General features: G+C 42.5%; 1 protein-coding gene across 1 annotated transcript; it reads left to right on the top strand.

The window, feature by feature from the left end:
* Positions 1 to 16,740: 16,740 nt before the first annotated feature.
* LOC147892433 (26S proteasome non-ATPase regulatory subunit 7 homolog A-like) lies at positions 16,741 to 53,188 on the top strand. Its single transcript, XM_087387594.1, has 10 exons — positions 16,741 to 17,313; positions 26,483 to 26,575; positions 26,671 to 26,752; positions 41,320 to 41,416; positions 51,640 to 51,715; positions 51,880 to 51,938; positions 52,171 to 52,293; positions 52,385 to 52,442; positions 52,557 to 52,642; positions 52,807 to 53,188. The coding sequence occupies exons 1-10, from the start codon at positions 17,127 to 17,129 to the stop codon at positions 52,873 to 52,875; spliced, it is 930 nt and encodes a 309-aa protein (XP_087243720.1). The 5' UTR covers positions 16,741 to 17,126; the 3' UTR covers positions 52,876 to 53,188.
* Positions 53,189 to 72,089: the final 18,901 nt, after the last annotated feature.

The following is a 72,089-nucleotide window of genomic DNA, read 5'->3' as shown; positions in this document are numbered from 1 at the left end:
TCTCTATGTATGAGATGCAACTTTATGGAAGCACCAACAGCCCCATCCTTTGGAAATGACAACCTGTGCATTTTTTCCAACAAGCAGCTCTCACAAACATGTTTAGCAAGTGCATGCAGGGGTGGGAGTGCTACCACGATATCCTATGAATGCATTTTCACTAGACTTTTGTAATTCAGATGCCCCATTCTCTCATGCCACAAGTGAGAATCTAAAATTTCGGATTCTTACACCAAGTTAGCCTCAATAGCCAACAGTTTTTCATAAACATTAAGGTGGTACATCCCACTGGAAAGCAACCCAATAAGTACAATACATTCATCATATTGGTTGTCATAAAGGGTACAACAATAACTCTTAAAAAGAACATAAAAGCCATCCAAGGAGATGGCTGAGATAGAAATGAGATTCTTCTTGATATCTGGCACATATAACACTTCCAGAAGAGTAATTGTATCACTTGATACTAAAATGACCTCAACTTGGCCAATCCCCATCACAGGATAAGATGCATTGTTGGCACGTCACTATGCGACAGTCCACCATGTGGAGCAGCCCCCAAAGACTAAAAGAGAAATCTGCAAGAAGTAATGTGCTTAGAAGCATCACTGTCAAACTACAAATTTGACTCAAAAATTTGAGATAGATAATGTTGTAGCATGCTTCTCTGGATGTTGTAGGATGCTTCTCTGGCTGGTACTGGCACTCATCATGAGCAATGTTCACTGCCTCATGAACATGTTCAGGGGCATGCAATTTCTTGCCGATGTCAATGCTCTTGGATGCAATGTCTACAATAAAGTGTATCTTGCCTCCAAAATCCCCAAATCTACCAATTCAGAGACTACTAAAAAAAGTAAATGTCTATAATTCTCACTCACACTGAGTGAAAAAATACCTGCAAGTTCGCCAAAAACCTTTCCCTTTGCAAAATTGAAGCCCAATGTGAAAAGGCCCTATTGTTAAAGGGCAAATTGCAAGCAAAAGAGGGCAAATTGAGGAAAAGCCCCCAAAATTGTCTCTCCCAAATTTTGGCAAGTTTGGCATGACATACAAAGTCAAGAATATTGATAAAATTTTGAGCAAGGTAGCTCCAAAATAAGCTTTATTTTATTATAATTAGTAGACATCCTATTCTTGGACACAACATGTCCTAGAATTACTAAATGCTTCACCCAATTGGCATTTGAGGGGGTTGAGAGATATCCTATATAGATGACTTCTAGCAAAAACCAATCTGAGGTATCAAAGTTGCTCATCCCACTTTGAATGAGCACATAGATAATTAAGGAATACTTCTAAGAGATCCCTGAGTAGATAGTCTTTAAATTCCATGCTCATCATATGTGGCTGGAGCATTGGTGAGAAAATATTCCCCCCCTGTTCAATTGCAAACGCTATTTTACGTTGATCTTTGATAGCAATAAACACTCTTAAGGATTTGCCTTATAGGAGATGGCCATGGTAGATTCCATAGAGAAGGCCATGGTAAACCATCAAGGAAGTTATATGCCTCCTTCCTAGCCATCAAAAAATCCATCAAGGAAGTTATATGCCTCCTTCCTAGCTACTCTTTCCAATGTTTGGTAAATGGGAGTAGGTAGTAATTGTGATGAGTGGCATCATTTACATTTTTAAAATCCATGCATACTCAAATCTTATCATCTATCTTTATTATTATCCCTATGGGAGATACCCAATCTGTATACTTGATCTCATAGATGAATCCTATCAGTTTTTGGATCTCTTCCTTCATAAACATGGCATATTTATAATTCATTGGAAAAGGGATTTGATGGATGGGTTTTGCATCTTCTGCCATAGGAATGGTGTATTGCATGACTTTTAGTTGTACACCCTTCATGTCAGTGTATTTCCATGTAAAACAATCTGTATACTCCATAAGAGGTGAGATCAATGATTCTTCTTATTCTGGTGTGAGGTCATCAATGATGTAGACCAGTTTAGGGTCTTTTAGTATTTGTTGCTAGATTCACTTCCTTAACCTTAATGGGACCCTTAGAATTTGGGATGTCCCTTGGCAGTTGTTCCTTTTCTGCATTGATGGATCCTACTGGGGCTATGACTCATCTTAGTCATGAACCCCAATTCGATGAAAATTTGTGATGAGATGTGGTGGCTCAAACGTACTTAAGACAATTCCGGTCATATCTCATCTTGAATTCACCTTTCTTTACCTTAAAAACACTAAGCATGTTGATCATATTGAGTGGTACAATTACATGTTGCACCTTTTGATCGGGGTAACAATTTGTCTCCCCCTCTTCTCTGGAATGACTATGGTTGCAGGTATATGCATCCAAAAATGAGAGAATTTGGGTTCTAGAAGTAGAGCATACCAATGATCATACTAATACTCACCCTCACTCTTCTCATTACATGCTTGGTATACATTACTGATGTCAATTGTTGAGTAGTATCAAGGTCAATTTGCAAATAGATTCTTAGACATAGGGTGAGCCTTTCATGTTGGAGATCCACCCTGATGACTTGCTCATCATTCCATAAATAAATTTTGTTGGAGCTCCGAGACATGGACCATTCCTATAGTACACATGAAAGGTATATCCAATATGATTTCATAGGAATCAAGTTGATTGTAGAAATCCATCACAACAAACCATACCTAATACATAAAACCAATGGTTTTAATTTTAATGTCTTTGAGAACTCTGATGGGTTGAGTTGTTGCTCCATCGGCTAATTTGACTACCAAGGAAGCACTATCAAGTTTGGGTTTTCCCCACTTCTCCCAACATTGTTTGGTGATAATGCTAACACCTACTCCTCCATCTAAGATTGCCATAACATTTTGATCATGGTAGGAGATGGGTAATGATGCATTCATGTCTTCGTTTTCAAAATATTGGCCCGATTTAATAATTGGCACCTTTGGAAAATCTTGAGAGCCCTTTTGGGGATTTGATCACCTTGTGGTCTAAGGGTCTATGTGTCACTATTTGCCCATTCATCCGATCAAAGAGGTCCCTCCAAAGGCTAGGATTACCTCATAGTAGTGTTGCAATGGGTGGTTCACTTTTGTGGATAGAACTGTAGTCAATCTAGCAATATCTCGAGGGCCTATGGCAGTGAACTCCAATTTAACTAAATTTGACTCTTCAAAGCCATAAAAGGATATGTTGTCATCCTCTTTCAATTACCATAATGTAGGGGCTTCTTCAAACATTCTCTACATTAGTGTGACCCCTTTTATTGAAGAGCTTGAGGCACCTTCCTCTTCCACTTTCTCAAGTACATGCAAGGGATTACAGCCTGAGGTGGCTATCTGGTGCCTTGGATGAACTATATCAGTTCCCTTACTTGACTTGAGCTATTTCTTGAGCTTTTTTTATCATTCATGCACCAAATTCTATGCTTTAATGAGGTGTTGTTTTTCTACTAGGGGTTTGGGGTACTCACCATGTCCCTTGGGTGTTGTAGTCTGAGCATGGATTATGGTTCCCATTATAGTGTGAGTAGGATGACTAGTCATTCCCAGTAAGATCATGCGTAGGGCCTTCCCAATTGCTAGGTAACTCTTCCACTGATACCTGATTCATGGGATTGATTCACGGTGGTAGTGTTTAAGGTCCCAATAATAGTGGGGGTAACAGGATATTTTAAGTTCTATTCTAGCCTTGATTGGTAGGCATGGTCCCTTGTATTGCCAATTGCACCTGATTGGATGAATTGCAAGGTTGGGCAAAGTTAATTGTGGCCTTGGTTGATACATTGATTTGGGACTCACCTTGGGAAAATGGCATTATGATGTATCATAATTTCCCCAACATGCACCGACTCCATAACAAGAGAAAGTCCTGGCCTCTGTTGATTGCCCCAAATCACGGGAATCGAAACAAGCACTTATCAAACACAATGAGCACAATATAGTGTAGGTCTAGCCCTTAAATTAAGACACTCATTGGTCCACCACTAATTCCCAATCCAAACTCCACACCATGCGTCATCATGCCATGGGTACAACTGAAGGTTTCTAGGAACTTCCTTCAACCCCTTTTCCACTATTGGCTTAGCTGATTTTGTAGATTTGTTTCCAATCCTTTCACATTCATTCCCTTAGTGCTCATGTTTTCCTCTTTAGTTTCACCTGAAGTAGTGGCCTTCAAGGTTTGTGACACTTCAGACGGGGTTGAGAAAGATTTTTTCCTTTAGGATTTCTCCATCATGTTGTCACTTAAACAAATCATAGTTTTACTGCACAACTCAAATGATGTGGGATCCATTACAAACAAATAATCATGAAGCTTAGTCCCATAGTCCTATGAGGAAGCATGGTAGCAATTGTGCATCACTCATTCTCTCATGAGGTTCACATCAAGTGTTCAATTTATTTATCTTGGTGATATAATCATGAAGGGATACAATCTCCCTTTGCTTGACTTTATACAACTGATTGATGGGGATCCATATTGATCCACTTGGGACAAACCCCACTATAATTGACATATGCAAGGTAGTCCATTTGATCTTTTCCTGTGGGTTCAAGGCCCTAAACCATTGTCCAGCCTTACTGTCAAGGCTCAAGGCAAGGGCATCAATCATGTCTAGGTCTCTGATATCACCAAATGTCTCAAAATTTATTTGAATCATTCCATTTGAGATACTAGGTTTAGTGGTCAGTTTGGAGATTGTAACTGGTTTGCTTCTTGACATATTTGGTTCCCTTCCCGTGAATACTCAAGGTGTGTCCCCCCCTTCCTAGTGCTTGCACCAGGATTCTCATAGTCTCATCTATGATTACTATTTGTAAAATGGGAGGAGTTGAGGGTACATCGATCTTGCCCTGTACAGGGGACGAGCATTTTCTGAGCGAAATCTTCCGAGCGTCCGAGCGAAGGAAAAAAAAAGCTTCCAACTATGCATAAATATGGCAAAAATCGATCAGAAGAAAACATAGTTTCACTTAGAAATATGCAAAGTATTATAGCAATGCCTATTTTATACAAAAATATTTAGGTGAATCTGTAGGAATGGTGAGAGCATAATGGGATGGCTTTTGAAGAAACCCACATGTCGAGTAGACTTCTCTATGAAAATTCCCTTATGATCCTTCTTACAACTTTTACTTAATAGGGGGTGACACTGAAAACCCTCTCTCAACCTATCTTCATGAAAGAGTTTCTTCAAAGAAAACTCATTGAAGCAAGCCATCCAGGTAGTTTCGCCAGCGAAACCTCTTTGAAGCAAGTCTCCCAAGGTAGTTTCGCTGGCGAAACTACCTTGGACAGCACTTTTAAAAGTGACATAACTTTCATATCCAATGTCCAAATATAGTCATTCAACCACTCAAATTGATCGGAACACCCCATTTGAGCACATCTATGAAGTTATATTTTGGAAAATCTTTCATATATAGTATTAAATATTACATGTATTTTATGAGAGTGATATATAAGCCCAAGTTAATACTTATTTATCGTAATTTAAACTTCTTTAGAAACATGTCCATAAATATGCTATAAAAACACTAAAAAGATATTGCCATATGATATAAATGTGTTAATAAGTAATTATATATGCATAGTATTATTACATTGAGAGTGATTATGAGGAATGTTTCTTAAAGGAATCAACACTTTTTTAAGGTAATAACAGGGGTACAAAGGGATGTCTCTAAATAAGAAAATTATGTTGTGTAAAAATGAATGAGTGACTAGTCTGTATATTTTTATGATAAAGGGATCTAGTTCTAGTGAAAATAAAAGTGTAAAAACCATGTTTCCTAAAGAAAAACATTTTTAAAAATCTCTTGAAAAACACGCTCGGATAAACCTGCTCATAGGTTTTTGCTCGTAAAATTGACGCATCCCCCTGTACATAGGTGGTATAGGTGGAGGGTTCCAAGAATCAGGTGGATGAACAAATGTGGGGTTCGAAGGACCTCATCCATTTGGCATTTGCATTATGGCCTAAGGCTGATTGGGTATCATGGGTTGAACCAGAGGTCCATCCTTTATTTCTAATGTCAAGCTCCTTCTCACAAATGCTTCAACTAAAGTGAATGTCAATGGGAAGATGAGTGATCCTTTCTTTTTTAAAAGATTAATCAAACAAGGATGCCCTTTGGCTCCTCTACGTTTTACTATAGCACTAGATGCTCTTGGTTGGCTCCTCAGAAGTCAAATTTAAGAGGGAAGTCTCTAGAGGATTGAGCTTATGAATGGTAAATAGCTTGTCTATCAACAATTTGTAGATGACACTTAACCCTAGAAATAATGAGCAGGATGTCAGTTGTGTGATGGATTGTCTTGATGTTTTTTGTAAAGCCTCAAGATCTTTGATTAATCATTCCAAAATAGGGTATGATACTCTAAGTGGCAAAGAATAAGAGGTTTTATAGCAGAGCTAGGGTGTCCCAAAATCCAAAAGGGCACGATGTTTAGACTTTTGGGCATCCCAATGGGCTTTGAGATAGCAATGAAGCAAATGTGGGAGTGGTTCTTAGATAGAAAAGCTGGATAAGTGGAGAAGCTTCTAGGAAAACTTGGCAGGGAGGAGATTGGTACTCAACCACTGTCTCTACCCTATATCTATTGTTTATCTTTCTTGCTGGTCTCCCTCTAAAGCTGGGCTAGATAGATTCATCAGAATGTGTAGATCCTTTTTGTGGGGAGGAAATAACAAAATTTCCAAGGTAAGATGGAGTTACTGCATTAAGCCCAGGGAAGAAAGGGGTCTAGGTGTTATAGATATTTCAGTTGGTGCCAAAAAACTTTCTGCCACTTGGATAATTAATGCTCTACTAAATCCAGAAGATGACTAGGTTCAACTTTTATTGAGAAACATGAGACACATCTGACCCTACAGGGCTCCTAATTGGAAAAATTATTCTCATACTTCAGCTATATTCAACCCTGAACCCTGCAAGACCAAAGGAAGCTCACTATGGAAATCTATTTGGGGTGCATTTGAAGAGATAAAAGCCTTTCTTCAATTCTCTGGTAAAGGGGCTTTCATGGCCATTGACTCAGTCTGGGTTTCAACAATATTCAGAAGTTGTATACTAACAGAGGAGCAATTTATTTTGGCATTTGGTCTTTTTAAGAAGGGGCTACAATCTTGGGGCCAGTTATGGAACAGAGAACTTTTCAGATGGAAGGCATGGCAAGAAATTAGAAGGGAATTTTCTCTCACCAACCAAGTCAAGGACTTGTCATGGGGAGGCTGGAATTATGGAAGGGAGAAATTAATTGGAAAGGAAGCTCTGTCCTGTGTATACATAAAGAATTCAGTTGGGAAGGATATTCTTCCATACTTTCAATACCAACTCCAACTATTGACATGGATGACCTTTTTAGAACACTTAATGTCAAATGGAAATTAAAGGATAGTAGAGTTGTTTGGTATGCCAAGTTTGATAGAATTTGGGCTAAAAATTTTCTAGAGAAGACATCTTATCTTGCTTGGCTTATCCTCCATAAAGCAGATACTATTCATCCAACCCATTTGATGGGCCATCGAGGGGCAAAATCGCTCAAGGTGCTGGAAAGAGTGGAGGAAGAGGAACACCTCCGCTTTGAACAGTCAGAGGCTTCCAATCTGATGCAGAAAATGTTCCAGGAAGACCCAGTGCTACAAAACCTCCAGGAGAAAGGAGACCTATACAGCTTTGAGGACCTATTGTCCATGGAAGAAGAGGCTTCACAAGAACTCTGTGATAGTGCTAGGTTGGCTGTCGATAGAGGTAAAAATTTTGATCGCTTCCCTGCTAAGAGGAAATCCCATCCTATGGCATAATCTATCCAATTGGATGAATAGATCACTCTTGCCCCCAGTCCCTTCCAGCCATAAGCCCAACCAATCGTCGCCAGAAAAGGGGCAGAACCTACCCAAGGTTCCCATTAACAAGCTAGGCTAATACTTTGAGGATAATGAAATGAACACCGCTATCCCCATAATCTATCAAAACCAAAAGGTTGAGGCCATCCTAGATGGGGGAGTGGGCATGAGTGTCTGTACCAAGGAATGTTGGGTGAAATGGGAAAAACCCGCACTCAAGCAAACCCATCTGGTAGTAAAGTTAGCCGATGGGGGAACTGCCAAGCCTTTGGGAGTACTTACTGGCATAAACATTAAGGTATTTGGATTCATGTACCTCATCAAGTACGTAGTCACGGACTTCACTCGATAGCCGAGATATGAAGCTATCCTAGGTAGGCCCTTCTTATGAATGTCCAGGCTCATGCACTACTGGCGTACTGATAACATCTACTTGCGGCACGAGGAGCAAATCATGAGAGTGGACTTGCACACCTACAAGGCCCACCCCTTGTCAGGACACCTCTTTGCCGCAGAGGCCGACACCATTGCTTGAACCACCTCCGTGAAACTATTCCAACCCTGTGACAAGGAAGAGGATGAGAAGGAGTCTGACTTCTTGTATGCACCTCTTCCTAAGCTAGAATTCTCACAGAACTAGATGCACATCTTAGCCAATATAGATGTCCCAAAGAGGGTAGGGTTTCAGATCACCACCCCAAAGCTCAAGGGTCTTTGACCCCGATGGTTCCCCTAAGAATGTTTAACATGCTCAAACCCCGAGAGGTACACAAGGGAACCGTGAGGGTAAAATTAGATCTCCACTAGCTATCATACGTAGGGGCCATGACTGCTCACCAGGAGTTCTCCTCCAATTGGGGAGCCAAGGTGAGTAAGAGAACCTCCCCCGTCGGCTCTATAAGTACAATGAAAGAGCCCCCTTCAGGTCTGAAACCCCTTGTATCCAAAAGCCCGACTAAGGCCAAAAGGACCACTTCTCCTACAAAAATAAAGGAGGAGACTTAAGAAAAAGAGGACCTAAAGTAGGTTCCAGCCCATTACAAGGCCTACAGGATTGAGGATCGCAAGATCCTATACCAACAAACCAAACGGTCTCGGGAAGACGGATGCTCCTAAGGTTATGATATGCCAACCCCAGTCAAGGAGGTAAACCTAGCCCCATAAACCTAGCCCCAGAAGGGCAGGACCCCCAACTCGTATTCATCGCCAATGATCTCACCCCCAACAAGGAGAATGCCTTAATTACTCTTTTACAAGAGTACAAGGACTACATGGCCTGGAAGTACACCAACATGAAGGGAGTTCCTGCCGAAGTAGTGCAGCATACAATCCCCATGCTAGACGATGCCAGGTCGACGGTATGTCAACGCCCCTACCCTATGAATCCCAAATATGCACTCATAGTGAGGGAAGAAATCTAGAAACTCATAGATGTAGGATTCATCTATGAGATTGAGCATACGGACTGGGTATCACCCATCGTAATAGTCCTAAAGAAAAATGGAAAAAATAGAGTATGTGTGGATTTGAAAAAGGTTAATGTTGCCACTAGATGTGACCACTACCCCTTGCCATTCACGAAACATGTTCTAGAAAGGGTAGCCAGAAAGGAAGCCTATAGCTTCCGAGACGGATTTTTGGGTTACAACCAAGTGTCTATTGCCCCAAAAGATCAACATAAAAGCGCCTTCACAACCGAGTGGGGTGTGTATGTGGCTAGAGTGATGATATTCAGATTAGCCAATTCCCCTGCCACCTTTCAATGGATGATGATCACCGTATTCAAAGAATATCTGAGAGAATTTGTGGAAGTCTTCTTGGACAACATCTATGTGAACTCGACATGGGATGACCACCTGAAGTACCTCAAACTCATCCTCGAGAAGTGTCGCCTATACTGCATATCCCCGAATCCTCTTAAGTGCTAGTTCTGGGTAAAACATGGTGTTATTCTTGGCCACACAATGTCCCAGAATGGAATCTCTATGGACCACAATAAAATCAAACTCATCTTGGAGTTACCACCTCCCACCAATGCTAAGGGAGTCCAATGATTTACTGGCCACATGGGCTATTACAGGAGGTTCATCTTGTTCTACATGAACATAGCCCGCCCCTTATACAAACTGCCAGTATCCTTTGAGTGGATTGAGGAATGCCAAAAATCCTTCAAAAACCTCAAACTAGCTCTAGCCACCGCACTGGTGTTGAGGTCACCCGACTGGAATTTAATATTCCACATGACTATGAGGCTAGCATCCAAGATGGTGGACAAATGCAAAAATGGACGTACTAACCCTAATCACCTAGTGCTTACCACGGATGTGTGTGTGTGCATGTTTGGCAGCAGTGACTTGTGGGCTATGGGTGTGTCGGGTGAGATGCCTACCATACTGACTCACCTAGACCTAGACTTGATGATTAAGAGGAATGCAGAGTGGACGAACGTCATGCTGCCGCATAGCGTGTTAGAAGCCATGTAGAGTAAGTGTCCAGCTTGTGTTTTACCTTGGATGCCAGAGGCACATTGGAGTTGGGCCTAGTTGTTGTGGCATGGTCCGTTTCTCTTGGAGAAGCGGGTTCTTGTGTCACCGCCCTTGGTGCAGACCCTTGCTTTCATGTGTATGTCAGTGCCATCATCCCCTCCCCCTCTCACTTCCCACTCCTTCACACTCCCCCTCTTTTGCTTTCCTACACAGTCAGTATCCCGTTGATCGTCGTGATCCCGTATCACATCGGCCATCGCCAAAGCAGTACCCCGCTGACCATCGCCATCTACGTACCCCACCGACCGTCTCCATCCACTTATCCCGCCGGCCATCGCTAAAACAGTATCCCACTGAACCATCACCATCGACTTACACGCCAACCGTTGCCATCGCTAGATCACACTGATCGTCGCCATCGCGTATCCCGCCGATCGCAGCCCTTTTCATATCATGCCAGCCATCACCAAAACAATATCCCATCGACTTACCATGTCGCCATCAAAAGACCCCATCGGCCGTGGGGATGCAAAATCTATATAAATAGGCCTTATCCTGTCAGGTCGTCACCATAGCAGTTTCCCCCAGACTCTTGGAAAATTTCCAATGAATTCTCACAGCCTCTTGCCCTCTTCCACTGCCATCCAACAAGCCTATTTATGTCCTCCTTCTCTTCCTTGTCCACCAAATCCCTCATCACTCAGCTACCATCACTCTTTTCGATGGATCTCGAACACAAATTCTTCGAATTTGAAATTGAGTTGGGACTCCGCCCCCACCCTATTCCATAGGCCACTGGCCCCTCGGATTCCCAAAGCACCCCTTTTGTGATAATCTGTATGCCTTCTAAGTTCCCCATAGAAGATTTGCAAGGGGAAGAAGAAGTGTCCAATAGACAGGCCACCCAGGAGGGTACAACAGCAGCTGGGACGCCCCCCTCATGGTCAAGAATGCGCGCCCCAGCTCCCACAGTCGGCAAATACAAGGTCGTGTGCTCCCAATCGCACTCACCACTTGGAGAGGCATGGCTCCAAGAATTGGATGCATGCATCGTGCACTCGTGCTTCACTTACAAGGGTCACGACTACACCCTCCACTACCATACAGTATCAGCCTATGCAACACTGAAGGAGCTCAAGGTGGAGGATGCACTCAGAGTGGCTGGCCTGAGTAGAGTGGCAGACCGCCCCCCATGCCACCTAAATGTGAAACTATTGGCAGAATTCCTCCAAGCGTACAATAGCAACACCAATGTTGGCGTCCTACAAGATGCACCCACCACTACCATATCAATCAAGATGTGGTACGTGCCCGCCTTCGGCCTGCTGGTCATCGGCGAGAAGTACTCTACAAAGAAGAAGCTGGACGCCCTCAGCACGGTCTACCACTATGACTGACAAAAGAGCAAGGGCCAACTCCACTCGCCGCCATTCACAAGCCCGAGGTGGAAAGATCGACAAGAGCCTTGCAATGGCTCACGCAAGTCAAGCATGTGGACCACCATCAGTTCGTTGTGCCCAACATCTTGCTACGCTTGGTGGAGCCCCAACCTACAAATTAGGTAGACTATTTCTATATCTAGATGAGGGACGACAAGACGCACGAGGAAGTAATCGGCAATCCATTGCTCTATATGCCGGTTCTCTACTACTTGCTGCAACAGCATCCACCAGTCGGCTTTGGGTTAGCCAAAAAATCCACCACCACATACAAAGCCATAAGAGACTGAGGTCAAGCCCAAGCAAGCAAGCAAGGGCAACGGCCCATGCCACTCCGGCCAACCATGTGCAATCGGACCTGAGCTAGTTGCTTGCGTAGTACAAGGACTGCCAGATGCAAGAATTCATGAGCCGACAGCTGCAACTCTAGCAGGTGGATCCTCAGAACAAGGGCAAATGGGTTCAAGAGGAGCCCATCCTCATTGAAGACCCCCAAGGTGACAAAACAATCACCATTGGCCTCCATCCAAGAGCCAAAGCCATGCTGGCCACTCCCGTTGCACCTTATGTCTCGGTCTCCACAGCAACCCAGGAGACCATGTCCTTCGCCATCGGCACCTCCTCCTCTCCATGGGCAAGCCTAGCATAGTAGGCTCTACAATTCTGTAGCATGCCCCAATATAGGGCGCCAGGTGGCTATAGCCACATGTCGACTGAGCAACTATCGAGTGTGGACCTAATGAAACACCACCTGTTTGAAGCCATGGCATAGCTTCCACAGGTTGCACGCAAAATTTTGCAGAGGAGACAAGAATAAGCCTCACAACTCTCAGCTAGTCTCCTTTAGGCACAGCTCTCTACACACGACAGTCAATCCATAATTGTTGTCACCCAAGTCATGGGTCAAGCAGTCGTAAACAGAGTAGAGGAGGACTGTGCAAAAGCTGAAGAGCTCGAGCTAGCCCTTACAAAGCTCAAAGGTGACCTCGCCACACCACAAGCGAATCCCTTGTCCAAACTCTCATGGACGAGATCGACAAGGCAAATCTAGCCTGCGAACAATGTTAGAGCAAAAGGCACAAGCAGAGGCGCAATATGCCAGAACACAGGAGCACCAGGAATGACATATCCAAACTCTACAAGATCTCCTGGCACAAGAACGGGAACTTATGATGTCCCTCCAAGCAGAGAACAAACGATCCCTCCAAGCAGAGAACAAATGATAGCACACCCCTAGCTAATCAGAGGATGGAAGACCGGGAGCAACAGGAGTTTCATATGTATAGGGAGGTCTCCGCACAGTTCGCCACATACACACTTGCACCACGCACCATCCCCCAAACCCTCCAAATGCACTTCGACGCACTCCGCGCACAAAACCTCATCTTCCACTTAGACCTCACAGCACCACTTCCTCCTAATGCCCTCCAAACCATCCTCCACTGTACCCTTGACCACTGTCGCCCCATCTTAGCCATGTCATATTTTTCGCTAGATCTCCAACCCACCTCTCTCTCTCTCTCTCTCTCTCTCTCTCCCCCCTCCGCCCCTCTGAGCAGAAGGCACATGAAGAGGCACAGTATGCTAGAACACAGGAGCACCAAGAACGACAAATCCAATCTCTATAGGATCTCCTGGCACAACAGCGGGCGCTTACTGTGTCCCTCCAAGAAGAGAACGAACGACAACGCACCCCTAGCCAATTAAAAGAGTCAGGTTTGGAAGACCGGGAGCAACATGAGTTTTGGATGTACAGGGAGGTCTCCGCACAGTTTGCCACATACAAACTTGCACCACGCACCATCCCCCAAACCCTCCAAATTCCATTAGATTAGTTGCCTATGGCATGTACCGGCGTATGACATTGTCTGGGACAAAAGAAATAGCTCCATCAAATGGTTCACCTTTCACAATTGTTGTTATTGCATCAACAAGTTGGGAAAAGGATGATGTCTCTCCTTCACCAAGAACTCTCTTTGTAATGGTTGGACCCTCTTTTCTATGGAACTCAACAACTTGGAGGATGTCTTTAAATTGGAGGACGTATGCATGTGGAACATGTAATGTGATTGTCTCAAAACATGCTTGGTCGATTAGATCAATACACATATACACAGGATAGGGGACATCCTTACCTTTGAAAGTGCCATATGTGGCTAGGACCTTCCCCTCAAGAGCAAAATGGTGGGGAACAAACTCGGATATTGCACTTATTGATAGTACCGATATAGCATTTTGATTCAAAGGGTTTATGTTTTTGGGTGTGAGCACTCTACCATATCCACTCCTATCGTTCATGTCCTCAACCCCATGTGTATGATGTCCAGAATCCACATTCTCACTGTGAGCTTTTTTGCCATCTTTTGCTCCAACAATTGAATTGGCTGAAAAGCATCATTATTAATTTTAATGTGCAACATTCAAGCAACCTTCCTAACACATTGCCTCTCTCAATTTCCATATAAATACTTGCGTGTTATAATTTTGTTAGACAACGGATTTTGATGAATGGTTTTCACGAGGTAAATAAAAAAGCTCCCACTTCTTTGTAATGTCCCCTCTTATGCATTAGATATGGGTAGATACCAATAAGTACATGTGAGCAAAATTATTGAGACCAACATACTCTCTCTTCTTTTTTATGTTCTATCTTTAAAATAGAGTGTGAGTATATAAAAAAAGACTGCATGTGCATTTATTTCCATACAAATTGATAAAAGGCAATCTTAAAAACAGAACATAACTACATGAGATTGAATGCATGTGTTATTATGTACATAAAAATATGTTTTGCAACTTTGGTAGAAAGGCAAATATAATACAACATCTTCACATAAACCAAGAGGCGACAAAATTGGGATTATTCAACCATCGGTTCACTCGTGTTTTTTAAAGCCTCTCTCACATAAATAAGGTCAAAGTATGGTCAAAACTTTGTAAATCTTCAAGGCGTAATTGAAAAAAACGTTTCATGATCACATGAACATAGATATTGCATGATTTATCCTAAGCATTTATGACTTCGTAAGAGTTGTCCTGCTCTAGAATCGGTGGCCTAATGTCTATTGTAATTTGGCACACAGCCAAATCACAAAGAGCAGGATGAAGGTTGAGTTTGATGGTGGAAGAGTCCTGATCCGATTGAAGCACATTGCAACCCTTGTCACGTATTGTTTGCCAAATTGGACAATCAACATTGGCCATCATAAGTTTAAAGTTTACGATATGATCATTAAATAAACCAAAACAAAGCCATGTTGTACCTTCCACGCATGCTTGCTTGGCAACTGCATAAAAAGTAATTTTCAAATTCTTCTTCATATTTTTATGGATGCCACCTTCCCTTACTGGCGCTAGAACCAAGGGTAAGCTCGCTATCGATGATGGAGTAGGGAGGGAAGTTTTGATCAAGCAAACGCCTGAAGCAAACACCATACCTTGCTATGCGAGCTCCCATACCGCATCAGTCATTGGCAGACCACAACATGCACCAAAGAAACAACACTATGAAACAAGGAAGACTAAAAAAAAGAGCATCTAAAGAGTATAGCGAACACAACTTTATACCTTATGCACACTTTGGATTTTCGTTTTTAGAACCATTAGTTGTAGCAGATGCTCCCATGGCTCCCATATCCAAACTATTATATAACACAACGTTCAATAAAGAATCCTTACATAATGATCACAAAAGAACACATTGACTGCATGGTTCAAGAATGATTCAACAGTCATTGAAAATAGAAGGAATTCCGATAAGAAGGTGGCAGTCAGCATAACACGAGCCACGAGTTGTCTGCATACATTTCGTCTCATGGTATTGCGTAGACAATCTCGTTTCACGCTAACAACATTCCAAGTTCTCCATCTTAGATTCGTCAATTTTCTCTACAATAGAAAAAAAAATCCATCCAAACGATTGTTATGAGTCTCGCCAGAAGCAGTACACAAATCATATCCAATTCAAGAAGACCAAATCCTTACCATGGAGAGCAGACCAAGCATCATCGTTACAAACCTTCTTGGATTCCGCCATATTCATCAGTCCTGTAAGGATGAGACATCAACGGTCGAATGAAAAGCAATGATCATATAGAAATAGATAGCAAAGAAAGAATCTTGAAATCAGAAAGTGGGAATCGCCAGAGAAACAACGAAATAAAGAAAACCTCTTTCGAATTCCCCACTGCTCGTGTCCATAGATTCGCCAGACCCTTGCGGTCCATCTTCGGAAGTAACCTTACATGCATATGCCATATCAAACAACTACTTTTCGCAGAAGACACATGCAGAAGAAAACATCGACAAAGCAAGAGGCCACAAACCGCAGGGGGACTGATGGTCAAAAGAGACATCCCTTTATAACAAGAGATGAAGCCGCACGTTCTGGATACCCCGTGCACTCGTCCATGCCTCGAGACGTTCCTTTCTTTGTTGAGCGAGCACGACTTAGTCATGGACATAAAACTACTGTGGGCGAAGTGAGGAGCCTGGGCAAACAAAGAACAATCCATCGATCCTTAAGTGCAGGAGTTGGCGACTTGCATCTTGTGAAACTGTAGGCAATTGACGACCTTCTGCATCATGTGTACGACCAAATACGAGTGCCTCTAACAATCCAGGCAAGAGGAATATTGTATCGCCTTATTCATGTATTTGTTGGACTTCAGCTTCCAAAATATGGACATCACAAAATCACCACCCCTGACATTTGCAGGAAGGATCAGGTCCTTACGGACCCTGTGTCGTGTCTCATGTCCACTATTTTACTCATTCTCTTTTTTCCTCAAACAATTGATAAGATAGAAGGATTCAACTTCAATGTTGAGTTAGTAGTTACTTGCTCCACAATGGAAAGACTGCCTGCCGTGCAATCTAGTTTCGCTTCTGATTGCCTCGCCTTCACTTAGGCCTCCCCATGGCAGGCCGAAAACTCATGGTGACACATAAGCATTCATTTATAAATAAAAGTTATTTACCTAAGAGGACAAGCAATTCCCCTAATAACCTATTTCAAGCTCATTCAATGCATGAATCTAGAACGTCGGTAGTGCATAGCGGCCACCAAGATCCTGCGAGTGCTCCGACACATCTTTCCTTTTGCGTGTCCTCGCATCCTTCGGGCCCTAGGCTAACAATTTTCTCATTTGGATTTTCAAGTTCATCTTGGTGGAGTGTTTAGACGGATTTGAGAAATTGCCGTAGCTCTGAAGCAAAGCACAACGGTTCCCCTCTGGGTGCTGCAGATGAAATAGAATAGTCGAAGACCGAACTTTGAAGTAACACAAGGAGAAGAAGGCATCAAGAGGGGGGAGAGAGAGAGAGAGAGAGAGAGAGAGAGAGAGAGAGAGAGCGCGAGCGCTGAGGCAACAGAGGAGCAATGGACGTTGTGACATCCAGCCAGGTAGGGGAGAGATTGATCGAGAAGGTGGTAGTTCACCCTCTTGTGCTGCTTAGTATCGTGGACAATTACAACCGCGTGGCCAAGGAAACTCGTAAACGTGTGGTGGGAGTTCTTCTCGGAGCGACTTTTCGTGGTCGGGTCGACGTCACTAACAGCTACGCAGGTGTGCGCTTAAATTTTGCACTGTTATGCTTCAGAGCTGAATGTGCAGGTCACATCTCGATTTACGTCTTGGGCTTTCCACTTCGTCCTACGCCACCGTGTGTTAGCATGCCAAGTGTCTGTACCACTTTTGTTTTTGCCTTTCATGTGCCCACAAGATTCAGATCAAGCAAGAGGTAAAATTTTGTTTGACTGAAGTAGCCCTTCCTGGGCAATGCATGAAGTAGCTGGTACTGGGCAATTCAAGGAAAGTATTCTTTCGGCGCAAGGCAGTACTTTTTTTGAATAGACACGACTTCAGAATGTTAATATAGCATTTGATTCTTTATTTGTGTGCTGAGATACTTAATAAACCCTAAGAACACGATTTTTATGTCGGTAAGTTATTTTCTAATGTCTGTAAATCTATGCACCCTACTCTGGTACGATTTGTGTTTTCTGTGTGAGGTACAGAGCCTTTGACGAGGTTTTGTGTAGAGGAGTGGTGGGTTGTTCTTGTATGGTCCCCTCTAATTCTCACTAGAGTACAACTACATTAGCCCCTTTTCCCTCTTCATTACATTTTGATATCCTGGGTTGCCCTTCACCTCCGGAGTGCGGACAGAAACTCAGTACGAAGACTCTATAAATGGATGCTCAAGTATGCGTGGGGGTGTGGATTTGTATGAGCATATGTTTATACTATGGTCTACACCCACTGTTGGGCACTGATGACTTCAGTGGGGATGTCATAGTAGCTTGTCCTTGCTATGCGTGATGGAGTTTATGGTTTTCAAACTTATGAGTGACTATCATGAGATTGAAACTGCACTATGTTGTGTTTTAAGAGGATGAGTTTGGGCATGTTCCTGGATTCATCTAGATATTTGATATCTTTGATTGCGTAAATGTGGCTGAGAAACAGCAGTGCTGCTATGTTACACTGAGCACTGGTGATGGGGGGAAGACTCATTGGTGCTATATCAGAAATAGCAATGCTGCTATGTTACGCTCAGTATTGATGATAAGGGAGGGACTTATTGGTGCTGTATTAGCAGTGCTGCTAGGTTACATTGAGCACTAGGAGGGACTCATTGGTGCTATATCAAGCCTTCACGTATCTTTAGACTTATAGACGTTAGCAAATGCTTTTGATAAGGGAGAAATTAATTGGTGCTATATTGAAGCATTCATGTGTGGTTTACATTCTAGAAGTTAGTGAATGGGTTGGAGACAGTGAATGTCGATGAATGGAACCTCTTTTACCTTTAAAGAATGGTAATGGATTGTCTTATCGTAAGTAGAATTGAAAGAAAGCCAACAGGATCAATAACGTTGGACCTTTTATACTATTTCATAACGGGATTGTCCTATCTGAGATAGAGAATTGGAGAAAGAAAGAAAGGAAGTTTATTAACGTCTTTGAAAGAGCGAAGGGTCTATGAGAGCAAGGGTTTGTAACAATCTGCACAAGTGTGCTGTGAACTTGAAAACGACTTTCTGCTGTAATGGCAAATGCAACAAAGTTGTCCGAGGACTTTGGAGAAACGTGTCAAGGAGAGGGTCTCGACAAGGTCCAATAAGTGAGACTGCACAGCCAAACGAAGGTAGGAGCTCCTAACAATTTTAAACATTCTCATTTTAAGTAATGTTTATATTCAGCAGAAAGGGATGCCACATGCATCTTCTCCACAATGATGTGGCATGCTGCATTTGGCTGGCTAAGGTAAAGGTCTACCTTCCTTTGCAAGGATTAGAGTCTAATATATATGATAAACGTCAACAACCTGAATATATTGGTTTACAGATTATAAAAATGCCTTACATTGACTCAAACATTTCTGATTTGGCCAAATATGGACTCAATTCCATAGATTTTCCTTCCTTTGTACAACTATATCACTCAATGTAGTAATTTGATCAATTTGCTGCACAAGGGGTATAATCCAAGAAAAATAATGAAAAAAGTACGCACGATCTTAGATCTTAGGCATGTTTAGAATGATTGAACATAAGCTGAAAACAAAAAGTGGGAGCTGAACAACCTGCTTTTTTTCTAGTTTGAAAAAATAGTTAAATTGAGTATCCATGTGCTTTTAAGTAAGGAATTTAATATTGCATCATTGTAGGAAGCGGTACATACGTGTAAGTGGTTCCTTTAGTTTTATATGTTTTAAATAATTTATTCATTGTCATTTTTTTCTTTCATTCATATATGAGAGAGAGAGAGAGAGAGAGAGAGAGAGAGAGATTTTATTCCCTTTTTTCGCTCTCTTTTGTTTCTTGATTTGTTTTTTTACTTTTGCTTAGTCATCTTCTGCCTTTCTTCTTTGTTTCTTGTTATCTTTCCCTTTTGTTTAATTGACGTATTTTAGTAAGCACTGGGTTTGCCCAAGGGACACCACGGGTCTTTGGAAACCCAGTATAGCTGCTTATGCTTGGGTACTGATGACGGCGTAATCGTTACTTTGCTTGCTAGGTATGTCTACCTTTTGTTTTTCAAAAAATTTGGCTAGCTCATTTTTCTTCTCTTTCATTTTCTCGTTTCAGTAAAGATTTTTTGGACTTTAGAACGACAAACATTTGAATTTGTACGATTGGATATATTCCAGTCTTACAAAGGTATACCTTCCTTTGCGAGCCACAGTTTGGGGAGAGATTGCAGATCATTGCCCTATAAGATGGGTAGGATGATTGAAGCCCACGCATAGAGCCTAGCATGGGAGCTGGATTGGTACGAAGAAGACCAGCCAATGGGCTGCCTTCAGCCAAAGGGCTGCACTTGCAACAGGCATGTCATCTGCGGCACTTTTGCCAGCCAAGATGCACCATGTTTCAACAGCAACAGCAGCTATAGAATGATTAGCAGCCAGCCATCCAGCAGGGTTGGCACGATCGGGCCTGTCTGCAGCAGGGCCAGCCCCAAAGATGGGCTGATCGCATGTTATCTTTTCAACCTCAACTGCCCAAAACATCGCAGAAGGAAACCATGAGTTGAATTAGAGCTTGAATTTAAAAAATTGTTGTAGCAAGTCTCTTCCATTTTAGAACTGCAAGTTGGAATTTGCTTAGCATTTTTCCTCCCTCATTTGCCAGAAAGTTGCTAGTTTTTTCAAGCACTTTTCTCATATTCTTCAAGTTCCTGCACAATATTACGGTTGTACTGATGCTGAGCTTGTCAATTGGAGCTAAAAAAAGAAACCGTGTTGTAATTTTGGAAGCGTTGTATCAAGATTGTGTCTGCCCTTTTAACATGTTTAAGCACTTCTTTTATGAACAAAGCTTCTTTGACTTGCACACTTCCGCTGCGACAGGGGCCTTATGAAAATTCCATGAATGTCCGCTCGAATATTGCAAGTTTAATTTTAGGAAACAACTTTTGCACTGACTTACTTGAGAGAGAAAGAAAGAAAGTCTATCAATGTCCACAGGAGACCAACAGGTCTATGGGCCAGCATAAAACCCAGTTAATACATCGGTTCAGGGTGGGCACAAGGCAGCTCTCAAATGAACTGACTGCAATTGTTATAAGATACCTACATTGTAGTCTGAAAATGAAGATAATAATTGGCCATACATCAGTTTAAGATTGAGCGTCTTTTGATTTGAATTTGAATTCCTTTATGAGGGCCACGACCTCACGATATAGTGCCCATTTTCGGCTTCTACTATAGCTATTTAGCAGTCACTAGTTTTGGGAACTTAGAGAACTGTTTAGCTGGAATTAGCAGAAAAGGAAGTAAAGGGGTAGGGTTAGGTCACTCTTACATGAAGAGGGCAAGGGATCAAGCAGCTCCCTTGATGGCTGGCTAGCTAGGTGCTAGATACTGTCCTTGCATGCGCAGCCTTCGAGCTGATGCTTAGGAAGTGCCAACAATGATTGAGAGAAATGTGAATTGCATTCGTGTAGGATGAATGTGTAGTACAACTGAAGCCCCTTTACATGCTTTTAGAAAAGTGGGCGAGCATATGTTTGCTTGTGGGAGAGGCTGCAACGTGGCAAGCCCACAATCAAGCCTAGAACCACTACTAAAAATACAAGAGAGTACTAAACTGTTTACAATGAATGAGACCCCCCTTTTAGGCTAACTGGGCCCATTTAACTAGCTGACTATGAATGTGTAGCACAGCTGAAGCCCCTTTATATACTTTTAGAAAAGTGGGCCAGCACATGTTGGCTTATTGGATTATTACAACAGGCTGCCACATGGCAAGCCCACAATCAAGCCTAGAACCACTAGTAAAAATACAAGAGAGTACTAAAGTGTTTACAATGAATGAGACCCCCTTTTTAGGCTAACTGGGCCCATTTAACTAGCTGATTGCTAAACCTAGAACTCCCCACTGTTACAGCAGCCTTGGCCTTGGGTTATTCCATTGTCTTTTGGCTTGGTTGAGCTTCGTGGAAGTTCTTTGTCTAACCATATCTTGGTACTTTTCGGGTTGTGAGATCGGTGAAGAAGCTTGATTCGTATATCTCGTGTGCTAAATGTGATTATGGCATGTCCTCTTGAGTCACGAATATTAGATGTGGGAGCTTTCCCGTCTTTGTCTTCCTCCGGCCATTTCAATGCTAGGGGTGGCTGCTTTGATGTGTGCTAGAGTCCCCTTGTATGTATCCTCATCATTGAACCAGGTTTGAGGAAGGCTTCCGATCTTGATTTTCATTGTTGTGTTTTGCTTCATGCTCCTTGCTATCAGCTTGAATGTCAGTTTTATTCGCCTTTGAATCCACCTCTACAATCATTTCCTTCTTGATGGCTTACAGTTCTGTGTGACCAAGATTCTTGACTCTAGAAACTAATTGGGGGTAGGAGAAGAGGCCTTGCAGGTCTACATTCCCTTGATTACTCCTTGCTTCTCGAGCCCTTCGAGGACCTGGATTTGGGCTACCAGAGCTGCCATCTGCAACCTTAGCTCTCATACTTATTGTTGTAAATAGAAAATCTGCTCTTGGGCCCTGGGGGCCAACGATGGGCCCGTTAGGCCCCCTCGTTGGTATGTTCTTGCATAGGGAGAGGGTGTCGAGGCTGCCACTCTACAGTACAGGATTTTGCTGGTTGGAGTTGAGGTTGCAGGAGAAGGGGATTTTGAGGAATATGTTTGCTCACTATTGACCATATCTTAGTGCACCCCCTAGCTGAGACTAACCCCTGAGATTGGGCTGGGGGTTCAGCCCAATTTGGGGGTGGGGAGACAGAGAAAAGGGGATTGTGATTGTGTGCCTTTGCAGGCTGCAAGAGAGGGGTCTGCTGGGAGCATGCCGGGAGGCTGTGAGGGACTAGGGGAGGAGGGGCTGTGAGGGAGATATTAGTGGAGCTGAAAGGAAGCTGAGAGGAGTCGAGAGGGGGCTAGGAGCTGAGGGAGGAGTCGAGCGGAAGGGGCCTGAAAGTGGTGTGAGGGGGGCTGGGGGGTAAGGGAGCTGAACAAGGGGGTTTGCAGGAGCTAGGCAGGGGGATGGTGGAGGTGCACAAGTGGGACTGTGAGCTGAGGGAGCTGTGTGAGGGGGTGGAGGAGCTGCACAGTGTAGGCTGAGAGCTGCGTGACAGGGGGTGGGAGGTGGAGGAGCTGCGTGAGGGGGGCTGGGAGCTGAAGGAGAGCTGCACGCAGGTGGAGAGAGAGAGAGAGAGAGAAAGAGAGAGAGAGAGAGTAAAACCGGCCTCTAATCACTCAGAGGGCAGTGGAACTAAACCTTTAATCACTTCAGCACTTATTTACAGCTCACAAAGCATATGTCACAACCATTAACCATTGCATGATCACCATTTGGCATTTACCCATTTGTTCACAAACAAAACCACTGAAAAAGGGATGGGGGCTAGAATGCCCCTGCTCAACAAACATAGACAAGTGCCTCCGGAGTGCCGACAGAAACTCAGTACGAAGACTTTGTATAAACGGATGCTCAAGTATGTGTGGGTGTGTGGATTTGTATGTGTGAGAGCATATTTTTATACTATAGTCTACACCCACTGTTGGGTGCTGATGACGTCAGTGGGGATGTCATAGTTGCTACTCCCTGCTATGCATGATGGAGTTTATGGTTTTCAACCTTGTGAGTGACTATCATGAGATTGAAACTGCACTATGTTTTGTTTTTAGAGGATGAGTTTGGGAATGTTCCTGGATTCATCTAGGTATATAGACAAGTGCACCCGATTGGCCCCAAACACCGTGGCGCCCCTCCCCTTTCGGTATTTCTTTATATTTCACAGTGAAATGATTACAAGTTGCATCTGGGAGACCTTCCCTGCAACTAAGCACGCAGCCCCAATTCACTAAGCCTTCGCAAGGCTTTCAAGCATAGAACACCATCACATAAGTGCACTGAACCCATAGGCTCAACCCAAAGGCATTCTCTTTTCCGTGTTCAATTCCATTGGCTGTCCAGATGCAATCACACTGCACCCCAGCTGCACTCTCTTTGAGTGGTTTCCAGATAGCATTCACAAAGCTTTTCAAAGCTCCAAAATAAAATCAGCAAAGTACCCAACCAAAGAATGACTCATGTAGCACTCCGTGGACACCTGTGAGCCAAGAAAGAGGCGGCACACGAGGCCAATCAATAGCTTATGGCAAAAAGAAATTGCAGCAGCAAAATCACAACTCACCAAGCCGTGAAAACTTGAACCAAGTCCTCAATCTTCAAGAGGACATAGTAGCCAATGCCCAATTGCATTCTCAGCCAAAGAGGAGTGCAAAGGCATGAAGAAAGAGCATTTACAAGAGCCGACCAGCAAGAATTCCATTGAAAAATGCGAAAAGAAGCACTTCTGTCCCGAAGAAATGGGAGTTCTTGGGCTCAAAAGAAGCGTGCTTTAGAGAGGAATGCATTGAGAAGGTTTTGGAGAAGTTTCATCGCCGGAAAGTCCTTCAAAACTGAGAAAAACCAGTCAACCAGCGCGTGAGACCACTCGAAATTCAACAGAAAGCTGTAGCTTTGCAAGAGCAGAGGCCCAGAAGGCGGTAGAAGCAAAAAGGTCCAGAAAAAGCCACTTTTGCAAATTCGACCAGCAAAAGAAGTGCTCAGCTCTGCCCATTCTACCAAACGCACGGAGGGAAAAGCATATCACTACGAAGGGGAGGCAGAGGGGAAGCCGTTGGGCCAAACGAAAGTCAAGGAATGCAAACGGGTGAGGAGTTATGAAGAAAAACGGAATTCAGCTGAAGGAGGCTGAAAACCCAGTCCAAAATCTCAACAAAGGGAGAAGATGAGAGAGAAAACCACGCGTGTGAAGTTTAGAAGGCCCAGGAAGGTCCAGGAATGGCAAAGGAGCATGTAGAAGACACTAGAGCCACCTGGAACTCTAGGGGGGCCACTGAAGGTACATGGCCCTCTAGGGGGTCCATTAAAAATGCCACATCATCATTTCCCAACAACCACTCTTTTAATGGTTGTAATATTCAGCTGTCAAAAAGTGCAGCAAAGATATCCTTCCACCAAACTACCGAGGCCCACCTCTTGAGAAAGAGTGTGTGGTATCCCGGCAATAGAACCAATGAAACTGGCCTCTAATCACTCAGAGGGCAGTGGAACTAAACCTTTAATCACTTCAGCACTTATTTACAGCTCACAAAGCATATATCACAACCATTAACCATTGCATGATCACCATTTGGCATTTACCCATTTGTTCACAAACAAAACCACTGAAAAAGGGATGGAGGCTAGAATGCCCCTGCTCAACAAACATAGACAAGTGCACCCGATTGGCCCCAAACACCGTGGCGCCCCTTTCGGTATTTCTTTATATTTCACAGTGAAATGATTACAAGTTGCATCTGGGAGACCTTCCCTGCAACTAAGCACGCAGCCCCAATTCACTAAGCCTTCGCAAGGCTTTCAAGCATAGAACACCATCACATAAGTGCACTTAACCCATAGGCTCAACCCAAAGGCATTCTCTTTTCCGAGTACAATTCCATTGGCTGTCCATATGCAATCACACTGCACCCCAGCTGCACTCTCTTTGAGTGGTTTCCAGATAGCATTCACAAAGCTTTTCAAAGCTCCAAATAAAATCAGTAAAGTACCCAACCAAAGAATGACTCATGTAGCACTGCTTGGGCACCTGTGAGCCAAGAAAGAGGCGGCACACGAGGCCAATCAATAGCTTATGGCAAAAAGAAATTGCAGCAGCAAAATCACAACTCACCAAGCCGTGAAAACTTGAACCAAGTCCTCAATCTTCAAGAGGACATAGTAGCCAATGCCCAATTGCATTCTCAGCCAAAGAGGAGTGCAAAGGCATGAAGAAAGAGCATTTACAAGAGCCGACCAGCAAGAATTCCATTGAAAAATGCGAAAAGAAGCACTTCTGTCCCGAAGAAATGGGAGTTCTTGGGCTCAAAAGAAGCGTGCTTTAGAGAGGAATGCATTGAGAAGGTTTTGGAGAAGTTTCATCGCCGGAAAGTCCTTCAAAACTGAGAAAAACCAGTCAACCAGCGCGTGGGACCACTCGAAATTCAACAGAAAGCTGTAGCTTTGCAAGAGGAGAGGCCCAGAAGGCGGTAGAAGCAACAAGGTCCAGAAAAAGCCACTTTTGCAAATTCGACCAGCAAAAGAAGTGCTCAGCTCTGCCCGTTCTACCAAACGCACGGAGGGAAAAGCATATCACTACGAAGGGGAGGCAGAGGGGAAGCCGTTGGGCCAAACGAAAGTCAAGGAATGCAAACGGGTGAGGAGTTATGAAGAAAAACGGAATTCAGCTGAAGGAGGCTGAAAACCCAGTCCAAAATCTCAACAAAGGGAGAAGATGAGAGAGAAAACCACGCGTGTGAAGTTTAGAAGGCCCAGGAAGGTCCAGGAATGGCAAAGGAGCATGTAGAAGACACTAGAGCCACCTGGAACTCTAGGGGGGCCACTGAAGGTACATGGCCCTCTAGGGGGCCCATTAAAAATGCCACATCATCATTTCCCAACAACCACTCTTTTAATTCCTTGGAATCCCTTTGGGCCTAGGGATTAATTACGCTTATGTGCTAGGCACCATGCCGCGTTTGATTACACATTATTAAGCCCATGCTTGGACTTTTAAAACCAAAGTTGTTACGGTCTTGTAGTACATTAAAGTACTTAGAATTTAACGCCCCCGTGACAGAGAGAGAGAGAGAGAGAGAGCTCATCGACAGTTTTGAGGAGTTGAGGTAATAGGCAATTGATAACTTGCTTTCTTCTTTGTTCTTGGCAGTGCCTTTTGAGGAGGATGACAAAGATCCTAGCATTTGGTTTCTAGATCACAATTACCATGAGGCAATGTTTGACATGTTCAAGCGGATAAATGGTCAGTGCATTGCATTTTGCTGAGTCTGCTCATTGGTGCTAGGTGTGAGCTCTTTTTGTGAATGTTTGATGCAGACTTTTCGTGATGATGTGCAGCAAAGGAGCATGTGGTTGGCTGGTATAGTACCGGGCCAAAATTACGGGAGAACGATCTGAACATACATGAGCTTTTTCGAGAGTGAGCATCAAAGTTATTTGTTGATGTTTTCATCTGATTTTCATGTGCATTCTTTAGTAATTTAAGAGGGGTTCTATTGAAGACTGTCAGGCAGTGCAATATGTTCGTAGGACCTAAGTTATATGTGATGATTATTGTTGTAATATGCTGTATTTTGGTCAGATACACTAAGCAACTTTATTATTGGTTTTCAATGCTGGAATTGCATAAAAGGATTAGTTTGCTTGAATCTTGGAATCTTTCATTACTTTTCTATGGGGATTATATGTCAAATTGGTAGGCTTAAAGAAGCCAGGCCTTATTGATTGTTTTTGGCAAGAGCTTGACAACCCTGTTGTCCCGACGTTCTGATTTGGTCTCATCCTAAATGTAAAACGGCTCTTTCAAGAGCCATTTGATTTAGAGTATTGCTCTGCCATTTACTTAGCTTAATTAAATTAAGGAGGAACATTTTGTCTGTTTTCACAATAGGCTATTGTGACCTTCTGCAGCTTAAGACTTTGTATAAATGGATGCTCAAGTATGTGTGGGTGTGTGGATTTGTATGTGTGAGAGCATATGTTTATACTATGTCTACATCCACTGTTGGGCGTTGATGACGTCAATGGGGATGTCGTAGTAGCTAGTCCCTGCTGTGTGTGATGGAGTTTATGGTTTTCAACCTTATGAGTGACTATCATGAGATTGAAACTGCACTATATTGTGCTTTTAGAGGATGAGTTTGGGCATGTTCTTGGACTCATCTAGGTATATACTTCTGCCGTATTAGCGGACATGCAAACTTCACCTTGTGAAGTTTTCGTCCCTTGCTAGTTTTGCGATAATTCTTTCTATCTTAAGTGGTGCGTTGCCCTATCAGCTAATTTTAGATGCTCGTCTAGGAGAGACTAAAATGAAATCATATAGTCTTCACAAGCAGTTGTAGCTTGAATGAAGAGATATTGGACTACCTTTTGATTAGCCTTCTCCTTTAGTGCTAGCCTTCGTCATGGCTGAGTCTGCCTTTCACCTCCGGAGTGCTGATAGAAACTTAGTACGAAGACTTTGTATAAATGGATGCTCAAGTATGTGGGTGTGTGGATTTGTATGTGTGAGAGCATATGTTTATACTATGGTCTACACCCACTGTTGGGCGCTGATGACGTCAGTGGGGATGTTGTAGTAGCTAGTCCCTGCTATGCGTGATGGAGTTTATGGTTTTCAACCTTATGAGTGACTATCATGAGATTGAAAGTGCACTATATTGTGTTTTTAGAGGATGAGTTTGGGCATGTTCCTTGACTCATCTAGGTATATGGACGAGGAGAGTCTTCAATATCTCTTGAATTATGCGCTTAGTAAGATATTATAATAGATTCATCGCAGCCTTCTTCAATCCTGTTTCATGAAGGATTTACCGAGACTTGTTGCTTCAGATTCGCCTAGATTTAGTCCATGCCACCGACTCTCTCCAGGACATGCTTTGTAAAGGGCAATGGGCAATGTTCTTTACGAGTCGTGGCATTTACCTTTTTGATATCTATGCATACTTTGATCTTGCCATTCTTTTTTAGCACTATGATGATGGGGGATACCCAGTCCATATGCTCGATCTCATAGATGAACCCTACGTCTATTAATTTTCTCTCTCTTCCCGTACAATCGTCACATACTTTGGATTCATTGGCCACATCGGTCTATTATCATCCATCATAGGGATGGTATGTTGTACAACCTCGGATGGCACACCACTTCCAAGCAAAGCAATCTTGAAACTCATTAAAGAGGGTAATAAGAGGCTCTTCTTGCTTGGGTGTGAGGTCATCTACTATATAGACCGGTTTAGGGTCTTCGTCGTCTGAGGCAAGGTCCGCTTCCTTGACCTTAGCCAGACCATCCTACCCTTAATGCTTTCCTTCTTCTGCGGCCTGCTCGAGAAATATTTTGTGGTCTTGGATTGTATAAGCTTTGGAGTGCTTGGGAAACTGACGCAAATCAGTCATATTCTACCAAGGAAGTAGATTCACCAAAACTTCTTTGGTGAACATCTTATCGAATAATCAATTTGATTCCCTTCTACATAGAAGGTCCTCACGTTATTCTTTGCGGTCATTCCTCCTACCTTGAATGACAGTTTGATTGAGATTGAGGATGAGGTCCTCTTTGAAAGGATCCATCATTATCCTTAGGTCATTATGAAGGAGATTAATCAGCTCCTAGAATTGAAAGCCTCCTAAGAGCCAACGATTGTTGGCAATGGTGGCTAGATGGTAGAATTGATTTTGAGAAAGAATTCACTCGCGGACTGTGAACGAGAAGAGTGCCTTAGATAGTGATGATTAGATTACTCGATGGATGAATTATGCGGTTTTGATGGATGGATGGTCAACTCCATCAAGGAATGGATGGGCTATATTGGAAGTTCATCTGTTTCTTTCCTTTGTTCCCTTGCTTGTTTCATAAAAAAGTTTAATTGGAGATCTTATAAAAGGAAGCCCAGAATAAAATAGACAGTGATTGCAATTCAGCTAAAAGTAAAATCCCCAAACTGATAGTTCGGTAAATTCTGAGCTGGTCATCTTATATTCTTAAGCTACTACATTTTCTAATTGGGTTATATTTATCAATTTCGTCCACATATTTTTTTGTCCACTTAAAATATTGCTACTTCCTGGTAGCATGTCCTTGTCCTCTAATCCTTGAGATTACCCTTGCTACATGTCCTTGCCTCTGGCCTTGCCTTTGCTTTAGCAAGAAAGTCCTTGTCGTTGCCATCTCCCTCAAACAATGTCTATTAAATTGTAGCTCCTTCAAAGTTTGTTGACCATGAGCATGGCCAACTGGTTATTGTTCACTTCTTGACAAATTGCAGCCAATCAATCTCGCATAACCTTCATTTTCACTAAGTGACTGATACGTTCCACCCATTCAACTTGAATAATTAGTTTTTGAGTCACAAAATGCGCCGCACTGTTGGTCTTGAAGAGATCATTGAGGCCTTATGTGCAATTGAGTATTTGGAAGCACCTAAAGGCTAATATGTAGTAATCCCTTGATTATTGAAAGTGCCTCAGCATCTTTGAGTACCTAGTCTTTGATGTCCACTAGATTTGTCTGTGTCCCTTAAGGAGGTTTTGTCATCAGCTTCGAATAATCCCTCTTTGACTTCTTTAGAAACGCTGGAAGCTGCCTTACTATCTGAGGAATAGGCTAATCCAAAACCAAACAAATGGAAGAAGACGAGTTATCTTGATAGTTGGAATACCTACGCATTGGATAAATTAGGAAAATTAAAACTCCTAGGGGAGATGTGCGACATGCTCAGCTTACGTCGATGAGCATTAATTTGTCCAAAAGAGAGTATTACGAACTCCTAATGGCCGTATCTACTTCAGATCTCGTCTTAGAGATGTCTTTCTCAACTATGCGTAGCTGGTGGTAATGAGTACAAAGGTCAATCTTCGTAAAATAGAAAGGTCCCTGCAGCCTATCAATCAAATGATCCGCTCTAGGAAGGGGATATTGGTTCTTGATGCTTTAATAACCATGGAAAGCACGAACACTTACAGAGATTAAAACAGAATTTGCAGATGTATTTAATGAGTTGCAGCATACAGAGAATTTGCAGATGTATTTATGAGTTGCCGCTGATCTGCCACCAGTGAGGTTGGTAGATCATCAGATAGAATTAGTTCCAGGTCATGACCTCTGGAATCTACATCTCCTGATCATATGAGAACGTAGGACAGTGTTGAAAGCCTTTTGGAAGTCTACAAAGCAGACATAGACTTTCTGGGATCTTGATGTCACCTCCTCAATGATAGCCCGTTGGGTGAAGATGTCTAGGTGGAGTGTTGTCATGACTCCTGCTTGTCCTAGAGCCCGTTGCCCATGTGCCTCTGTGTAGCTGTTGATCTCCCTCTCCAGTATTGACCCGTAGATCTTGGCCATCGCCAATCGAGAGAGAGAGAGAGAGAGAGAGAGAGAGAGAGAGAGAGAGAGGGAGGGAGGGAGGGAGTCTATTAACATCCACGGGAGACCAGAGAGAGGGGGGGGAGAGAGAGGGGGGGGGGGAGACCAGAGAGAGGGGGGGGGAGAGAGAGAGAGAGAGAGAGAGAGAGAGAGAGAGAGAGAGAGAGGGGCGGGGAGAGAGAGAGAGAGAACCCGTTGCCCATGTGCCTCTGTGTAGTTGCTGATCTCCCTCTCTAGTATTGACCCGTAGATCTTGGCCAAAGTGTCGCCAATTGAGAGAGAGAGAGAGAGAGAGAGAGAGAGAGAGAGAGGGGGAGGGAGGGAGTCTATTAACATCCACGGGTGACCAGAGAGAGAGAGAGAGAAAGAAAGAAAGAAAGAAAGAAAGAAAGTGTATTATTGTCCACTAAAGGCCAAAATGGGCCCATGGGACATCAAGAACTCTGCATACAAGATAGCACAAAATCAACGTGCCACAAAGAAGAGGCATCGTCGAATATCATCTAAGTGCTATGCAATACAATGCAAGTGAAAGTACATAATGTCAAATCTGAGCCTAAATACAAAGTAAACTAGATGCAAGGAAACCGCCCCTAGGTGCAAAATGGGGGGAATGAGTACAATATGCCAATGCAAAGATACAAGTCCAGGTGTCACGGAGTCTGAGAACCAAAATAATACTGGAAATCCTGTCCATCGACTCTGCCTCCTGCTATGAGAGTACAAATCTGAGCAAAGGTGAGGTGAGCGGCTGGTGGGGCGAGATCTCCATGAGTAAGTCTCCTCCGAAAAGCTGCCATCATCTTGGATCGTCTGGAGATGAAGCGACGAGTACGTCCCCTATGTAACAAGATCCTGCGGCGTCTACAAACCATCTCATATGTACATCCACAGGGTGGAGGCATGTGTCCTGTGTGAGCTCTGACCTCCTCGTGCTCCTCCTGGTCTCTGTCCTCTGGTATAGCGTGTGCCTGAGCTCTATCAGGCTGGGCTCTATCACGCTCCGGTCTGTGCTGATGGTCTCTGAGGTAGTCTCGTCGAAGCATAGTGGCCTCCCTGACATAAAGAGCTAGGCAATGCTGATCCTCGTAGTCCATCACTCGTGAGAGAGGTCCAAAGCCATCCGTGAAGAGACAGTGGAATCTACCTCTGAGCTCATAATATAGCGGGCATCTGCAAATGAAGTGCTCCTCTGACTCCACCTCTCCCATGGTGCAACAAGGGCAGATCCTGGTCTCTCGGCCTGGTCGCCGTCCATCCTCCATGCGTCGCATCCTACCAGCCTCTATCTCGAGCTGATGCAAAGAGACTCTAAGCTGGCCAAGGGCAATCCTCAGTGAGTGGGACATGTGGATACCTGTATAGCCCGGTGGAATGACAAATCCATCCTCTGAGATCCGAAGGAAGTGGTCACGATATGTGGCCATCTTCGTCGGAAGCTGCGTGGGATAAATCCAAGTGCGATACGTATGAAGCTGCAGCAATCGTGACCTGGCTAAGCTCGTGGCGAGTCAACTCGAGATGAGGGGCATCTATGCTGTATCGGAAGGGAGGCAGTCTATCCATGTCTAGTCCAAGAGATGTGAGCCACCTAGTGAGTCTGAAGTACCAGCAGTATCGGGCCCCAGATCGTGCCAACTCCATAGAAGATGCAAGTGCTAACCATGGCAACCGAGCTCTGCTTGCTGCTGAGTCTCCAAACTTCCTAACCCTATGCAAATACATGACCGACTGAAACGCTGCATCCAATGCAAGGGGAGTAGCTCCAAACTCTGCTAGCATGATCTCGTGCGGAACTGTAGCCTTGGCCCTAATGAGCCGAGAGAACATGATGATCTGTAACCTCTCTACTCGTCTCCAATCTGCAGCGCCGAGGTCTCTTGCCGAGAAAGGAGCTGCATACATCGCAGCTGGTCTCACCAATGTATCAAAAAGCAAGGATTTCGTATCGGGATGCTGAAAGTGGGACTGAAAACACTGAGGCTCAAGATGAGCCAACGAAGCATACCCTTTTATCTCGTGCTGCATATGTCATGGTGAAAACCGGTCCCCTGAAAACTGCCCCCAAATAAGTGTACTCTCTAACAAGCTCAATGGGCTGTCCGTCATATGTGAAGCAAAACTCATCCGTGCTGTAAATACGATCAGAGGTGTTGAAAACCACAACCTTGGTCTTGCCAAGGTTTACGGTCAACCCCCTGTCCTGGCAAAACCTGTGGAGTGCCTCAATATGTGCCTGGAGGCCCTGAGCAGTAGAGGAAATGAGAACCACATCGTCCGCATACAGGAGGATAGGAATGGAGGATCCTGAGAGAGTAGAGCCCACACCGCCTGTCATCTGTATAAACATCTCTAGCTCATCAATATATAATCCAAAGAGAGTAGGAGAGAGCGGGTAACCCTGCTTCACCCCAATCGTGCTGCATACCTCCTCTGAGAGCCCCTCACGTGTCCGAACCCGACCAGTGACCCTCTCATACAAAGCTATGATAGCCCACTGTATCTCTCCACTGAAGCCCATCTGGCGAATCCTCTGAAACAATCTGAATCGCGGAACTGTGTCAAATGCCTTCCTGAAGTCCACAAAGCAACAATAAAGCCGTTGCCTTCGTGACTTCGCCTCCTCTACCAGTGCCCTGAGTGTGAGGATGTGGTCAAGTGTGGAATGATCCCTGCGAAATCCAGCCTGCCCTCTGGCTCTGAGTCCTGTCATCTCGGCATGGTCATTTATACAGCTTTCCAAAACTGATGCATAGATCTTGGCCATAACGTGGCCAATCATGATGGTCCTGTGATTCGACGGCTCCATAGGGTCCCCCGACTTGTGGATAGGTACTATGGTATTGCCTAACCAGGACTGTGGTAGGCCTGTACAAACAGACTCATTGAAGAGACGGGAAAGAACAAAATCTAAGGCATCAATCCCATGGATTACATACTCCGCTTGCAATCCATCATGATCCTTAGCTCTCCCATTCTTCAATCGGTGGACTGCTGCACGGACACTCTCTGGTGTGAAGAGACTAGATGAAGCTGGCCTAGGGGAATGGGATAAATCGATGGCTGGCTGATCTGGAACATCGTATAGAGCTGAAGTGTATGCAGACCAGACACGTGGATCTGTGAGGGGGCTCTGAGACTTCGAGCGGAGGAATTTTCTCCAGAATTCCTTGGAGTCACAGCTGAAAAGCAAGCTTCTCAGCTCCTCCTCATTCCGGGCTAGAAATTGGCGTTTCTTGCGCCTAACCAACCACTTGTAGTCTCTCTTGGTTTCGGGTCTCAAGGTGAAGTTTCCTGCGGAGTTCCTTACACTCCTCGTCATACCAACCGTTGCAAGGAACAAGACCAACCGGTGGGGGACTAGACGAATGACATGTGGCAGGGAACGACATCTGAGCGGCAGAAACGAGTGAAGTATGTACAAGTTCCCACCGGTCCTGCGTGGATGGTAGAGCATCTAATAGATGAGGATGGAGTAGGCGGCTGAGGTTCTGGCTATATACATCATCGAACTGGCGGTCGAAATGAACCTCGTAATAGGGTTGGCGGTCATGATAACGAGGGGGGGTGGGTCATGGGAGACATTAGTCAAAGTAAAGTGGATGAGTGCATGGTCGGCAGAGGGCATGAAGGGGCTAACAGTAAGGCTATGGATGGAAGGGACTAGAGTCGGGGGACCTATGATGTAGTCGATCACGCTAGTACCACGCCCAGAAGCAGAAGAGAATGTAGGCATGGAAGACTGTGGCCACCTGGACAAGCCGTTATAAATGACCGAGGTGAGGAGCTCCAGTAACTGATGTCCCTGATCTGTGGGCTGTACTGTGCAGTCTGATGAAGTCCGACAGAGGCTATCATCGTGAAATGCTGGGAGTATGACCGGATCCTCCATGAAGTCATAAGTGAGGGCCTGTCTGTCTGAGAGAGAGAGAGAGAGAGAGAGAGAGAGAGAGGGAGAACCCGTTGCCTATGTGCCTCTGTGTAGCTTCTGATCTCCCTCTCCAGTATTGACCCGTAGATCTTGGCCAAAGTGTCACCAATCGAGAGAGAGAGAGAGAAAGAGAGAGAGAGAGAGGGGGGGGGGAGGGAGGGAGTCTATTAACATCCTCTGGAGACCACAGAGAGAGGGGGGGGGAGAGAGAGAGAGAGGGGGGGGGGGGAGGGAGAGAGAGGGAGTCTATTGACATCCACGGGAGACCAGAGAGAGAGAGAGAGAGAGATTAACGTCCATGGGAGGCCTCGCGGGCCTATAGGACGAAGTGACACCAAAGGGAAAAACTCATACAAGCCACAAAGGGCTGAGGCAAAGGGCGCGCTAAGACCCTTTGCTGGGTACTGTGCTGAAATATAGAGAGCTTTATGACCCAAGCAAAATCAAGTACAAAAAATATATCATATCATAACATCTTCATATCATGTGCCATCTGCTATTTTGAGTTGGCTGAGAACTTGAAATGGAAACTCAGAAACCGAAACCCGGCACTATGGTGGCTCGTCTATGAACAGTGAAAATGTCTCGAATCTGAGTTTGTTTGGCTGTCTCATGCTGCGGTGTCGAGGGGCGTGGTCTCCTCGATCTCTGAACCAGTTGAGTTATGTTCAGAGTGACCCCTCGTCTCGGGTGGTCCCCTCTGAGAAAAGCTGTGATAGGACGCGAGTGTGCTCTAGGCGCACTTCGTGTCGTGGGTGAGCTCTGCAATCCTCTCTCAGACTGCTCGCATAGCAACTAGCTCCTCCTCCTCCACCCCACTGTGTCTTGGAGCTGACTCAAATGCATAAAAATCTGTGACGCGCTCCTGTGTGTGGTCAACCTCTGCGTCCTGTGGTATGATCGCCTCCCGCTGCTCTCTAATTTGTCGTAGCAGGGTCTCCTTGTGTCGGCGTATCTCAAGCAGATAGAACCCAATGCAGACCTGGTCATGGAAGTGGATTAATCTTAGAGTGATCCCTCGTCTTGGGTGGTCCCCTTTGAGGAAAGCTGTGATAGGGCGAATCTCGATTGAGTGTGCTCTAGGTGCTCTCCGTGTTGTGGGTGACCTCTGCAATTCTCTTTTGGTAATGTAGACTGACCGCATAGCAGCTAGCTCCTCCTCCTCCACCCCATTGTGTCCTGGAGTTGACTTGAATGCATAAAAATTTGTGATGTGCTGCTGTGTGTGGTCAACCTCTGCATCCTGTGGTATGATCGCCTCCCGCTGCTCTCTAATTTGTCGTAGCAGGGTCTCCCTGTGTCGGCACAGCTCAAGCAAATAGAGCCCAATGCAAACCTAGTCATGGAAGTGGATCAATCGTGATAGTGGGCCGAAGCCACTCCCATCCTGATAGAGACAGTGGTATTGTCCCCGGATCTCATAGTAGGCTAGGTGCAAAGAAAGTGTTCCTCTGTCTCAACCACTCCCAGTGTGCATAGCATGCAGGTCCGTTGCTCTCTAGGTATACGTGCTGCTCTCCCTGTCTCAATCCTCAGTTGATGGGATGAAACCCGCATTTGCCCAATGGCGATCCTCATTGCATGTGCGACTCTTCTGTCCTTGAGATATAGGGGTCTAATGATGAATGATGAATCCCTTCTCTGAGATATTCAAGAAATGGTCACGGTAGAACTGTGTCTTGTTAGGGAGCTCCTGATCTCCCTCCCAAGCCCGAGACGTGTGGAGCTGGAGAAGATCTAACCGTATGATACAATTAATGTCATCTCGCGGGATCAACTCAGGGGGTGCACCCAGACTATACTGGAAGGGGGGGGAGCGTGGCAAACCATGTCGATATACGTGCATACCATGTGTTCGCCCCACCCTCAGCTAGTCGTCCAGACAACTCCAGAGCCAGCCTCGGTAGTCTCTAGTGAGATAAGTCCCAGACTCTATGGATGAAAGTCACTGGCTGAAAGATGACATCAAGTTGTAGTGGTGTCATGGCAAACTCTGCCTGTACTATCTCATGCGGGATTGAGGGCTTGCTCCGAATCATCCTAGATCCCATGGTCACCTGTAGCCGCTCAAATCTCTTCCAGACTGTTATCAATAGATTACTTCCCAGAAGGGTGCTCCATACATGGCAGTCGGTCGCACCAGCGTATCAAAAAGTCGGCACTTCGTCGGTGGATAGTGTGCCTGGAAACACTCTCTCCAATTGAGCCAGAGCACCCCGTCCCCGTGTGAGTCATGCCTGGGCGCATGTGTCATAGTGAAAAGAGGTCTTGTGAAGACTACTCCCAAATATGTGTAGGACTGCACTATCTCCACTGGCTCGGCTCGACAAGTGAAACTGAGTCGTTGGATTACTACACGTGAGGTGTTAAAGATCATAACCTTGGTCTTTCCCAAGATTGACTGTCAGGGCTCTCTCTCTACAGAACACCTCTAGGGCCTCTAAGTGTCTTTGCAGCCCCTCTGCTGAAGATGAGACAAGGACTAGGTCATCAACGTATAGCAATATCTGTATCATGAGATCCGCCAGTAGTGATCCTTCGCCCCCTAGGCGGTCTATGAAAGAGGTGATCTCATCAATGTACAGCCCGAAGAGAGTCGGTGAGAGGGGGCAACCCTACTTCACTCCGATCGTACTCTCAACCCAATCCGATAGGCCAGCCAGGGCCCCAACTCTGCCTTTGATTGACTCGTATAGGCTCGTCACCCCCCATATCAGTGTCTCTGGAATCTGCAGCTCCTGTAACCTCCTGATCATGTGGGATCGTGGGACTTCGTCAAAAGCCTTCCAAAAGTCTACAAAGCATGTGTAGACTTTCTGGGGTCTAGACCTCGCCTCCTCAATGATAGCCCTCAGAGTGAAGATGTGATCTAGGGTAGAGTGCTGTCTTTGGAATCTTGCCTGTCCCCTCTCTAGAACTGATCCATAGATCTTGGCTAGAGTGTGGCCAATCATAAGTGTCCGATAGTTCCCCGTCTCCATCATAGTTTTTTCCATACGTTACCATACGCATACGTCATATGAGTACGGAAGTATGATTGGAGTATGGTTCAGCCCCTGGGGCTGAAACATACGTGACCCTAATTTTACCCAAAAAAATTCAGAAAAATATAGATTGATCATTGTAATTTGTACACATTAAATTGACATAGAGGTATTAAACTTCCAGCGTGAAACTTGAAACTTGTAGTAATTTTAAAGTCATCACTTATGAGTCGTGATTCATCATTCATGAAAGAGTCCAGCCTCCAGAGACCGTAGTAATATGGATTCTAGATTTTGATACATAGTGTCAAATGATGGAATCATAGCTTCTCCTTTAGTGCTAGCCTTCATCATGGCTGAGTCTGCCCTTCACCTCTGGAGTGCCGATAGAAACTCAGTACGAAGACTTTGTATAAATTGATGCTCAAGTATGTGTGGGTGTGTGGATTTGTATGCGTGAGAGCATATTTTTATACTATGGTCTACACCCAATGTTGGGCGCTGATGACGTCAGTGGGGATGTCATAGTAGCTAGTCCCTGCTATGCATGATGGAGTTTATGGTTTTCAACCTTGTGAGTGACTATCATGAGATTGAAACTGCACTATGTTGTGTTTTTAGAGGATGAGTTTGGGAATGTTCCTGGATTCATCTAGGTATATAATAGAAGACACCTATTGTGCTTTCACAGTGCGTGACACCTTCTTCTTGCAATACTCATCACTGACAACCATGCGGCGCAATCCATTGTATACCCTCTCATCCAACAAGTTTGCTAACATGATAAACATGTAAGCAAACCATGTTTGTGCTGGCTTCACCAATTCCTTCTTGCTGAATTTTCTATACATTGCTAACACGGTGTGTTTCCGGGTAACAAATGTCACATGTTAGCATGTACTGACACTGGCTTCAGCCATGCAAGATTTCCAATGTCCTCAAACAAGAGGTCAAGGCAATGGCATGTGCATCTAGTATAGAAAATCCATCAATTCTCCTGCCCGCACACAGTTAGATGCATTGTCCATACACACCTGCACCAAATTTTCAGCCCCAACATCAAGAATGGCATCTTTCAGTATCCCAAAGATGTACTCCCCTGACTTATACTGCCCACTTGTGTCCACGGACTTCAAGATGGCTGAACCAAATATAATGATATTGATTATAGGCTGGCGCCGAGTGTCAGACCAGCCATCACAAGTTATGGTGCAGCCATATTTTTTCCACTTATCCCGGAACTGTAGCATCTCTTGATCTATGCATATTGCTTCATTAGTTAGCTCCGTTGTGCGCAAAACATTGTGGGATGGAGGCTTGAAGGTAGGCCCAACTTGGCCAATGGCACGAACCATCTCCAAAAAACAAGGGCTCCTCACCTTCCAATGAGGAATATCCTCTGCAAAGAAAAAACGACAGAGAGCAATGTATGCATCCTTCCGTGCTTGTGACTCCCATGCCTTGGCCAAGGCTCCCTTTGACATCTTTTGCTTCTTTTGCTTTGGCGCATATGCACTGACAGATGCATTTCCACTTGCAGTACCACTCACTGAGGCATCTCCCAAATCAGCCACATCTTCATTTTTGCAGCAGTTTTCAAAGCCGCCTTTGCCTGCAATCTTCGATAAGTATCTTTCACATTTTCGGGAGGAGCGGTACACTTATCAACCCCCAAGCCTGTGAGCCCTAGAAACTGTGCCCTTATACGGATCGGGCCTCCATGCCATGAATGAGGGCATGTTTACATTTACAAGTGTATTGGCCCTTCCCCAAGGGCTTTAAGGCCTCTACAAATTCCCATTCTGGTCCTTTTTGTCTTCCCATTTGCAGATCTGCAAGCTGCACATTTGCAAACGAGGGCAAATAAGGCATTGGGCAAAGGAACGATTTCCAAAGAGGGCTTGAAGCCCTTGCAGGGTGCCCTGTTATCTGGCATCAACTAAAGAGAGAGCACTTGCTGCAAAACGGAAAAAGAGAGCAGCCATTGCAATTACCTTGACGCTTGGAGTAGGTAGAGCGCAGAGGCAGGTTGTGGGCTGCAACTGTACGGTGACCACTCACCTCCAAAGCAGGTAGAGGCTGCACAAACTCGAGCGAAGGGCTGAGGGGAGTCGGGACTTGGACTGTCCCCTGTGTGGTGAAGAAGAGGGCAAAGGGCTGCCTAAATAGGCTCTTGAGGCAGCAAGGTCGGTTTGTTGGTGGGAGAGTCGGGTCATGGGCGTACGGCCTTTCTCGGGATTCAGGAGCCTTCACAAACATGTCGTACGGAATAGAAAATAGGAGGCAAATCAAATTATAAGGTACGGATCTTGATTTCCCCCCCTCCCCCCTTAAAAAGTCATGTACAGAAAGCTGTACGGACCCGTACGTACCTGTACGCAAGTACATACGGTCGTATGAAACGCGTATGGAAAAAACGTCCGCACGTGTACAGATGTAACTATGGTCTCCATAGGGTCCTCGGCGTTTGTGTATCGGCACAACGGTGGTGGTACTCCAAGAAGGTGGAAAACCGTGACACACAGCCGGTTGAACATTTGTGCTAGGATCGAGACTAGGTCCTTTTGTCCATGTGCAAAGTGCTCAATCTGGAGGCCCTCGTGGTCGTGTGCTCTCCGATTGTGTAGACGGTGAAGTGCAGCCCGTACATTTTGTGTGGTGAACAGATGACAAGTGGTGGGCCTAGGCGTGGAGGACATATCTGGCGATGTCTGCATCTGGGCATCATAGAGGGATTATGCATACCTATGCCACAAATCTGGGTCAAAGATGAGACCCGACCACTGTATGGGATTTTCTATCAGAGGGGAAGCCACCTATCCCCGGAACGATTTGACAATCTCATCCATTCATTGTGTGAGAAAAGCCCATCTCTTATGATGCGTCAATCGTCGATAGATCCTTTGTGTCTCAAGTGGCGTCAGATGACTCAAAGCCTGCTGCTGCTGTGTGAAGTAGGCTCTCGCCTCTCTGAACTCGTCATCGAACCAAGGGTTCTGATGCATCTTCCCATCCTTGGCCCGCCCGGTTCAGGTCGTGGGGAAAGATCTGATAGCAACGTCCTGTACCACTGGGACAAGGGTGTCGGAGGCGCTGGTGAGGTCTATGTCATCTCCAAGTAGAGCCAGGAGCTCCCTGGCTAGATGGCTCATGTACACTGGGTCAAGAGCACGGTCAAAGTGGATCCGAGTGCGTGGGGGGAGCTCTCCCTTTGGTTGGCATGGTGGTGGAGATATGGAAGGCCAAGTATGAGTGGTCAGCTCAGAGGGGGGGGAGTATGGCGAAATCGTGTATTCGTGAGACAAAGTCTAGAGAGAGTAGGCTGTAAGGAGGAGGAAGGAAGAGGGAGAGTAGGATTAGATGTCACATCAAAAGTACATTGCACATGAGGGGAGGGTACTTATATAGTACTCCTTATCCCCTTTGACCTCTCTATCTTTCCAACACCCCCAAGTACCAATAATCCTTACCCCCACTAACTTGACCAGCTTTCGGCCTTCATTACACAAGCAAATGAACTTTTTTAGTAGTGTTTATTGTGTGGAATTTTGTTTCTAGCCATTGTTGATCATTTTTCAAAGATGTAAATGAATGGAGCTTAAGTGAATAGAGTTATTATTATTATCTTTCAATGTAACATGCCTTGATTTTTGATTTGTTAACATGTAGTAGTAGTTTAACAATACTTACTTGTGTGGTAGTTATGTTCCCAATCCTGTGCTTGTGATAATTGATGTGCAACCTAAAGAGCTAGGAATACCGACGAAGGCCTACTATGCAGTTGAAGAAGTTAAGGAGGTTAGTGTTTGTTGCATGTTGTGATCTTTCTTGCTTAATATGATTGTAAATGTTTCTTGTGGCCCTTTTGAGCTGTCATCAAGGTATTGACATAGTATAAATATGATCATTTTCAAAGTTTTAAGGAGAAAGTGGGAGATGCCGGGGGGAACATATGAGTAATGGCAGTTGGATGTATGAGCTAGTGATTATCGTTTTTGTTTTCTTTCTCTTCTTAAAGGAAAGCGCTTTTTCCCCTAAGAGGATGGATTGACGAAGGGTGAGCCAGGTAGGTTAACTTGGACGGGGGGAAGCAACATATTAGTAATGGATTTCAAAGATAGGAGATGGTTTGTGACACCATTATGACATAGATGTAAGAAACAAAGGGAGAGGTTAGGTGCCTAAGAGAGTAGTAGTACTTCTACACAAGAACTCTACTAGCATCTACAATGAGAACAAGCTGGCTGGTATTGACAACTTAATCTTTATATTGTAAAATTCACAAAATAGAAATAGCATTCAGGGTTGAACATACCATCAAGGGATTGAAGGTGTGCATCCAGAAGGGCTAGCTTTAGCTACTAGTAAGGCACTAGCTGAGAGCTTGGTCGCATGTATGAAGACTTGTTTTGGGGATATCCAATTTAGGATTGCCAATTAAACCTACCGTAAGAAGTAAAATTTTCCATTCAAAACAACTTATGCAAGAGGAGCGAGAACTGAATAAAACATTTGTATGATTGGACTTACTCTAGTCTTACAAAGGTATATATAAAATCATGGGAGTTGTCTATAATGCCACATCATCCCAAGTGGAGTAACAAGGAACAATTTGAGGTCAAGTGCATGGATAATGAAAGGCTACCAAAGAGGGCATGGAATGAAAGTCAGAAGCTTCAAAAGACAAACAAGGGCAAGATTTTGACATCCGGATGGGCACAGGACCTAAAAAAATGGTTCAAGAAGTGGGAAGTAGAAGAGTATTTAAACTACTCTTCAGAGGAGATTGATGAAGAGGCTTTTCATTATGACCTGCTGAATGCACTACACAGGAAATGGCAAACAGCAGAAAACAAAGATAAATTTGAGTACTATCGCACATATATCAACCCCGAATATTGGTCAATTTATACAGGAAGGGAGACAACAACGCAGAAGTACATATGTACACCTATAGCAGTGCATAAACGGAGGGCTTTAGCCTCACTTCGCACCCGATCACACCAGCTGCAAATAGAAACAGGGGGATGGAAAAAGATGCCAAGGGAGAGTAGAATATGCCAACTATGTGATCAAGGTATGGTTGAAACAGAAGAACACATGGTAATGATATGCCCTCACTATGCACACATTAGGGAAGAGTTCAATCACCTCCTTGAGGGACATAACAAACTGGCTGATTTGCTGCATAAAGGGTCACCTTCAGCTTTAGGAACATTTGTGTATAAGCTCTTCAAGCATAGGAATCCACCTGAATCCTAGAAGGTGGTTTCTCTTTCCACCCTCCCATCTTCGGGAGGAGCTTTCATGTACTTGTGATATTGAATTGCTCAGGTCCCATAGGCCGGTTTTGGTCTTCAGAGGACGATAATATATTCTTCTTCTTCTTCTTCTCTCTCGGTTGTAGGGGTCTCATTGCATCTCTCCCATTGTCTTTGGATAGTAAAAATGAGATCAGCAGATTATGTCAGTGATGTAATGGATTATGTACAATGGTGTTCCCCTTTCACAATAAAATTAGGTGTAGATCCAAATGGCCATATGTGTATGGGCTATTCCTCTGAGGCATTTAGATGCGGCAGCCAATGGTAGCTTGTGACATGTGCCATTACTATATAGTATATATGAAATATTACAGCCTGAACCATATGTGCAAGCCTATTGCCCACTTATAGACTCAATCCTATGACTACCTCCACACCTCTTTGAGCACTGCGCAGTCATTATCAGCTTATATAAATTGGCTAATAATCCTCTATTATGAATGTCTCTCAATTGTGCATCATAAAAGACTTCTAAGATCAGCCATTTATACAAATGCTTTGAAACACACACACATTCATTATAGCTTCAGAAATTAAGGAATATTTGTTTGACTTATAATGACTTTGACTAGTATTGCTTGTAGCACTGTCCTACGGAAACCTGACACTATTTCTCTGCAAACTCGCACCTCTTCCAAGTTCTTGAAGTTTTCATCCCAACTTTGTTTCAGACGTCATCATTGACATAAAGGACCCTACCACAAGGTTTTTCTTTTTGGGGGTGTGCGGGGACGGGGGTGGGGGGGCAAAAAAGAGACTTCTATTGAGTACACAGCATGCAAGGCATGAGAAAATGGAACCAAATCCAAATCAAGCTCTTGTAATAATGCAAGTAAATAACAGGTTGAGGCTGATAGTGCCACCTCAACTCTGAAGGGGCTTTCGAGAAGAATGGGAAGCCCATCCCACTCCCTCAAGAAGACATTTCTCTCGGTAGAGGCTGCTCGTGAAGACCCTTGCATAGTTCCTAAAATGGCTATCAAAGTGTGTATTGTGTTCGTCCAAATACGTGTGTATTGGGTGAACCTGGGAACCATCCAAGGCCTCTGTACATCTGGATCTCCAAATATGCCACGCTGAAATGCTCGCTAGAATCTCCCACAAAGTATCCATAGATGCATGCGCATGTTTGTACAGAGAGCCATGAACCTCGTCCAGAAAACATTGACTCAACCAAATGTTGTCGAATGGAGAAAGAGTCATGCCTTTCGTAGAACCCCCAAAAGAGAGAGCCATGCTATTGAGCCACTGGTCATGAGGATAGGAGAATGCATAAATGCGCTCAGTAGTCTAGCGATCCCCTTCCAAATGATCCTTGCTTGTCTGCAGTCCCATAGGCAGTTGACCTCCGTTGGTGCACAACATTCTGTCCATGAATAGAAAGCTAAAAGAAAAGATTGATTACTCTATTTGTAAGGGATTCCTAGTGAAACCGTCCTTCAGTAAAATAAAGGGCAGTAAACCGTAACTAGCTTAGCATCCATGTCGTTTACAGCCACATTGCATATCTTTCAACCACTTCATTAAGTACAAAACCACGTAGAAACAACTTTGAGAAAGAAACTGGATGGAGAGTGCCCCTGCTCAATGAAATCAAACACGAGACACCACATTGGCCCCAAATACCTTGGCGTCCCTTTTGGTATCTATTTTATTCCTTGGCAATGGAAATAGTGTTACACCAAGGGATCACCCTCGCACTCTGCTACACGAGCAATCCACTGCACAAGCCAACACTTAGCTTCAAAATGCATCCAATTCCAGTGCACCCACTAACACCCAAGGCTAAGGCATTTCCTCACAATTGTGTCCAACCAAGAGTGGCAATGTATTCCACAAGTCCAAAACAAATGCTCAAATAGCCTCAAGGACTTCGAAATGCATGGAAAATCAACCAAAGCTTGAGCAAGTAACCTTGGGAAACGTGAAAAATGATTGGAGCAGCAAAACTCACGTAAAAAATCTCGTTCCAAAGGCTTGGGATGAGAAAAGGGTGGATAGGGAATTGCCACGTGGCTCCTCATTAAAGCTCTAACCCTTCCAAACCAATGGAGCATTGGTTTGCCCCCACATTAAAGTGCTAACCCTCTCCAACCAATGGAACATTGGTTTACCCAACATTAAAGTCCTAACCCTCTCCAAACAATGGAACATTTGTTTTCCTTGGGCCCAACTTTTGGACCCCTCTTAGCCTTGTCTTGCCCCAGTGCTTGGTCCCAGTGGGGTGTGGAATCACAACCTTTTAACTTATGTGCATCAAATAGATGTGCAGATTCATCAATAGACAATGATCCAGCCTGATATAGAAGCTACCAAAACAATATATATTTCCGTCCAAAGCTATGGACACAATACAAAGAGAGACAGATATAAAGTCCCACTAGTGCATGGTCCTTTGATCTTATCATGTACTTCTACTATCTGCTGGATATCTCTAGAACTTGAGCCTGCGTGCTCCATCTGGAGTGTTTGTAGACTCTCTCAGTTTCTTGCTGCCCTAGAAGACAGCCAAGTCCCAGCCCCAAGCAGAGCTCAGTCTGCAGCCTCTATTGCCCTCTTCTGCCTCCTGGAAGTAGGCCTGAAGATGTGTGCACTACTGCTCCTGCTGCTCCCAAAACTGCTGGAGTGCTCGATTATTTATGCCCCTCCAAAGGGCTCTTTATATACGCCTCAAGGGCCCTTGAAAATATCCAACTGGTCAGCCCCTTGCTGGCCGACTCAGTCTGCCAAAACCAACCTGGTTGGCTGCCCCTACCAGCCCAACCAGGGCTCTATATAAGGGCTTTCACTTGCCCTTCCAGGCCTTTGCTCCAGGGCATAAAGCCCTCCACATTATGTGGGGTCCAGCCCCCGTTGGCCCTGCCATCTTCTAGGCTTGGTAGGCTTTCTCTGACCAGCCCTACCAGCCCCAATACTGGCCGATCAAGCCTGCTGGCTCCCCCTGCTTGCTGCGCCATCTCCAGGGCCCTGCCCTCAGCCCATGCTAGTCAGTTTGCCATCAAGAACTCTGGTATCCCCGCTATCTGATGCTGTTAAAATCTGCCTCTGACAGGCCAGATCCAGGCTGATTGTCCATCGCCGTTTACCTGTCCACAGACTCCATTTATGAGCTAATTTATAAAGAAGGTGATTGTGTTTTGCTGCATTTTCAAAAAGCGAGACTAAGGAATAAGAAAGGCAAAGAAAGGCTGTACGATATGAGATAGTATGGGCCCTTTCGAGCTTGCCAAAGATCAATGATGTAGCTTACAGGCTGAAGCTACCACAGCATTGGTCAGAGATAGAGTTTCCCGTCGTTATATGGTGAAGTGCAGGAATTATTCTGCACTGGTTGTGAAGTGGAAGGAGTAAGGTGAACCGGCAGATTCACTTGGTTTATTGCATAGAAGCATTTCAGCTTGAGCCGCCTGCGGTTGAGGCTCATTCAGGCTCAGCAGAGCAAAGGTCTGGAGCATTGCCTGACGCTAAAGAGGGGGTAACACCTCCACTCCCTCAGGACAGACAGGCTCACGTATCTAGAGTTCACTGCATGACTCACCCGAGGTACTGATTGTTGCTGACAGTATTTCTGCCACGGGACTTCTATGATGAGTGTACTTGTCACTCCACACAGATGATGCTGTTCATTGCCAGTTGTATATCACGGATGATGCGCAGAGTGGTATGAGTTACTATTCATGCCTATTTCATTATTATTTATTTGCTGTACCTTTCAGCAACAAACTAGATAGTTTGTTGTCTCAAGAGGGGGTATGTCAGGGGGACGTGATTTTTGTATGCCAACAACCGTGACTACTTTGGCTTTGTGCCTAGCCTAGAGGAAGTGCCAAATTCCTAAAAGCCCCTAAGATTTGACAATAGAAGTGGGGCCAATCCCTAGGTGCAATTACTAGGCTCAATTGCTAGGCCCAAGGCAAGGAATAAGTGTGACAAAAAGAGTGGGTTAGAGGGCCCAAATGTTAGGCCCAAGGCAAGGAACAAGTGTGACCAACAAGAGTGGGTTAGAGGCATTAATGAGCCGCGTGGCAGTCCATTTGCTTGCATGTGTTTGCATGTACGTTTTCCTCTCAGATAGGCTCACGTATCTAGAGTTCACTGCATGTCTCACCCGAGGTACTGATTGCTGCTGATAGTATTTCTGCCACGGGACTTCTATGATGAGTGTACTTGTCACTCCACACAGATGATGCTGTTCATTGCCAGTTGTATATCATGGATGATGCGCAGAGTGGTATGAGTTACTATTGATGCCTATTTCATTATTATTTATTTGCTGTACCTTTCAGCAACAAACTAGATAGTTTGTTGTCTCAAGAGGGAATATGTCACGGGGACGTGATTTTTGTATGCCGACAACCGTGACTACTTTGGCTTTGGGGGCCTAGCCTAGAGGAAGTGCCACGATAGAAGTGGGGCCAATCCCTAGGTGCAATTACTAGGCTCAATTGCTAGGCCCAAGGCAAGGAATAAGTGTGACAAAAAGAGTGGATTAGAGGGCCCAAATGTTAGGCCCAAGGCAAGGAACAAGTGTGACCAACAAGAGTGGGTTAGAGGCATTAATGAGCCGCGTGGCAGTCCATTTGCTTGCATGTGTTTGCATGAACGTTTTCCTCTCTCTAGCTCGCATTTCGAGGTTGTTCTTTGGTTGTACGGCTCTTTGTTCCTGCTCGTGAGCATTTTCCATGGCACCCTCATCCATTTTGAGGTGGATTCGCTGGCTGTACCGCTGCTTCATGCATTTCGAGGCGGATTTGCTGGCTGTATGCTCTCTTGCACGCATTACGAGGCCAAAAGGATGGCTGTACGGCCCTGTTCTCCTACCCATGACCACTTTTCACGCCGCCTCTCCTATTGGTGATTGTTTGCCCGCCGATTTCTGCTCTCCCCCCCCGCCTCTCTCTCTCTCTCTCTCTCTGTCTCTCTCTCTACATGGAATGAGATTGAAAAAATGCAGAAAGCATTTCTACGCAAGCACCTTGGTGTCAAACCCACTACCCCATACTTAGTGCTTCTATCGGAAAAAGGTAGGAGGCCGATCGAATTTCATGCATTGATTAGAGTTATGGAGTATTTGCTAGAGGTGCAGCAAATGCTATCGGACAAACTACCTTATAGAGCATGGAATGCCAGCACAAAACTTCAAAAGAATCACTAAAGTAAGATCATTTGTACAGGGTGGGTAACAGACATCAGGAAATGGTTCAGCCGATGGAAAGTAGATGCATACTTGACCATGCCGCATGAAAAGGTCACCATGCAAGAATTTCAAATGTCCCTACTGAGCACTTTGCAGACCCACTGGTTGACAAATGAAAAGAGGACAAAGCTGGAGTATTATCAAGACAACATAAACTTTTCATGTTGGTCTACATAGATGTCCATGGAGGCCTCTGCTCAGCCCTACATTAGCACACCTATTCCCCTTCTCTATCGCAGAAATATAGCCAGGTTTCGCACCAGATCTCATACGCTTGCTATAGCGAAGGGAGCTTGGATGCATCAGCCCAGACACGCCATAGTTTGTACTCTTTGCGACTTGCAGTCAGTTGAGACGGAGGCACATGTAGCTTTACAGTGCCCTCGATATGCACATATCAGGGAGGACTACCAGCAGATATTGGAGGACTCCGCTCAGTTGACATCAGTTCTCTCTACTGCCTCTCCGGCAGCGTTGGGATCTTTTGTCACCCGTCTTTTTACATGTCGTCAGGAACTCATAGATTCCTGACCCCTCTTTTTGAGGATACTTTCTTTACATTGTATTGAGATGGTCCCATGGGTCATTTTTGGCCCCCCGTGGACGTTAATAAATTCTACTTCTACTTCTCTCTCTCTCTGGTGGTGATTTCTCCTGCTAGCCACTTGCTATGTGGATCTGCTGCCTCCCGGAGGTGTTACAGCCTGGAATCGAGTCCCTTGGAGCTGGTTCAATGCCATTTGGAGCTGATTCGAATTTATTTGCTGCTGTTTTCCGATTCCTTTGTGGCTGAAGGTAATCTTTGCACTGCTGGGGGCCTGGAATGTGAGGCTAGAAGTCATCCCTCTTCCATGGACAGCAGGTATAGTTGATTCGACTTCCTTTGGATGCTTTTGATCACTCTTGCAGTTTGTTGTTCCCTCTTTATTCTTCGAATTACCCTCCTGGCCAACTCGGGCTGAGAATTGACACCGAAACACCGAGGGTGAGCCAAAATGGGAGCCAAAGGATCAGTTTTGTGAGTTTCATCTCATCTTGAGGTCATTGTGCATTTCAAGATTTATGTTGTTGCTTTGATGCCCTGAGAGGATGGGCGCTTGATTGTGGGACTGCTGAATGCATTAGTCAGCTTTCATTTGGTCACAGACACTTGGGAATGCCTTATCCTTGCCTTGGCAATTGGGTGCTAGTTTGTGCTTGGAATAGGATGCTTATTGAAGCTAGGAATTGGCTTGGATAGTGGAATTGCTAGTGAGGACAAGTTCAAGGGAGAACCCTTGTTGTAAAAGAGCACATTCCGTTGATAGAAGAAAAAAGAAACACGGAAAGGGGCGCCAAAGCATTTGGAGCCAATCTGTGTCTCTTGTGTGTGGTTTATGAGTAGGGGCATTCTAGGGTTTATTTCTCAGTGGTTTTTTAACCAAGTGCCTGAAAGTGATGCATTATGGATGTAATGAATGTGAGTGACAAGTTAGGTGTGGATTCCTGGCCTTTAGTTTGCTAGAGGCTGGTTTCACTCCTCACCATCATCCATGCGTTCAAGCTATGAAAACATTGTCTTAGAGTTTGTTGTTAACTTGTTCACACCAACCACCAAGCCTTAGTGTTTTCTCACTCAACCATTGATGAGAGAAAAGCACATAAAGTATGCAGCGTTTTTGCAAGCTTTTCATTTTCAAATTGTGCATGTGGCTGGGGAAGGACAACAAATTGGTTGATGCACTCTCCCGAAGCCCCTCACTCAGTCATATATTTGTTGCATATCATAAAGAATTTGTGCCTTGACTAGCTCCTATGCCAAGGAGGTTGATTTTCAGAAAATATGTACACATTTGCATGATTACTTTACAATGGATGTTATCTGATGGCTACCGTTTCCACAAAAGGAAGTTATATGTATCTACTGATTTTTTTTTTCCCGAGAGAAAAGAACTTCTATTAATGCTTGTTAAAAAACGATCATACAAGTCGGCAAATACTATAAAGGTGCCGATCGTGGAAATCAACGAAAAATAAATGCTGGCTGTGAGAAAGACACTTCTGCTGCCAAAGATCCCAGCTCATTGCCTAGGGATTCTCTGTAACAGGGGCTAACAACCAAGGTGGCGGACTATACAACCATCTGATCCCTCTCGGGGTGATGTCGTAGAAAACACCTGTAGGCCAAGCCTTGCATAAACGTTCCCACCGTGCGACCGTAGCTGAAGAAACTGGAGGGCCTCGCTCCCAAATGGCGCGAAGCGTGAAGATGATGTCCTGCCAGATGGCTACCAAGGTGCCCGACGGTGGAACATGGTGCTGGCCCATAACCCAGCTGCAGCGAGCAACCCAAATGTTCCATGCCGTGATGTTGGCTACCGTCTCCCACACGACGTCCTCCGCTGAAGGAAGAGGCTGATGACTAGTGGGAGGGGTCGCCTCATAAAACTCAATGCTGTGAATGTAGAGGCCGTGAATTTTGTATGTTGGAGAGACCACGTCAATGGGAAAGGCATGGCCACCCTCTGGCAACCAAGCAGCCATGCCCCAGGTGAAGTCCCTCTCCATGCCTTGAAGCCTTGCCATGATCCAAAGCGCTCCTCGCCATATCCTCTGTGCTGCTGGGCAGCTCCAAAGGCAGTGGGGGATCGTCTCCAAAGCCCCAATCGTGCATCTATGGCAACTACCATCCACCCGAGGCGCCCAGTGGAAGACTTATAGTAATGCCCAGGAGCTCACACAGTGTGCGTGTGGGGTGTGGAATCACAAACTTCTTTACTTAATGTGCGTCACATAGATTAGATGTGCAGACTCATCAATAGACAATGAACCAGCCAGATAGAGAAACCACCAAAATATATTTCCGTCCAAAACTATGGACACAATACAAAAGATATAGATCCAGAGTCCCACCAATGGTGTGGTCCTCAAGTATGTGTGATGACGTCGGTGGGGATGTCATAGTAGCTAGTCCCTACTATGCGTGATGGAGTTTATGGTTTTCAATCTTATGAGTGACTCTTGTGAGATTGAAACTGCACTATGTTGTGTTTTTAGAGGATGAGTTTGGGAATGTTCCTGGATTCATCTAGGTATATGCTTCTGCCGTATTAGCGGACATGCAAATTTCACCTTGTGAAGTTTTCGTCTTCACAACCATATGGTAGTTTCTTTTTAGCTTTACCTTCACTTTCAAACTGCCCTGTTTCATCATGTTGCACAGTGTTATTTCTCTGTATATGTACTCAACTCAAATTGCTGTTATGTGGGCTTATCAACCTAAGATGAGGGAATCAAGCAAGCCATTTCCAAAAGGAAGTGCGTTCTAGTGGAACCCTATGTGTGTGTGAGAGAGAGAGAGAGAGAGAGAGAGAGAGAGTTCTCAACCTTGATGGGAACTCTCTCAACCTTGATGGGAGATCAGATTTGAGAAAGAGGTTTAACCTCGATGGGAGATCAGATTTGAGGAAGAGGTTTTCCTTCTATTTCACAGCTTCTTTGTTTCTTTTCCTTTGTTACAGGATGCAACACAGAAAAGCCAAAAAGTATTTGTGCATGTACTTTCTGAAATTGGTGCATATGAAGCAGAGGAAATTGGTGAGTTTATACTTGCTTGAATTGCCAGTATAGCGCTCTTGATTTGAAGTGATTGTTTCTTTTTATAGCTGCAACCCTGTTTCCACTCAAGTTGTCTTTTTTTTTTTTTTGGTTGCAAAAATCAAATTGTCTTTTTCAACAAAGAGCTTGTTTGAAATGTTCAGGGGTTGAACATTTGCTGAGGGATGTGAAGGATACAACCATTAGTACTCTTGCTACAGAGGTGATGATGATTTCTGTCCCCTGTTGTGGTCTGCCCCCCCCCCCCCCCCAAAAAAAAAAAAAACAAACAAAAAAAAATCCAAAAATACACACACACATACACACAGTAAATGTCTTTAAAGGATTATATGATGCCGCAATTGAAATGTATATTTGGAGCCCTGTTTTTAGTCTCTCTCTGAGATAGAGTTAGGGGACAACGTGTTTACTACCTGCGGTATCTACTTTGATAGGTTAGTGGAAAGTTGACAGCATTGAAGGGACTTGAAGCAAGATTGAAGGAAATTCATTCATACTTGGATTATGTGGTGGAAGGAAAATTGCCTCTCAATCACGAAATCTTGTACCATTTACAGGTTCATATCCTTTTTGTCAAGAAGCTTGTGGTTTGATTTCCTTGTTGATCTGGCAACTCTTGACAACCTTAATACCTTATCCTACATGCAGGATGTCTTCAATCTGCTACCGAATTTGAATGTGAATGACTTGGTGAAGGCATTTGCAGGTATCTGTATTATTTTACATCTAGTCACCATCAAACTTGTATTTTCATTGCTTGAATATTATAGCATAAAAGAAGGCAACAATTAACATGGTTCTTGTAATCTGTGCTGTGCAGTGAAAACAAATGACATGATGCTTGTCATCTATCTTGCCTCTCTTATCCGGAGTGTGATAGCCTTGCACAACCTTATCAACAATAAGGTATATAATGTCCCTTCTATTTTTTCGGCAGCATCTGCAGAAGTTAGAACCAAATGATGAAAGGCATTAATTCAATTTAAGTAGAGACTATTTGCCGACTAGTGTGAGGTTCTTATTACCTTGTGGATGGAGTTGGAATGACCTCAAGCATTATGTTTGTTTAGGTGTTGAACAAAGAACATGAAAAGCTTGCAGATGCACCGTCAGGGCCAGCTATTTCAGCTGCTGGCTAGGAGGTTTGAACTTTGAAGCATGTCCGATAATGGTTTGGTAGTTTTTTCCCTGAAAATTGCCATTTTCCAGTGTGTTGCTCTTAAGATGCATCACCTGTGTTTGGCTAGTAAAGAGATTGGATTCATTGTTCTTTATGGGCTTCTAAAAGGCAGGTAGAAACTATATAAACTGCCTTGAGAAGCTTTGAGGATGCCCTTACAGTTAGATTTCTAGCATGATTGAGAAAGGAAGTTTTGCTGACGAAATAATGCATGATAAACATGAGAAATTGCTTTTCAAGATTGTAATAATATATATCCAAACGTTCTCACAGATTATAGATCACAGTTGGGGGGATTAAGGGCGAATCTCCAGGATCTGATCGCAGAACTTCATTTTCTATTTGATTGCGAAGTCCAAATGCTGAATTGTTCTAAAGCATGTTGAATCCTTCCTCATTGTGAGTGATAAACGAGTCCCAAGATGAAAAAGGTTTCCAACTACAATAACGTAGGTGCGCAGTGTTCAGTATTCAGATGTGATATTTGCATGGCCTGTCAACGTGAACAAACTTTCTGGGTAGTGCACATCTTTTTTTAATAGAATGCCATACAAGTTTATTTGCTGATGCCATTCAAAAAGTGCATATTGTTGTTGTTTTATGACTCTCTCTACTTTAGTATAGGATAATGAAAGGTGAATGCCTATGATAATGATTAAAAGCGGTGGACACATGCATGGTTTCATAATCTAGTGTAGCTTGATTTGTTATGCGAGTAAAGCAAATCAAGGGGAGTCAACGTATTTCTTAAAGATGTGTCACGTATTTTCCAAGGCTATTGGAGATAATAGAGGTACGGCATTGATGTGGAGGCACATACGAGATAGGTTGGTATCGACTTTAGCATCACTTGATCTATTGTAGGGTATGTTTGCATGCAAATTCCACCTATAGCGTCTTTTGGTGGACCTTGCTTCCGTATCAAGGTAGCATCCTTAGATATCCAATAGGCTAAGAATGGTTTGGTTAGATAGTGGCGAGCTCTCTGTGTTGTGATGCACTCTTCCTCATCCTTTTGGGGCTTAAATATGCGTGTCGTGTGTTTTCCAAGGCTATTAAAGATAATAGAGTTATGGCATTGATGTGGATGCACATACAAGATAGGTTGGTATCGACTTTAGCATCAATTGATCTATTGTAGGGTATGTTTGCATGCTAATTCAACTTGTTGCGTTTTTTGGTGGACCCTTGTATCATATCAAGGTAGCATCCTTAGATATCCAATAGGCTAAGAATGGTTTTGTTAGCTAGTGGCGAGCTCTCTGCGTTGTGATGCATTGTTCCTCATCCTTTTGCCCCACTCCTCTTGTCCTCACGCACGACAATCTAAGTGATTTTGTAGCAACTTTGCAGCGCACATTGCTCTTGGAGCTACTGGTGTGGTTGCCTCCCTCCCTCTAGCGTTGCCTTGTTAAATCTCCTGAAGATGGGGGCTTGCCTTCATTCTTACTCTTTGGTTATGGACTTGGTAGCATGAACATTGTACAGATCATAGATATTTTTCTTGTAGGTCATGCATGTGTTAGACCACTCAAACCTAACCACCTCCATACATTGGAGTGAAGAGAGCTTTGGACTTCGTAGGCTCCCCTCCCCTCTCGCCTCTTGTTGTCTCCCCCTCCCCCTCCTCCCATCCCAACTTGGATCCCCTCTCCTTGCTTCCGCTTCCGCTTGCACTTGCAAATATATTTTTATTTTTGATTTCCTTTGACAATTATTGTTAAATGGAGTTGGTATTATCGTTTGTTTTCACTATAATTCCATTGTGTCAAAAACTAGTGGAAGCTACCAAAATACCCTGAACGTTAATAAAGACATCAATAAAAAGGCCAAAATTTTTTAAAATTTGACACATTCGAGTTTGCCCTTGGACATGTCGGAGTAGAGGACGAGATCGATGACATGAGGGTAGTATGGATTAGTGTGATGAGATGACAAGGAGGGATGCAGTCAGAGAAGTAGTAGCCATGCTCAATGCAACAACCAATTAGAGCATGCACGATGGAAGTCAAGCCCGTTATAGCTTTACTCTGTGGGGATTGTTTCACCATAGAGGGGTCACTCTATATAGCCCACCAGATATAGAGATCATAGACACCACCACAGCGCCAATCGACGAGATAGACACAGATATGATGTATTTTTGTAGCTCATAGGAGAGCCACCATGGCACTTGGCTATGTGACTTGACTCTGACTTAGAGATTGAGTTGAGCTATTAGTTGCTAGTTTTGAGCTTTGAGTTTGAGTTTGTACTTTTGAGCTTAGTTTAGTATAGTGCTCAAAAAAGGGTCTTTGTGAGCCCTTACCCTAAGCCCATAGCAGCTTGTATGAGCACGTGCTACTCTAACATTGTACTTTGTCTCATAGACCCATGAGGCCTCTTGAAGATGGTAGTGCATCTCTCTCTCTCTCTCTCTCTCTCTCTCTCTCTCTCTCTCTCTCTCTCTCTCTCTACGTGTGTGTGTGTGTGTGTGTGCACCATAGTTCTCAATGGAGGTAGCTACAAAAGCCAATACAATGAAGCATTGTTTTATGAAAGTTTCAATGGAGTCTCTTTGTTTGCAACCCTAAAAAAAAGCCCAATATTACAAAGTTTGATTAGAATTTGCAAAAACAAGGTATATGCTTTGCTTGTTAAATGGTTCACAAAAACATTAAAGATAAGAATTCAAGAAGAGAGAGAAATACCTTATAACATGCAAAAGTGCAAGATTGTAATGTAAAGGAGATCCCATAGAGGGGTACTAGCCTTAGGAACATGCAAGATTTTCAGCCTATCCTTATGTATATTTGATTACCATGATCACTTTCCTTTTGTACATAAACTTTAAAATAAAAATACAATAGCCTTATTGCAAGAAATCATGCATAAAGCACTTGAGTTGTCCCATGCACCCCTACAAAAAACATGCAAGAGGCAATGTGTTTGGTCGTTGCCAAAGGACCTAGTTCACCACCTAATACCCCATACTTGTAGCTCCATGGAGCTTATACTGAAACCAAGTAGTTGATGTTGTCTATTGAAGACAAATATTATACCTCTAGGAGAGCCAAACCATCTCAAGAATATTAGATGAGCCCTCCACAAAAAGGATTGTATCATTAGCAAAATTTGAGATAGAAACTTGTCCCCATGATGAATCAAGAGGTGCATACCTGCCAAGCCTATTGTTTGAGATAAGAGAAAATACCTTAACGTTTCTACCAAAAAAGGGAAGAGGAAGGTGGTTAGGGGGTAGCCCTCTTGCATCGAGTAAGAGTGAGAAGGCCTCCCATATGTGTCCCTAATGGGAACCTTGATAGGGTTACCTACATAAAGGGAAAACATCCCTCACACTCATTGGTTCAAAAATCCCAACATCTACATGGCGCGTTCTCAAATCCTAGCAGGAGAATAGTATGAGGCAAGGCCTCCTCTTGTGCCTTAGCCTAGTGCCTCTTGAAAATTGAGATGTTATTGAATATGCTCCTCCTTTGAAATAAGCATCTTTGGGTGCCATCGACGATGTCAAGGAGGTGTGGATGGAGCCTCAAGATCAAGACCTTCCCTAAGGTCTTGAACTAGCATTCAATAATGTGGTCCTTTGCCACTAGCGAGTGGTCCCCCCTTTTGACATAACGTGCATCTAGCCTCAAGCTAGCAGCTAGGGGAGTAGACCTAATAAAAAGCCAAATGTAATGGGGTACTCATGTGCTCCCAAAAATAGCAAAAGAACATTAGAGACAAATCGTCCTCACTAAACCATTTCTACATTAGGAGAGCCTTGAGGGATTCTAAGAGCTCCTCATCCATGAAGGGGCTCTAATTGTTCCATAATACCTAAAGTAACAATAGAGGGTATGTGGGACTAGACATCCTCTTGGGTTGCCAAGGTAGGCCCACCTTTATTAATAATCGATCATACCTTTAGTAGTGATGAATGTACCTCATTCAAAGCCACTTTTTTTTAAACGTAGATCTGATGGGTTATGTTCTCTCCATCCCACTATGGGATACGGTTTATTCAAAACCACACTTCTTTGAAATCAAGGTCCAAACGGTCTTGAAAATACCCTTTATTTGAGGTCCAAACTTAGTTTGGTCTATTTAATCTCAAAATAATCCAAGATTTGTTAGCTCGACTTGTAGTTGGTAATAAGCACAATTAGTTAGCGTGACTTGTAGTAAGCACAATAAGGTTGACTATGGTCAATTGCTAACCACACTTGACATGGGTCTAGGTTAACTTATATATGGGATTATATAACCAGTGTTTCATTGACCCAACGTTTCAAGTTATTTGATTTCCTTTTGAGCTTCTCACTTTCTTGTGAGTCTTGAAGATAAATTCTTATCACTATTTAATTGCATTGATCATTTGATAGTCAAAGTATTGTACGATAAGCTTTGTGCAAGTGGATCAAAATGTTAGGAGCTCCATGAGTCTCAAGTCCCATAGTGGAGGTTCAAGGTCAACACTACCTTGGTAGTACCAAGCTAAGTGGTACGTTTAACAAATATCAACAATGGTGTTAATGTTCATGTTACAAGACAATGACTATGAGAGCTAAGCTAATCAACATTCCAATACATTAGGACTACATGAAATGCATTATGCTAGCTGCCAAGGTCTTGAGTGAGTGGCTACTAAGAAATTGAGTGAGGCGGCATGATAGATACCTAGCTACATTGGTGGAGATTGGATTACCAACCAAAGTTAATGTGGTAGAGCAATGATCAGTGCATCATTTAAGATGCAAGAGGCAACCTTCTTCATGTTTGCATGCTAGCTAAAGATAATATATTCATTAAACATGTCCACTATTATTAGGAAGATATTTAATTGCCTCAAGTGGATTATGGTCTTTGACTATTTTAGGAGTGTTTTGAGTCATTGAATGGATGGCTGATTGGATGGAACACATTTTTTAGGGAGTCTTGAATCATTGGTTGAAAGGATCATTGCATTTTGTATAAGTTGCAAAGATCCATAATTGAGATGCTCCTTGGACATTATTGCCTTATGTTGCATGGAACTTAGAGGCAAGTGATAATGGTAATCAAATACACATAAGGATAGGTTAAAAATCTTGCATGTTCCTAAGGCTAGTACCCCTCTATGAGATCTCCTTTACATTACAATCTTGCACTTTTGCATGTAATAAGGTATTTCTCTCTCTTCTCAATTCTTATCTTTGATGTTTTTGTGAACCATTTAACAAGCAAAGCATATGCCTTGTTTTTGCAAATTCGGGTCATATTGGGCTTTGTTTTAGCGTTGCAAACAAAGAGATGCCATTGAAACTTTCATAAAACAATGCTTCATTATATTGGCTTTTGTAGCTACTTGCATTGAGAACTATGGTGCACACACACACACACACACACACACACACACACACACACACACACACACACACACAATCCCTTCCTCCTTTGCTCATTAGTTCTCCCCCTTCCCCCCCCTTCCCCCCCCCCCCCTTCCAAACCCCTCTTTCAATTTCTCTCCTTGTTTAGTAATCTCTCTTAAATTCCATTAATTTTCCCCGCTGTGTTTTCCCTTAATCCCCCTAAATTATTTTCCCTCAAATTCCATTATTTCTCCCTTAATCGGTCTCTTACCTTCTCCGTATTTTCCCCTCAATCTCCCTTATTTTCCCTTAGTTTCTCCCTATGCTCTCTCTCTCTCTCTCTCTCTCTCTCTCTTTCTCTCCCTCTCTTTTTCACCCCCCCCCCCCAAATCTCCTTTCTCCTACAATTCTCTTGTTTTTCCTTACTCTTCTCTCAAATTCCTTGATTTTATAATAAAATTTCCCTTTATTTTTTAATTTCCCCCCTTTTTTTCCTAAACTATTTACACCTTTCTAATAAATTTCCTTATAAATTTCTAATTGAATCTCCTATATTAGATTGGTTAATTTGACCTACATTAGATTGGTTAAATCTAAAAACTATTAGATTGGTTAGAACTAAAGCCTATTAGAATGGGTAAATCTAAAGCCTATTATAGTGATAAAATCTTATTTTACTATTGACCCTCCCCACACTTCCTAACCGACTGTAGCCCATTATTCTATACCCATCATAGTTTGTTGCAGTGACATGCATATTCAAGCTTCTAACTTACCCGCTCCCCGAGCCTTTGTACTCCTCCCTGACTGTATACTTGGCTAGCCTATTTAAGAAGACACTGTGGCTACACTACAATGCAGTTCCTATGGTCTCTGTAAAGCGTACGCCTCTCCTTCTCGTGCACGTTGCTCCAAATGATGGTGACCACTGACCAGCCCCTGCCCATTACTGTGGCACTACACTAACTGTAGCCACTTCATGCCAAAGTCGCCACAATACCCTGGCCCTCGTGTACTTCCACACATAGCTCTGAGCTCTGAACCGCGTGTTGCCTCTCACACTAGCATGGACTCACAATTTTCATTATGTTTTTTTTGCACGTGGGCGTTATTTCCTTAGCACTACATTCTAAAGTACTTCTTTATCCCTACCTTCTGGAATCCGATTTACTCGTTAAACCACCACTGTTAAAACTACGCTTAACTGCCCCCCCCTCTCTCTACTTCATTCATTAAACTACTCTTTGCATTAGATTCAAACCCCCTCTCCCTCTCCCTCTAGTATATATAGTCCCTTTATATTTTCCCCTCCTAAGTCTCGCCCCCTTTTATAATTCATTTATTAAATCTTTTTATGACCCTTCCAACCCCACCCCCCTTTTTCCCTTCTTTTCTAACCTTTATCTAATTTCTTAGAACGTATATAACTTATATACCGCCTATACTACCTATTACTATTATTTTCATTACTTTAACCATTTCTTTTTGTCGGCCTCTTTTGTGACTTGCCCCCCTTTTTTGCTTTCATGTTGAAAAAAAGATCTATGTTTCATAGGTTTTTAGTAAAACCATTGTTGCTTCATACACTACCTTAGCAATTAATTTTCTAGTTAATGTTTAATTTTATTTAGAATTTTGATTAGTATCTAATTTTTTTAAGAAAATCTTTTCTACGCTTTGTATGGATTCAGTGATTCCCCATTTTCCTGTTTTACATTCTCCTCCTTTATAAATTACATGTACAAGGTCTAAGTTAATTTACTTTTATTCAATACTCTTCTCATAAGCACATGCTTACTCCATTTATTTTTACACCTACTGATCTACATCAAGCTTGATAAGTTCATGTCTTAGCTTTCATTTTTTTGTGTGACCCCAATAGCAAGGGGGGATGTTTATGACACTTGTCTTCCCAACTAAGGTTACAGCTGGTTCTCACCAATTTTCTTGTTGGATGGTGGCAGGTAGGTAGACTCCCCTCTTCAATGAAAGTGATGCCAGTTTCCACAAAGTCATTTCTACAAAAGGGCCCACTGCTTGTTTCCTTTATCAACAGGGATTCACCGACTTGTACAAACTTTTTCGTTAATGCAATTAGTCCTAATTCATTGTCTAGATTCGCTCTTTTGTCTTTTCACTATGCTAAGGGGTGTTTAAAAGTCTTCCACACATGTCGTTTCCCCTGCAACTTTGGACGGTTGCACATAGTACACTTAAGTCATTAAGGCTGTTTTGGCTTCTTGACTCCCTTCTCTAACTTGTTCTTTATTTGTTTTATTTTTTCTAATAAACCTCCTTCTAATCCCTCTCTTGTCCTTGCATAATTATTCATCAGATGTCACACTTCGAATCCAAGACTCTCTACAGCCTTACCCTGATTTTGGCTCCCACCTCCCAAACAATACGTTTAAGTCATTATGGCTTTTTTGGATTTTGCCTCCTTTCATGTCTCTTTTGAGAAACGTTGTTTTATTACAATTAGCTTGTTAAATTTTTCCTTTTTATATAAAACTCTTCCAAACTAGATTATTGTCAAAACTGTCCAGTTCCTTTTCTTTCCTAATATTACTATAACCACAACTTACCCATATATTTGTTAGACCATTTTGCTTCCATACTGTTTACCTACCTCACTCAAGTACTTCTCTTCCATTCCTTTTCCATTACTTTAATTTTCACTTCTCAATACTTCTTATTCTCTTCGGGTAGATAGTAGTTCATCACACTAGGTGATGACCTACTATCTCACCTAGTGTGTTGTATCCTATTGGGGCAAAGGTGGGTACACACACACACTTACTATCCCTTCCTCCATTGGTTTGGCCACTTGCTCATTAGTTCTCCCCGCAAAACCCCACCTCCCCCCCCCCCTTTCAAACCCCTCTTTTAATTTCTCTCGTTGTTTGGTAATCTCTCTTAAATTCCATTGATTTTCCCCGATATGTTTTCCCTTAATCCCCCTAAATTATTTTCCCTCAAATTCCATTATTTCTCCTTTTATTGGTCTCTTACCTTCTTCCTATTTTTCCCTCAATCTCCCTTATTTCCCCCTAGTTTCTCCCTATGCTCTCTCTCTCTCTCTCTCTCTCTCTCAGTCTCTCTCTCTCTCTTCTTCACTTCCCCCCCCCCCTCCCCCCCTCCCCAATCTCCTTTCTCCTCCAATTCTCTTATTTTTCCTTTCTCTTAAATTCCTTGATTTTATAATAAAAATTCCCTTTATTTTTTATTTCCCCCCTTTTTTCCCTAAACTATTTACACCTTTCTAATAAATTTCCTTATAAATTTCTAATTTCTCCTATATTAGATTGGTTAATTCTACCTACATTAGATTGGTTAAATCTAAAAACTATTAGATTGGTTAGAACTAAAGCCTATTAGAATGGGTAAATCTAAAGCCTGTTATAGTGATAAAATCTACCTTTACTATTGACCTTCCCCACACTTCCTACCCGACTGTAGCCCATTATTCTATACCTATCATAGTTTGTTGCACTCACACGCATATTCAAGCTTCTAACTTACCCGCTTCCTAAGCCTTTGTACTCCACGATTGTTTACTTGGCTAGCCTATTTAAGAAGACACTGTGACTACACTACAATGCAGTTCCTATGGTCAGTTCCTATGGTCTTTGTAGAGCGTACACCTCTCCTTTCCGTGCACGCTGCTCCAAACGATGGTGACCACTGACCAATCCTTGCCCATTACTGTGGCGCTGCATTGACTGTAGCCACTTTGTGCCAAAGTCGCCAAAAGACCTCGGTCCTCGTGTACTTCACACACAGCTCTGAGCTCTGAACCACGTGTTGCCTCTCACATAAGCATGGACTCACAAGTCTCTTCGGTTTTCATTATGTTTTTGTTGCACGTGGGGAATTATTTCCTTAGCACTACCTTCTAAAGTACTTCTTTATCCCTACCTTTCGGAATCTGATTTACTCGTTAAACCACCATTGTTAAAACTATGCTTAAACCCCCCCCCCCCCCCCCCACCTCTCTACTTCATTCATTAAACTACTCTTTTCATTAGATTCAAACCCCCTCTCCCTCTCCCTCTAGTAAATATAGTCCCTTTATATTTTCCCCTCCTAAGTCCCCCCCCCTTTTATAATTCATTTATTAAATCTTTTTATGACCATTTCCCCCCCCCCCCTTTTTCCTTTCTTTTCTAACCTTTATCTAATTTCTTAAAATGTATATAACTTATATACTACCTATTACTATTATTTTCATTACTTTAACCATTTCCTTTTGTCAGTCTCTTTTGTGACTTGCCCCCCTTTTTCTCTTTCATATTGAAAAAAAGATCTATGTTTCATAGGTTTTTAGTAAAACCATTGTTGCTTCATACACTACCTTAGCAATTAATTTTCTAGTTAATGTTTAATTTTATTTAGAATTTTAATTCGTATCTAATTTTTTAAAAAAAACTTTTGTACGCTTTGTATGGATCCAGTGATTCCCCATTTTCCTGTTTTACATTCTTCTCCTTTATAGATTACCTGTACAAGGTCCAAGTTAATTTACTTTCATTCAACACTCTTCTCATAAGCACATGCTTACTCTGTTTATTTTTACACCTACTGATCTACATCAAGCATGATAAGTTCGCGTCTTAGCTTTCATTTTTTTTGTGACCCTAATAAGAAGGGAGGGGTGTTTATGACACCTATCTTCCCAACTAAGGTTAAAGCTGGTTCTCACGAATTTTCTTGTTGGATGGTGGTAGATAGGCAAACTCCCCACTTCAATAAAAGTGATGCTTGCCAGGAATTATCCAAGCCCAACTTCTATATAGTTTCCACAAAATCATTTCTACAAAAGGGCCCACTACTAGTTTCCTTTATAAACAAGGATTCACCGACTTGTACAAACTTTTCTGTTAATGCAATTAGTCTTATTTCATTGTCTAGCTTTGTTCTTTTGTCTTTTCACTATGCAAAGGGGTGTTGTAAAGTGTTCCACACACACACACACAAGTAGAGGGAGAGAGAGAGAGTCAGAGAGAGAGAGAGAGAAAGAGAGAGAGAGATGTATTACCATCTTCGAGAGGCCTCGCGAGTCTATGAGACAAAGTACAATGTTAGAGTAGCACATGTTGCATTGGACCTTAGAGGCAATAACTCATTATTGGACATTATTACCTCTAGGGTCCATGTTTCTTTTCATGTTGCATTATGTTATGAGTTAATCTCACAAGGAGGGCGGAAGCATATAAGATGAAAATTCTTGCAAGTCTCACAACCTTAGTGGTTTATCAAAGAGTAGTTGAACGGCCTATGTACTTGAGTCTTTAGATGTTGCACAAAGTAAGGTCACTAACTTCCTTATGTAATGGTGTCCTCACAACTCTAAGCCATCTTCATAGTATCAACCACTAAGTAAAGATAGGAAGAAACTCTACTTATTTGTTAAGCTGAGGTAGAGTAAACCCGATCTGATATCATGTCAAACTTGAAGACTGGATGTGGAATACAAGAACAAGAACAAGAACAAGAACAAGGACAAGATAGAACACATACATTAGAACTAGAACATAGAACACATGGTAATAAGGAGAACAAGGCCCATACTCCCTCTACATACAAGAATGATCTTGGTTGCGGCTCGAAGCCACACATGATCTACACAATCTCTAACATATAATACTGCATGCTTACCGAAAAGCACTCTAAACTTCCAAAGCTCCACAATAATGTATAGTCTTTCTTAAATCAACTTAAATGGTTCACCTCAAGTCAAAATCCCTTTATTTTTGTTCCTTTCATGCAAAATCCAAGGAGTCATCTTCATGCAACTAATAGAGTACTTAAATACATGAAAAGTAGATGGGATTATGGATTACTTTATGACAACTTTATAGCTCTTAGTTATTATGAACATGCTGATGGCAATTAGGCAAGAGTCATGTCGATTGTTTAGGAAGTGTAAATGATAGAATATTATCTATGGATATAACTATAATCTTGGATTAGCAACTTTGTCTTAGCAAAGCAAGAAATTAACAACCAAAGCCTTGTCTTAGAGAATAAAAACATATAGAGGATCCACCAATGCAACATGAAAAGAAACAAAGACCAATAGGAACCTTATCACCAACAAAGTCAAGACTCAAAATATACAAGATATGACCACCAATGGTAGATGTGAAGAAATTTGCTTTAGGATACTTGTACCAAGTGCTTTGTGCCAAAACAAAGTTCATTGAAGTCCACATCATTTTCATTTGAGAAAACTTCCTCAATCAAGGAATAAACCTTGTTTAACAAGTTATAGACATCTTCACAAAGAGACTTTCCCTAACAAGTTCTCATACTTTCAATAACTTAGTATAGACCAACTAAATGTTAAGATATTCTTAATATACAAGTTGTATATAAGTCATAGACTTCCTATGTCATTTTGCACACACTATTTTGACACTTTTAGCAACTAAAATATCTAAAAAGATATCTTATCTACCCCCAATGCAATTTAAGAGGAAATGTTAAGAAGAGTGTAAAGCACATATTCTAAAGTAATACATAGAGTACTAGAAAATTGAACATGTATAAACTAAACTTAAGGGGTGAAGTTGTATATATTCATCTTCTTCTTTCATTATAAGGTAGTGTCCAATTAGTTTGTGTGTAGTTCTCTCCTCTCTAGAGTATTCTAAAGAGAATTATAAAGGGCATATAGATAAACCCTAAGTGGTAAGCCATATGTATCAACCTTCTCTGCATTATAATGTTGTGTGTTCACTTCACTCCTCTCACTCTCTCCCACCTTCTCCAACAAACCTTCCATAGTTGAAGCAATCATTGAAGAAGAATTTTCAGATAAGCCTCAATAGATAAAGTAGTATTTGAAGATATAAGCAAGGATAAAGTGGACAAATCATTCAAATGCACAAATACCACTTTGGACTTGAACCATTCTATAAGACTTAATGGATGTAGGTTGGATTGAGGAGTTGGGTTGCAAAGATAGACCATGTATTTTGACCATGGTTTCAGATGATAAGTCTAGTCAAAAGGGTTTCTAACCTTTTATTATTGTTCTTTTTCATAATTCCCTCAAAAGCATTTCTTCCCATCCACGCATCCAAATTGAGGACCAATTTGGACTATGGGAATCTAGCTATCAAAATATACATTTGAAGTATTGTTATTTTTCATTGTTGTTATTATGTATTGTTGTTACTTCCCATAGCGGTCATCTTAATCCTTTCTTCACATGCACTATAGACTTGTGGACTATGGATCAATCCATATAGATTGAAGATGATATTTGGATTGTGGGATCTAGTCATTACCATAAAGCCTAGATTGTCAAATCTTGAATGTGCTAGATTAGCTAATCTAGATGTTGGACTAGAGAACCTAGAAGTAGAACTAACAAACTTATTTTTCCTAGATGTAGAACTAAAAAACTCTTAGACTGTGATCCCACACAAAAAGCTTTGAATGACTTGCCATGTGATCATGCTAGAGTAGCACTACATTCTCATGTATTCCAAGTCAATGTCCCATTTATCATCCCATAGGTCCTCATAGTATGTTGCAAGGCCAAGAAAGTTTTCCTAAGTTTTGGTGGGAGTCAGTGGGTTGTCCAAATGAAAACTCTGAGTGGCACCACATCGAATGCACATGTCCACAATGTGCTGTGAAGGAGAAGTACTTTTTTAACTTCAATGAAATAGATCAATGGATAACCATGTTAATTGATGTTGAAGGATTAGACAAAAAGCATGGCTGTTGTCGTCATCTAAGACCACTCAAACACACAATCTTATAAGTCACTTACTTGAACCTATCCAAAAAATATGTGCTTCCTAATTTCACAATTCATTGGCAAGACAAGTAGTCTAAGTAGTGCCTTGCTGATTTCTTTATAAACAAAATTATATATGCTATGGATTTTAGACCAAGTACCCCCCCATAAGTACCCTATTCTATCATGCTATTGTGTAGGTCTACATACATGTTCCCTGTGGTAACTTTAGGCTCAATCTTTGCATGAGCCTCTTCATCTCTATAAGTGTTATGAGATGAGACCTTCCAACTTCCATCACAAAGTCCAACTCTATGCTCCACTCTTCAATGTCTTTCATGAAGATAGCTATCTCAATGGGACATTGTGTGTGACGAAGGGTAGTTCATCTCTTACCACATTGCCTGATGCTATCTCAGATTTTTCCTCCTTTAATTGTTAGCCTTCATAAAGCTTAGCAAAATGTCAAGGCGTATGACAATAGAAGTATTTCTTTTCATTCTTTCTCTTCTTGTTTCACTATCAGGAGTATCTTCTGTTATCACTCTTAGCATCCTTATTGTTTTGTAACTTTTCAATCTTTCTCTTTGCTATGAGGGCCTTCTTGTCATTGTCATCATCCATTCTATTGTATAATTATGTTTGGGCTTCTTATTGAAGCAATAGTAGACCTAGATCTCAAATGAACTTAATTTGATCCATTCTCTAGTGGTGGTCAGAGATCACCATTAACCTTTGTAGTATCCCCTTAAGAAGCTTGCTAACCAAAAGCATGGCCAATTTATTGCTATCCACCTTATGACCAACTACTCTGAGTTGATCCCTAAGAATCTTCACTTTCACAAGGAAGTAGTCGGTTGGCTCTTCTTCATCTATCTTCATGTTGAACAATTTATTTTTAAGCATGATGATTCTCCTTGTCTTCTTGGTTTCATAGAGTTCCTATAAGATCATTCATGATTCTTGTGCTATATTTTCCAACTAGATCTGAGGTATCTTGAATACATAGTAATCCCAATAATCATGGAAAGGGATTCCTCAAGTTTTACTCCACTTTATTTGGATCTATTAGATTTACAATCTTCCTTGTGGCATCCAACACATTAATAGGTTTCATATCTATGCCTTCCATCACCTTCAATATTTCCATGGTCGCTAATAACTACAAACCATCACTTGCCACATAGAATTTTTGGTTTTATTCAACTTCTTGCACTCATCAAATTTGTAATGAGTAATCCAAAACCCATGGGAAGGTGTAGATTACCTAAGTCTTTTGACCCAATTTGAACTAATTGCAAGTGATACAAACACACCTACATGTGAGAACTCTTTCCTCCTCGGCAAGGGATCACCTCTTCATTTTGGAGAAGGTACTTGATCTTTGATCTCTTGGGCTTCAAGTCATAAGAAAGGATATCCTTTGATGACAACCTTTGACTCTGATAGCATGTAGAAAAGTAGAGGGAAGTTGCATGCTAAATGTCAACGCCCATGTAGCAAAAGGATTACCCTAAGAATTGCAAGATACATGTATGGAACACAACTCAACTCTATGTGCTTTACATGACAATACTAGAGGACAACTCAGATCTAAAAGATAATTAAATATATAGCCAAAATATAGAGCCAAAATAAGAGGACAACTTAGATCTAGAAGATAATTAAATATATATCCAAAATAGAATATCTACTATTTTGGTTGTATATCTAAGTTCCCTTCCAAATTTGAGTTGTTTTCAACTATATTTTGTAAAGCACATAGAGTTGAGTTGTGTTCCATACATGTGCCTTGAGTTCTTGGTGTAATTGTTCCAATGTCTTCAATACAGGTGTCTTGAGTTCTTGGGCTAATTCTTCCCATGTATGGATGTAAGCAAGAAAATTACCTCTATTTTTCTAAAATAGCTTCTAGAATTGAGCCACTGGGATATCTACAATAAACCACTTAGCATATACACCTAATGACAACTAATTTAGACTATAAATTTTATACTAATTTAGACTATAAATTTTATAGCATTAAATGTGCTAGTTATATCTCATTACAATAATTTGTAAAACTAAGCCAATACTATATTCTCACCACATAACAATATATTTTACAATCCTTGGGTCTCTTTCAAAATTGAGCAAAAACTCCCAAAGATACAATAGAACTTAGTAATAGAGCTATATTCTCATTACAAAAACTAAAAAGGTGTTTGAATCTTCAAAAAATAGAAGAGTGTTTACAATCTTAGAAAAATGAAAAAGTGCCTGCAATCCCTTCAAAATCGAACAAAAGCTCCTAAAATAACCCTTTTGCTCCTTCAAAATAAAACAAAACCTCCCAAATATATAAGCAACACAAAGCTGAAATTGCAAGAAGAGCAACCAATTTCATGGGAAAATTCATGTTGCACTCTAACCCCCTCCTTGGCTAGATGGTGGGGTGATAGGAGCCTAATGTGTGGAAAAGGTATGCACAATGAGGCTAATTAGAAAGGGGAATCCCTAAAAAAGTGTAGATCATAACTTTTCCCCTCCATTGTTTTTCTTTCAAACATAGCCTCCTCTTGGGAGGCAAGATTTCTTGGGATGCTGGGAGTGAGATTTAGGGAGACATGCAAAATAAGAATCCTCCTTGAAAGATTCATAAAAAATTTTCATACTGAGGTCACCCTCCATGCATGTCTCACAAGGGTATTGAATGGCATTGCACCATGACTATTATTCAAAGTTTTTAAAGGAGTGAGATGGCAATCAACTCATCAAAAGTGCTCGAGGGGACAAGGCTTGTAGCCACATTCCAATTAGAGGTAACACACCAAGCAATCAAAAGAGAGCTACATATGAGGATAATCATCTTCTTTCCAATGATCCCTTGATCCCTTGATTGAGAAATCCCATCCTTTAGGGGATCTAATCATCCTTATTATCCTTCACATTTCTACAATAGACTTCCCTTGCATGAGGAATCTCATTCTTACAATGAGGGATAGAGTCCCACTAGCCTCCAAGAAATCTATCATAAATAAGCTAGCTTGTGGATTGCATTACTAAAAGATGATTTGTATAATATAGAAACTTCAATTCTATTTCAAATAAATCTATGTATGGCATAAATATAAATCCCTCAAGATGGAAACTAAGAGATCCAAATTATCTAACAAGGTGAATCATGTTATTTCTAAATGCTCATTATTGATTCTAACTTACAATAGAAATTAATAGACCCAAATTACATGAGAAGATTAATGCTATCTAACAAGCTGAATCATGTTATTTCTAAATTCTCATTATTGATTCTAACTTACAATAGAAATTAATAGACCCACAATACATGATAAAAATAATGCTATTTCTAAAAATATCTCATAGTTGGTCCAAATTTATAATAAATTTGATGATAATAACAATTTACCGATTATAGAGTAGCCACTTGGCCTACTATTATGAATACAATTTTGCATTACCTAGGGGTTACTACTAAAAAATGTTTTGCCTTTGATGTCAATACTGTCTCTTCTCAGGCACATGCACAATTGCTTTATCCATGAATGAGAAAATGACAATGAACAGATTGCACATTTTGATGTTGTCTTTACATATATCCCAAAGAACAATAGATGGACTCATCTATTACATGGCACTTTTACTGCAACCTCAGTGTAGGAATCCTTCAAGAAAATCCTTTATCTTCCACCTCATTAAGCTGGGAGGAATGCCTCTACAAACTATTAAGAGGTAGGGTAATCCCCTACACATTGAAATCGTATTCTTGTACAAGGATGCATATTCTGCCAATAATGTAGTCTTGACAATGTGCTTCATTGTGGGTTCTCTCTACCTTTGCTGATTTTAATTCTAGACACTACGCTTGGCTCTCAAGCTTTTTATATCATTACTTTAGTTTTCTCATTTTTGTTTTGTACTTACTTTATCATTTCATCTTTTTGAATGTTTAATGCATTCCACATGTGACAAAGCCATTGGTGAAAGGATACTTTTTTTCCTTTTGCCATGGATTTATGTTTGAAATTTTCCTTGTATGCATATACTTTAGTATGCTTTAGCTACTTATAAAGGTACTTAATGTGATTCTCTACTTCTTCTCCTTATCCTTGCTCTTAGAACAAAATTTTGGTAGCTCTTTCTTGGGGCTCGATGGTATCACTTCACTCTCATGTCTATACCAATTGATCTTGCTTTGCTTTTAGATTTGCACCATTATTGCTCATATCTTACAATCAATGTTGCATTGTTGAATTTCCTCTTCCTCTTGTTCCATTGTGGCTTTGAGGCAAGCTCCCCAATCCCTATAGTTCAATTGCATTGAATGAGTCCAAATTTTGGATCTACCCTCTCATGCATCTCCTGATTGGTTAGAATGACCTTAGAGATACTCTTTGAGTAAGAGATTTAACTTCCATGAAGTTTCTTCATTTGTTTCTTGAACGTACTAGTGCTCCATGGTTTTGTGAGTATCAATATACATACATTTTAATGTACCTTAAAACATCTCAAAATTTCATGCAACAAGATCGTGAATTGAACTCCACCATTGTTGCTATAGGATGTTGTTTTATTTCCTCTGTGGATGATTAGATTAACCATCTTGGAACCACCTCTAGGGTTGTTGATTGCTTTCTTAACCCCTTTTTCACAAATGTAAATTTTTTTTATGTGAAAGACAATGCATCCGTTATGCATTGGAAAAAGGTATGATTTAGAGCAGAGTGGAGGAGCTAGATGGTAGGATTTGGAGAGTACAGGGGAAGCTACATAGTAGGGTTTGGAGTGGCAGGATGTTGAGACTAACAAAGGATCTAAATGGTGGGTTTCGAAGCTTAAAGTAAATTTCAAGGATTGAGTCTTGTTGGGAGTAAGCTCAAGATGGTAGATTTTGGAGCTCAAAGTAATTTGCAAGGAGTAAGTCTTGTAGTGAATAAGCTCAATATGGCTACATGTAAAGAGTGCAAAGAAGAAGATAGGCTTCTACATGATAAGCTTGAGAGCATGGAGTAAGATGGAGAGGTTGAGGCTTGCATGTGAGTATGGTTAGGTTATACAACCACCACAAACTACATTACTATATACAAATATACACTTCTCTTTATTCAAAAAAATGATTTTACAAGATTGTATATAACCCTACTATGGATCCTATTACACTTCACATAGTGTGTTACATTGTTGGCCCATTCCCCTTTGTATACATCTTGTCTCTTGGCATATATGTTGCCCCCTAATGTGCAAATAGTGTAATTTACCTCCTTAACAACCTGTCTTAAGTTGCATTTACAAGATCAATATTGAAAGAGTAGAACTCCTAAAATTGCAAAATTGTATGTTGTTGGGGGCTTGATTAAAAAATCAGAGAACCTTGGAGCAACTAAAAAATGGTTACTTCCCCTCTTAACTTGCAAAAGGCTTTGGACAGGCTTTGTGTGAACTTTTGAAATATGAGAATTTATCAAAGGGTTTTTCGAAAATGTTTTTCACTTGTTCATTGGTGGACAGTAGGCCAAATCAACTTAGCTTTTCTCAAATGAAATAATGATGCATGTTATGTGCTTGGTATGGGCATGAAAAATAGGATTTTGGCCAAATGTATGATGCTCATATTGTTGATATAAATGGGAGCTAGATCTCTTATAAACAAGTCTATTTTCAAAAAATTTGTCTAGAACCATATAGCCTCATATGCTATATTAGCACAATACTTAGCTTTTGTTGAGGATAAGGCTACCATCAGTTGTTTCTTGCTTTCACACAAGATCAGACACCAATAAATCAAGATCCAACAAGTAGACAAATCTATTATGCGATTACTAAAGTAAACTATTGATTACACAAAAGGCTATTTGGCATAGCTCAAGAGATCAAATCATGAGAAGAAATTCTTGAATAGATGGACTTGTATAACTAATTATGCTTTCATGGCCAAGGTGATGGAGACTAACAAGACAACAACATATTAGCAAGCTCATAATTGGGAGTTTCAAAAGCCTATTTTGAGAAAAGATGGATTACACTTAGACTTCAATGAAAGAACTCATCCATTACTAATTATCTTTCCATGCATTTCTCGAGCATTGGATT

Source organism: Dipteris shenzhenensis, chromosome 16 (assembly GCF_047967505.1).
Source record: "Dipteris shenzhenensis isolate YYH24624 ecotype China chromosome 16, Dip_SZ_1.0, whole genome shotgun sequence".
In the NCBI taxonomy this organism is placed as follows: domain Eukaryota; kingdom Viridiplantae; phylum Streptophyta; class Polypodiopsida; order Gleicheniales; family Dipteridaceae; genus Dipteris; species Dipteris shenzhenensis.
Note: the sequence above shows the minus strand (reverse complement) of the source record. Positions and strands in the feature narration are given on the sequence as shown.

Bases quoted from the DNA above. Each gene is read 5' to 3' on its own strand.
- LOC147892433 (XM_087387594.1), top strand. From the start codon at position 17,127: ATGGACGTTGTGACATCCAGCCAGGTAGGGGAGAGATTGATCGAGAAG. The intron at 17,314-26,482 runs GTGTGCGCTTAA...TGTTCTTGGCAG, and splicing joins CGTCACTAACAGCTACGCAG to TGCCTTTTGAGGAGGATGAC. The intron at 52,643-52,806 runs GTATATAATGTC...ATGTTTGTTTAG, and splicing joins ACAACCTTATCAACAATAAG to GTGTTGAACAAAGAACATGA.